At 38.9% G+C, this 72089-nt stretch overlaps 2 protein-coding genes, 1 non-coding gene and 2 pseudogenes across 7 annotated transcripts; 4 read left to right on the top strand and 1 right to left on the bottom strand.

Annotated features, from left to right (window-relative positions):
- Nucleotides 1–199, top strand: part of LOC126625503 (glutamate--cysteine ligase, chloroplastic-like) — a 10711-nt pseudogene extending 10512 nt beyond the window's left edge.
- A 28968-nt stretch (nt 200–29167) lies between these two features.
- LOC126625251 (glutamate--cysteine ligase, chloroplastic-like) lies at nt 29168–33438 on the top strand (annotated as a pseudogene).
- A 3678-nt stretch (nt 33439–37116) lies between these two features.
- LOC126626671 (tubulin beta chain-like) lies at nt 37117–39773 on the top strand. The gene is made up of 3 exons (XM_050296044.1): nt 37117–37664; nt 38245–38514; nt 38860–39773. The coding sequence occupies exons 1-3, from the start codon at nt 37271–37273 to the stop codon at nt 39525–39527; spliced, it is 1332 nt and encodes a 443-aa protein (XP_050152001.1). The 5' UTR covers nt 37117–37270; the 3' UTR covers nt 39528–39773.
- Nucleotides 39774–60003: 20230 nt separating this feature from the next.
- TRNAC-GCA (transfer RNA cysteine (anticodon GCA)) lies at nt 60004–60075 on the top strand. The gene has a single exon. It is a non-coding gene; the product is annotated as a tRNA-Cys (tRNA).
- A 384-nt stretch (nt 60076–60459) lies between these two features.
- On the bottom strand, nt 60460–69534 carry LOC126626506 (serine/threonine-protein kinase BSK7-like). 5 transcript variants are annotated; one of them, XM_050295858.1, is made up of 11 exons: nt 69243–69534; nt 67439–67651; nt 67132–67349; nt 66035–66170; nt 65211–65344; nt 64997–65102; nt 64634–64719; nt 64069–64257; nt 63470–63625; nt 62752–62865; nt 60460–61202 (listed from the first exon to the last, which is right to left on the bottom strand). In XM_050295858.1, the coding sequence occupies exons 2-11, from the start codon at nt 67518–67520 to the stop codon at nt 60957–60959; spliced, it is 1467 nt and encodes a 488-aa protein (XP_050151815.1). In that variant the 5' UTR covers nt 67521–67651; nt 69243–69534; the 3' UTR covers nt 60460–60956. The 5 variants fall into 5 exon arrangements, 4 of the variants coding, with proteins under 4 accessions (XP_050151815.1, XP_050151813.1, XP_050151812.1 ...); XM_050295856.1 differs by lacking the exon at nt 69243–69534 and adding an exon at nt 68350–68644 and having other exon boundaries at nt 67439–67610; XM_050295855.1 differs by lacking the exon at nt 69243–69534 and adding an exon at nt 68350–68643.
- Nucleotides 69535–72089: the final 2555 nt, after the last annotated feature.

Below are 72089 nucleotides of genomic sequence, written 5' to 3'. Positions count from 1 at the left end.
ATAGGTGTACAAACCTTTAAATGCATTTCGTTGGTGTTATTTTTATTTTCTCCTCTTAATTTTTTTTTTTTTTGTACGCAGGTTCGAGCATGTTGAATATGCTCTCGATATCCCCATGTACTTTCTTTATCGGAACAAGAGGCATTTTGACTGTACTGGGATTGTTGGAGTTTTTAGATCGACGGGTCCGGGATCCTAATCTAACGACACTGATACTGTTCCCAACTTGATATAGTTACTACATGTCCAATCTATTAGGTGTAGAGTTTTATTACAAAATATCTCTGTATTAGTTAGAGTAAGGTAATCCTATTTAAAGTCGTTACTTTTTCTTTGAATCCACTGATATGAGATAGCTAACACGCCCCCTCACGTGTAACCTCACGTGGTTCACATGTGAAGATCCACACATCGGCAATTGAAAGTCAGAGGTCTGCTCTAATGGAGTCCAGACTTGTTTTCAATCCTTCCAGGAGGTGCTTCTTAAGAACTCATAGGTCGACTCTATGTTAAGAGTCCAGACTTGTTTCCAAGCCCACACTTCCTGGTGACAAGCCTTTGGTTGCACAGGCCCATAACCAGGGTTCTGATACTATGTTGGAACTTTTAGATTGATGGGCCAGGGGGTGTCACTCTAACGACACCGATAATGTCCTCAACTTGATAATTACCATATGCCCAATCCGTTAGGTATGAGGTTTTATCACAAAATGCCTCGATATTAGTTAGAATAGGTAATCCTATTTAAAGTCGTTACTTTTTCTTTGAATCCACTGATGTGGGATAGCTAGCATTATTTTTTAGAAGAAACAGGAAATTGGTTTATCATTTAAACAAAATAAACCCAATAACCTAAGTAGCACAGAACAATAAAAGCATTCCAATTTACAATTCAAATTCATCAAGTAACAAAACCTAACGACAAAATCTCGCTCACTCTTTAAAAGAAACTATCAAAAAAAAATTTAGTTCAGTTTCGGTTTCAATGGTTCGAACAAAAAAACGGAACCGAACAAAAAAAACTAAATTAAAAAAGCTGAACCCAACCGAACCGAAATATTTTAGTTCAGTTTCGGTTTTAATGGTTCGAAAACCGAATCAAATAATTATATTAAATTAATGGGTTTGGAAACCCCCTTAGCATCTCCTTTCGCTATCGAAGACATTAAGGCCTCGTTTAACATCTCAGATTGTACTGACTATTTCAATTAGATAGGATGAATAGTCACTGGATAGTGTTGACTAAATTAGTCAGGTGTTTGATGCAGTATCAGACTAAAAACCGACTAATTAATTCTGCGTTTGGTACTATACAGGAAAAATGGTCCTGTTATTATGTTTTATCAAAAGCAATTTCCATATTAGTTTCAAATAAAAATTTGTTAAAAAAATGAAAAAAAAGGATTTTTTTTTTATTTTATAGAATAATCCACATAGGAGGTTGTTTTGATCTTTGCATGTGTAGATTTCTCCTTCTTGCCTGCCTCAAAGAGCTTGTACAAGACCCTGACCTTGATCAGCTTCCCTCTTGCTGCCGAGTTCTTCAATTGTAGTACCAGAGTCTTCCTCCATATGCAAAAATTGAACAAAATAATCAGAAATCTCGATTCGAGCACCAAAATTGAAAAACAAGAAGCAAAAAATGGAGAAAATGAAGAAATCGGGATCTAAAATCGCAAATTAAAGTACCCGAAAGTAAGGAGGACGAGCGCCAATTTTAGTACTGGGTTTTGGTTGTGTAGGCTTGCTATCTTATGGAGTCTTGGGTTTCGTCTGCATAGCAAGCTATTTTTCCTTCTTGGGCTCTTTCATCCTGAGCCTCTGCTAGCGGTTGGGAGGGAATGAGGGAGAGAGAGTAGCAATACCTTAGTTGAGACGGAGTTTGCGATATGAAGGAGCAGAGAGGGTCAAACGCAAGCATGAACCCGACTAATTATACCAGCGTATAGGAGAGGACGACTAAGCGGGCCTAGGGTGTATTAAATTGGTGGGATCAGATTATTCTATCCAGTGGCTATTTAACACGTTGAACACGAAACAACTGTCTGTATTATTAGTACTAGGGGTGCAACTCGGGCGGGTTGGAAGGTCAATCCAATCCTAACCCAACTTTTACAATTCGGGATCGGATTCTAGTTGGGTTTCAATCAGGTTCATTTGGGCTCGGATTTACTTGGGTTGCCCAACTCTTTCATAATGTGCCCAAACTTTAGACGGGTTCATATACTCTTTTGCGTTTAGATGGTACCTGAGGTTTAATTGTAGCATTTTGAGGCTTTACAGGAGCAGCTGGTAGAGGCTCTCTTGGAGTAGTTTGATTATGTTATGCCATATATGACAATCAAATGGACTTGAACAATTAACATATGAAACAAAATATTAACATATGACAATAAAAATAGTTGATAGTAAGTAACATAAACATATAAGACATAAAGATGTCAAAATTTTAATTAAGTTTGTATAGGAACTAAGTAATTGAGATTTTATCAGATATGCATGCATGATTACCTAGAATACTTTATTTTTTTTTCTTTATTTTTTTATTTTTATAATTCTTTCTTCACTTTCACTTTCATGTTAGGCAGAATAAAAAAGGTAGACTGAGTTGCTGATCAATTGCTTCTAGACACAAAGAATTTAGGGTTTGGAGACTAACAACTTAATATATAGCTTTAGGGCTTAGAGACTGCAAGTATGGGCTAATTAATCAAAGCCTCTTATTCTTTTCTTCTTCTCTTTTTTTTTTTTTTTTTTAATGAAAAGAAAAGATTTTTTTTCAAGTTGGACCCAAAATCCTTTATGATCAATTAGGGAAGAAGATGATGCAACGGATTGGATTATGGATTTAAGGGGTAATTTATTAAAAAAATATTAGAAAGGATGTGGGTTTTTGGACTTGGCTTACTTGGGTGTAATATGAGTATTAATTGATTTGGGTCACAGTCGGGTTTGGTTAATCGGGCAAGGTTGGGTTGGGGATGGACGGGCAAATGATCAACCTAACTCAACGCAATCAATGAATAGGTTAAAATTGGGTTGGGTTCGGGCAGGTTATAACTAAAAAAAAATCGGCTTGTTCGGGTTTAAAGTCGAATTGGACATGGGATGGTTCGGATTGGTCCAACCCAAGTTGCACCCCTAATTATTACTATCTAGTTCCTTATATGAGCTGTCAAATGAGGCCTAAATGGCTGGTTGCTAGCTTCCACTCCATTCGTTGGAGGCATTTTTTAGGCAAACCAATTGGTTTCGAATCCCCACTTTTGGGACCATTGTCTTCCCCTTCAGCTTTACAAGCTTTTGACTTTGACAGACTGGTTGTTCTAGAGGTTTCTCCTTTTAATATATATTCAATTTCTTATATCAAAAAAATTAATATTTATTAATTTTATTTGATTCTTTAATTTGTTTTGGTATTATCTTCAAAACCTAATTTCTAAGCCAAGGGTTGGCAAACTTTTAAGCCCATATATTATTAGAAAAAGCCTTTAACAACTAAACCCTAACATATCTTTCTCTCACTTTGTTCTTTCTTTCACCCCAACCACACCACTCTTCTCCATGTTCTTTCTTTTTCCTTTCTCCCTCCTTCATCTTCATTATTCACTCCTTCTTTTTTTTTTCTTTTTTTTTTCTCCCTAGCCGGATCTTTACTCTCTCCCTCATCCACAACAATGCATGTCTTTCTCTCTCCTCCCTAAATCCTCTATTGCATCTTCTGATCTCTCTCTGATAAGAATCTTCCGGGCCAGCCAAGAATCAATACTCGCCGGCAGCCACAACAACTCTTCTGAATCCAATTTTCAGAGGGGTAAGAGATATATTGTTTGAAATTTGAACCCAAGATCAATGTGATAATGTGAATGAATTTTGTAAATTTATCTAAGATTTGTATCTTTGTAAAATTTTGAATGAATTTCTCAGACAATAACAGGTTGTTGATGGTGTTCTTCCAAAAGAATTAAACTGATTATGTAAGAAGAATAGCCCACAGATCAATTTCAGAATAAAAATAATCAGCAAAAAACCAAAATCGAACCGAAAAAAACTAAAACTGAACTTAAACCGAACTGAAAAATGGGAACAAAACTAAAACAAACAGTAACTTCGGTTAGGTTTCTAGTTTTGGTAGAAAACCAAACTGGTCGAAATTGAACCCACCCTTATTTCTGAATGTCCAAAAACTTCTCCACATTTTTTTTGCTCTTCCACCAAGAAAGCTAGAATGATCTTTTAAAATGTCTCCTCGAAAGATTCTGGCAAGTCCCATCAGTGACCTATACCATTCCCAGAGTCTGAGCTCCCACCGTTCTTGAGTGCTGCTCCATTGTTCAACTCCCCTTTATGATTAGTATTATTCCCAGAGTTTGATTTCTTAAGTGCTGCTCCACCAGTTTGTTAGTAATTTCTCAGTTACTTAGTTTAGTTGTCAATGGAGAGTGTCCTCATCCACCATTCCCCACTAGTCATAGATGAGACCTGTCGGGATCGTTTGAGGTGACATATTAAAGGATCGTTTTAGCTTCTTGGTGGAAGAGCAAAAGAATGTGGAGAAGTTTTGTTCCTTTCTCAGCCTGCTTTTCCTTAGCCTTTTGAATGTTCAAAAACCTCACCACATTCTTTTGCTCTTCCACCAAGAAGCTAGAATAATCCTTTAAAATGTCAACTCGAACAGTTCTAGCAGGTCCCATATGTGACCAGTACCATTCCTAGAGTCCGAGCTCCCACCGTTCTTAAGTGCTACACCACCGTTTTATTTATCGTTCAGCTTTCTTTTGTGATCAGTACCATTCCCAAAGTTTGACATCACACCGTTCTTGAGTGTTTCTCCACCAGTTTGTCCGCCGTTTTCGTCCCATTTGTGATCAGTACCATTCCCAAAGTTCGAGTCCTCGTCATTTACCTCATTCTTCAATGGTGCTAGAGGACAAAAAGGATGAGAGAAACAGTGGGGACTCAAACTTTGGGAAAGGTACTGATCACAAAGAGGACGGAAAACGACAGAAAAACCGGTGGAGCAGCACTTAAGAATAGTGTGAAATCAAACTCTAGGGATGGTACTGATCATAAAAGGAGCTGAATGACGGACAATACAATGTAGTAGCACTCAAGAACGGTGGGAGCTCGGACTCTGGGAATGGTACTGGTCACATATGGGACCTGTCGGAACCATTCGAGTAAACATTTTAAAGGATCATTCTAGCTTCTTGGTGGAAAAGCAAAAGGATGTGGAGAAGGCTAAGGAAAAGTAGGCTGAGAAAGGAACAAAACTTCTCCACATTCTTTTGCTCTTCCACCAATAAGCTAAAATGATCCTTTAAAATGTCACCTCGAATGGTTCTGGCAGGTCCCATTTGTGACCAGTAGGGAAAAGTGGACGAGGACATCTCAATTGACAATTGAACTAAGTGACTGGGAAGAGTGCCCTGAATTTGTTAGAATAAAGCAACACAACTACACAATAAATCTAACAGTATTTGAGAGAGATATTAGGAAAGATTTAGAAGATGAATTCGGAGGAAGAACACACACAGAGCATAACTATTGAACTTCTATCATTGTATTTCATTTAGACCATATGAGCTCGAAGAGACACTTAACTGATGGAGATGAGATAGAGAGAGACATAACCTCAATTCAATCTCAACCAACCATTACAACCTATCTTAAGATCAAGACATTTGTCAAATGATAAGCCCTATGACACTTAATCAACACATCACATTTTTACACAATAGCTTAGCCTATGAGCTGAGACATAACACACATAACAACCTTGTAATGTTTTCTAATCAGCTCAACAACTTACATAATAACACTCCCCTTTAAGTTATGAACTGATTTCACTCCAAGAAGATCTCTCAAGTAAGTGAACTGCTCCCTTGTCAATGCTTTTGTAAAAATATCTGCTATTTGCTCCTTAGTAGGACAGTGAATCAAATCAATTACTCTTTGCTGCAATGCTTCCTTTATGAAGTGATATCTTTTGTTTATATGCTTGGTCTTCTAATGAAAGATAGGATTCTTAGTGATGGCTATGGCTGATGTATTGTCATAATTCATTGGTGTTGCAACTGTTTGCATTTCACCAAAATCCTCTAGAACAAATCTCAACCAAGTAGCCTGTGCTGTTGCTTCAGAAACACTGATATACTCTGCTTCGGCTGTGGATAATGCAACACATTGTTGCTTGACTGAAGACCAAGAGAAAATCACATTGCCAAAAGTAAAAGCATACCCGGATGTGCTTTTCATATCATCCTCTGAGCCACTCCAATCACTGTCACAGTATCCCATTAAGAGTGTTCCTTCACCTTTCTTGTATTCCAAACCAAAATCAAGAGTTCCTTGAACATATCTCAATACTCTCTTTGCTGTTCCATAGTGCTTGTTAGTGGGACAATGCATAAACCGAGATAATAGACAAGCAGCATATATTATATCAGATCTAGTTGTTGTGAGATACAACAAACTATCTACAATCTGTTTATACTGAGCTTCATTTGCAGCTCCACTTCCATCTTCTTTTCTCAGTTTATCACTTGGAACCAAATGAGTACTCACAGATTTGCAATTCTGGAGTCCAAATTTCTTCAGTAGAGATAAATCATAGTTTCTCTGATGAATGAAAATACACTCATCAGTTTGTATCACTCATATACCAAGAAAATGGTGTAAAAGACCAAGATCCGTCATCTCATACTTATACATCATCTCAGTTTTGAAAACATCCATTAACTCTTGACAATTTCCAGTATATATAATATCATCAACATAGATGGATACTATGATCATTTCTGTGTCTCCCTTGCACTTGGTGTATAGAGTTGCCTCACTGATGCTTTTCTTAAACCCATAAAGCATAAGGTATGAGTCTATTTCACCATACCAGGCCCTAGGTGCCTGTTTTAGACCATACAAAGCTTTATGTAGTCTGTAAACCTTTTCTTCCTCTCCTTGCACCACAAACCCATATGGCTGTTCAACATATACATCCTCTTCTAATACACCATTCAGAAAAGCTGATTTCACATCTAGTTGAAATAACTTCCATTTATTCTTTGTTGCCAGTGCAATTAGAGTTCTAACTGTGTCTAATCTTGCAACAGGTGCAAAGATCTCATTAAAATCAATTTCGGGCTTTTGTGCATAGCCTTTTGCAACAAGTCTAGCCTTGTTCTTTTAAACTGTCCCATCCAAATTCAACTTTGTTTTATACACCCATTTTACCTCAATCACAGGCTTATTTGAAGGTCTTCTCACCAACTCCCATGTCTGATTTTTCTCAATCATATTCATTTCATCCTTTATTGCCTTTTTCCATGCTTTATCCTGTGCAGCTTCAGGACTCAGGTTCAACAATACATAGGTGGCATCTCTCATAGATCTCACTCAGGTTCCTATACCTCAGTGGAGTATTATCATACTGAGGTGAGACTAGTGAGCTACTTGATTCACCAATGGCAGTGACTGGAGAACTTCCAGCTTGAATTTGAGACCAATCAGATCATCCTTGTTCATGAGATCAAGACATCTCATCAATTTTATCAAAATCTGAAGATTGAACTGCAGATAAAGGAATACAAACTTCATTGAGTTTGTGTTTCTCCCAGTCCCATCTACCATTCTTATCAAAAATTACATCTCTGGATAACAAGACCTTATGAGTTAAAGGATTCAGTACCCTATACCCCTTTTCACAAGTACCATATCCAATGAAAACACCCATGACACTTGTTTCTTCTAATTTGTGCCTTAGATTCCCTAGAATAAGAGTATAACATACTGAACCAAACACTTTCAAGTGTTTAACCCCAGGTTTTCTTTCACTAAATTTCTCAAAAGGTGTAGTGTTCTTCACTGCCTTTGTAGGACTTATGTTTAGCAGATACACAGATGTGTTTACTGCTTCACACTAGAGATTGTATGGAAGTTCTTTCTCATGAATCATGCATTTTGCCATCTCCACAATTGTCCTGTTTTTCCTTTCTGCTACTCTATTTTGTTGTGGAGAGTATGCAATTGTGAGCTGCCTTTCTATCCCCAAATCTTCACAAAACTTTCCAAAATCATTTGAGTTGAACTCTCATCCTCTATCTGTTCTCAGTTTCTTTACATGGTATCCACTTTGAAGCTTAACCATGGCTTTAAATTTCTTAAACACATAAAAGGTCTCTGATTTGTTTCTCAAGAAATATACCCAGCACTTTCTTGAATAATCATATATGAAGGTAATAAAGTATCGATTTCCACTTACAATTGATGTTTGCATGGGACCACACACATCTGAGTGTATTAATTCAAGTGGTTCCTTTGTTCTCCACATTGATTCTTTGGGAAATGGTTCCCTATGATTCTTCCCCAGTGCACAACTTTGACACACAGTTTCACTGTCTTAGATTTCAGGCAGTCCCAAAACCATCCCTTGACTCTGTAATAATTTGAGATTGCTGAAATTAAGGTGACCAAACCTCTTGTGCCATATCCTAACACACTCCTGCACATTTGTCCTCAATGCAAGCTCCTTGTTTGTGTTGAGAATTAAAGGAAAACATCTATTTCCTTTATGCTTCACACTGACCACCAAGTTTTGTAAAGATCTATCATCGAACACATCCACTTTATAATCTCCAAATAAAAGAAAGTAACCATGCTCAGTCATCTGTCCCACACTTAGCAAATTTTTTACAAGACCAGGTACAAGCATAACTTCCTTTATATATCTTCGACCCTTTATTGTTTCAATGATCAGTGTTCCCTTCCCTTCAACTTCAACCAAGACTCCAGTGCCAACTCGGACCTTGGCTTTCACTCATCTGTCAATATCAACAAGTAAGTCTTCTCTGGATGTCATATGGTTACTACATCCACTATCTATGTACCATTCATCACTTATCGTCTTCACTTCTCCAAAATGATTTGCATAAAATAGATTTCCAGTTTCATCAACCTGATTAGCAAAGTTCACCTGTTGCACAGTCTTGTTCGCATTACAGTACCTTGCAATATGCCCAATTTTGTTGCACTTGTGACACTTGACCTTGTTTTTAACCCAACACTCTCCATAATGAAGTTTATCATAGAATTTACACTTATCCCCAGTGTTGTTTGCCTCATTCTTCACAGTGAATCCAACCTTATTAATCCAATCACCCTTGTTACTCCATTGTTTCTCTTTTGGCTTAAAATTCTTGTGATATTTGTTACTGTTTGGCTGGCCATTGAACTTATTGGACTTCGGGGCAAATTTCAAACTAGCAAATGCTTTCTCCATACTACTCTATCCATGTCTATCCAACCTTTGTTCATAACCCTTCAAGATAGCTACAACATCTTGTGTATCTATGGTGTCTAAATCCTTAGTATTCTCTATCATAGCTGCAATACTATCATAGGACTTAGGTAAACTAATTAACAATTTCTGAACAATTCTTTGATTACTCAGATCTTCACCATAGCTCTTCATTTGATTAATCAGATCAAACAATTTAGCAATATACATAGAAAGAGATTCACTATCATTCATGCGAGTATATTCAAAATCTCGCCTAAGACCTTGAAGTTTCACAGATCTTACTTGCTTATCACCAACAAACTCTTGTTTTAGGATGTCTCACGCAGCCTTCGCACTTTCTTGAGTTGCAATCCTCAAGAAAATTTGATCTGAAAAGGCACCTTGAATAATACCCAGTGCTCTAGCATCCTTGACCACATTCTCTCGCAGCAGCTTCCTCTCTGCCTTTGTGAGTTCCCCCTCCTTCATCCGAGCTCTGTACCCACTTTCAACCATATTCCACAGTTCATACGAGCGAAAGATGGTCTTCATTTTGATTTTCCAGAAATCAAAATTCTCGCCATTGAAGATTGGCGCTCGGAGTTCTCCTCCTCCAAATCCAGCCATGTTAGACACTCGAATCACTGCAATAAGCTTTTGTTGTGAATCCGAGCTCACCCACTCGTAGAAACGACGCCTAGAAGTTTAGATCCAACCTGGCTCTGAGGCCATGTTAGAATAAAGCGACACAACTACACAATAAATCTAACAGTATTTGAGAGAGATATTCGGAAAGATTTAGAAGATGAATTCTGAGGAAGAACACACACAAAGCATAACTATTAAACTTCTATCATTGTATTTCATGTAGAGCATATGAGCTTGAAGAGACACTTAACTGATGGAGATGAGAGAGAGAGAGACATAACCTCAATTCAATCTCAACCAACCATTACAACCTATCTTAAGATCAAGACATTTGTCAAATGATAAGCCTTATGAGACTTAATCAACACATCACATTTTTACACAATAGCTCAGCCTATGAGCTGAGACATAACACAAATAACAACCTTGTAATGTTTTCTAATCAGCTCAACAACTTACATACTAACAGAATTGGGAACTGTTGGGGATCTCTTGGCTTCTTCAGATCTTAATATCAATGGTTCAATTTTGGTCGTTCAACAACAAAGGAATTCCAAGAAAAAACCTTTTCAGCAAGAAAGGAATTCCAAGAAAAAACCTTATAGATGATTAGCTATATTAATTTATGTTCTTTAACTATATCATAATATTGTGATTTAGTACTTCTTCAAATATTATATACTAAAATATAGAATTTGAATTTTGGTTGCGCGTTCCCATTTTTTATGTCTTACCATTTTTCACTTAACCTTTCGTATGGATGATAGAAATAAACTTTTGGACAAAATTTGGAACTTGTAAATTGATATGACCAATTCCCTTGTTGAAGGACAAATTGTGTGAAATTAGAGGATTTGTTAAATAACGCATGCTTAAAATCAAATTAAATGGAAAAGCTAGATATGCATATATTCAAAAACCAAATCCTTTACAAAATGTTCAAGGCCTAAGGGTTGATGAACCATATATATTTTGTTCCAAACAAAAGTTGAAGGGATGATGAGATGATAATAACCTTGAAGCTCTCTTTGGTTCCAAGAACTAAAGTTTCACCTCTGAGGAAAGACCTTCAAATTTCCATGGATGTATCTTCATTTGTTCTCCTTGCATTCTTCTAGGTGTGAGTAAGATCTCCAAAATTCACCACGATAGATGACCTCTAAGTATCTTCACCAACCTTGACTTGAAAAGAATATGAGATAACATATATACGAATAGAGAGTAGTGCTAGCACTCTCTCCTCATAGTAGCTAAGTTTTGTGGAGGGAAGGAGAAGAATGGTGGCTTTCCTCCTCCTCTTTGCTCTCCAAAACCACTAAGTTAGATGTATCTATAAAGTCCCCAAAACCGGTCATATAGTGTAGGTTGGCCTTTTGGAATTTCTCACTTAGTTGTCATGCACAACTTGAGTTACATACCCAATAGGTACCCAAAAATTACTTTTAAGGCCCAAGACAATGCTTCTTTTTTTTTTTTTTTTTTTTTTTTGTGGCATACGATTTATTAATTAATTAATCTTAACCTACCCACACTAATTAATTGATCTCACCATCTTCTTAAGTTTCCAAAATCTTAGCTTATCGGAGTTCGACCCATTAGGGTTCTAATTAGCGAGGTAGTGGGAGGATAGAACTATTACTAATCAATTATGAATTAAAGCAATCTTTTATTTCTCCCTCTAACAAGGATTAATTATTGATAATCAAATGGCTAAACAAACCATGAGTGACAACTAGTAGCGTGTCATGGCAATAAAGACAAAACAAAGACAATGACATGACTAGGCTTGGATCCCTGACTAATTGGAATGACATTCAAACATGTTCTTGGAGAAGTTCCTTTCAACTCAGAAGACTAATGAACTGAGATATAAGACGTTTTATGAGGCTTGAGAACGATTCAACAATTTGTTAACTCGATCATTTGTCTTTCACAATGCAAGGAAATAATTCCATCCAGAGATGTTCTTTAGTGACTCCTAGAAACCATGTTAGAATATCTGTAACATGAGCCAATGGATTTTCAGATTTAAACTGTAAAAAGATGACATCATACTAATGTGAATATTATTTAACTCATAGTTTCTGGTAGCATCGAGAAGGACAATTCTTAATGGTGACGTAGTAATTATTTTGGTTAATATTTAAATATTGGGTTTGAATGAAAGAAAGCCCAAGGATGTCAAAATTAAATGAAGACTTGCCCGAAGCCCAGCATCGAGCCCAGAAGGAAACTGAAGCCTTCTCAGCCAAAACATAACCCACGTGTCTATGATGGAAGTGACAAGTGATGCAGACTAACTTACTATCAGCAAAAAGCATTTTCTAATGGCACTACAAGTAAAAAGATGATGACTTACTACCCTCCAAGAGCGTTCGGGCAAGAGCAATGCCCTGATCATCGAGCCAAATCGCCTATAAAAGGAAGAAGAGACAACATAGACAATGACACTCAACCAATCAAACAAACAAGCATATAAACTCTACTCTCAAGCCAATTTGTACTCTTCAAGCCTGAAATCAACTCTGATTCAGTCTTTTTAACAATAGTTTCCTTACAAATGCTATATTATGTCTAGTATAAAAGCTCTGCTACCTCCCTTAGTGTTGTAGTATCGATTCCCTCGTGTAAACCTATTTACCATCCATCCCTTTTAGCATACAACCCCTGTAAACTCAAAAAGAAGTGGATGCAAAAGGTTCAACCTTGATAGAGAAGGTGAAATTTTGCCCGAGTCTTTTTGTTTATTCTCTAAATTAGTAGATCTATTGATTTATGCACTCTTCAGCATGTATTCAAGTCATTTCCACCTGTTTTTTTTTTTTATTTTATAAGTCTTATTTGCATCTGGATCTGGTTAACTTAATAGATCTGTTTTCATTAAGAACAACTTGGAATCAAACAAATAACTTAAAGGGTTTTGGACTCCCTCCATTTGAACATACAAGATCATGAACTAAAAGTCCTTGTTTACAAGTCAAGAAAAAGAACTTAATACAGACTTAACCCATATGTGAAAATCCTTTGATTACAAGAAGTTTGAGTAACTTGGGGCACAAGTAATCAGCTTTAAACACACTTGTTATACATCTGTTATATTGAGATAGCAGTGGCATGCCTAGCACTTTGTTAATTTTGACTGTGAACCTCAAGGTCTATACCTAAGGCCCCACAAAGGCACTTTTCAAAATTAACTTCATACTCTTCTTGTAGTACACCAACAAGCAAGAGCCTGACTACCAAACGTCAAAGTGCCAATCCCTTGGGGAGCTGTCCTGAGTTCTAGAGACTTTCTCCAGAGAAATATTTGCCCGAACACAGTTTTAGCACGCCCAACGAGACTCCATTAGTCTTGTATGCCAAGAAGAAAGAGGAAGGAAATAACCTTCAGGTGGAACACAGAATATGGGCCACCCCATTGTCTACCAAGATCAGAAATGACAAATCATCCAGAAATTTTCCCATCCCTACGAGAACCAGCCGTTCTAGGAAGCTCGACTTCATTTGAAAGTTAGGAGGAAAGGTGACCAATGAAGACTTACAAGCCACCATGGTGCAAGTGTTGAAAAGTATGGAAAATATCTCTTTAGAGACTAAGGGAGATGTTAGTAGACTCTGTTCCTTAACAGGAAGTTTAAAGATAAGACTAGATTTGGAGTACTCTACTCCAAAAGACAGTTATGCTAGAGAGATGATGAGAGAGGCAAGCCCTAAGAAGGAACCAGTTATTCCCCTATTTCCCTTACTTGAGGAAGGGAAGGAAAGATGAAATGAGAAAGTAGGGTTTGGGACCAATCAGTTAATATTAGGAGAAATCCTAGAGACTGAGTTGCCTACCAACTACTATCCTTACTAGATAGTAGGGGGCAGGCCGGGCAAGACAAGTAAAAGTACGGAATGAACCAACAAGTTGGAGAATTTAGTGGAAAAGTTGTGTCCACAACTGCGGGCAAGCTTCTTCCTTTTAGGCCACCATCATTAGCTAATAAGGGAGGAGGGGCCAGATAGAGACAACCCGAACCAAAGAAGGAAACTTTCTCGGGCAATGAGGGTAGCCTGAAGTAGGAACCTCCTTACAGTCCACATAATAATATAGCCAACCAGCAGCTTAGAGATGAGTTAACTGAGTTAAGAAGAATGGTGGTCTAAAATGCTTAACCCCAGGCCTACCCACTGTTTAAGATCATCTACCAGAAGCCCTACCCCGAGTATATTAATTTGCAGAATCCTTTTCCCTTAAACTTCAAGATGTCAGCGTTTCCAACCTTTAGTGGAGAAGATGACAGTGTGTCATCTAGAGATCATATCTTCAAGTTTTCCAATTACTATGTGGCATTTGAAGACAATCCTAACTATAAGTTAAGATTGTTTAGGAACTCGTTGGTTGGCCTAACGTCTCAATGGTATTTTCTATTACCCTCTCTCCAATTCTATTGCTAACTGGGGACAAATGGAGATAGCTTTTCATGAACAGTTCTACATGGTGGAGCCCGAGATGATTATCAACAATCTAGTTGAGGTGAAGCAATATAAGCATAAGTCCACAGAGGACTTCATGATGATATTTAATAGGACAATGATAAGGTGCCAATTTCCTATCAACCATGCCCAACTTATATCTATTGCTTAGAAGGCATTGAGGCTGCCTTTGAGAAAGAAGTTTTATGATGTATAGTTCAATGAGTTATAAGAGCTAGTAATTGCTACCACAGTATGAAAAGCTATTGATTGAAGAATAACAAGTAAAGCACTCATCCAATGTGCCTCTTTTCTTCAAGAATAAAGCTGTAAGTCACTAAGTAGAGTTTAAAATAGTAGAGCAAGAAGAAAGTGATGGTCATGGAGGAGAGGGAATTGAAATGTGTGCAGCAGAGATGACTACTCCTTTTAAGCCTTTAATGGTAAAGAGGTTAGTTTAGCCAGTTAAGGATTAGAAAATGGTGATGAATGATGGTGGATTTGTCCCTATGAAGCCCCCTAAATATCAAAGTTATTCTTTTGATTTAACCAAAGCCTCGAAAATCTATGAAGAGTTGGTGCGGGCAAGAGTAGTTGTGCCCAACAGCACCAAAAAGATGCCTAAGCCAGAAGAATTATGAGGAAAAAAGTATTGCAAGCTGCACTATACCTTTAACCATTCCCTAACCAATTATGTCTAGTTCAGGGACTGGATACAAACCTCATAGTCAAGGGAAAGTTGCTCTTGGAGAAACCCAAGCCCAATATGATGATTGACACAGATCACTTCCTAGAGGCCCCAATAAACATGATCAACCTGACTTAGGCTGAGAAAGGGAAAGGAAAAGCCACTTGGGAAGTGAAAGCAGAAAGAAGGCAAGTTGATAGACCTACAGAATGAGCTATCAAGTTGCCCTAGAGACCCAAAGCAACCATAGTTCAAGGGTTGGTGTTGTGTAGCAAGTGCCAACGTGAATGTGAGCTAGAAGTGCTAGCATCATGAGCTATTATTGATCAAAAGTGGATCAGAAGAAGAGAGAAAGAATAGCAAGAAGCATGCAGGAGCATCATGCAGGCAGTTGAGAAAGAGACCTCCAAAAATGTTTTCTAAAGGTTATAAGGAGATTCTGAGGTGTTCAGAAACTATGAAGCCTCAGAAGAAGTGGAGGATAGAGAGGTCAAAATGCCAAAATCGATGGAGGTAAGGCCTCCCCAGCCAAGTTATGATGGTAGTGATATCAGAGTAAAGGGAAGAACAAAGAACCCAGTATCCCCAGTCACTAAGAAAGATTCTGCTCGACTCGGGCGAAAATGGTATGTAGTAGGGAAAGATGGAAAACCAGTCAAGGAAATGGGAGCTTCTATGATCAAGAGAGTCCAGAGGCAACACAAAGCCTATATGAAATCATTAAAAGTCCCTATTACATCAGAAACCTCTGAAAATGTGAAGTTTGAAAAAGTGCTTCATAAGGGAAGGAATCAACGTCAATGGAGAAGCAAAACTGAGGTGGAAATGGCCAATAGCAAGACTGAGAGAGAAGGAAATCATGTGCCACAAAACCCTCATCTTAGAACGTACAGAATCTTGAGGAGAGCTCAAGAAGATATGATGATGATGTCAGCCCTACGATGGAGTCTAGAACCAATTTGTTTTGGGACTATTTCACCTGAGAGAGGAATACCCTCACCTTTGTTGTTTAAGACCTTTTGTGAGATTCTGGGGCAATTGCCAAACTTTGGTATAACTAGGGAGGAAGAATTGCCTAAACTAATGTTGCCAAAAGAAGCATAGGTTTAGTTATATGAGTTTAGGGACCATACTAGAGGAAAGAATGAGGATTTACATGGACCTACTAACTTCTACGTAAACATGACAGAATGGTATTCAGTCGCCTGAGTATGTCCTTAGCTAACCATCTCAAGCCCATATATGTAACTGTTAATCTGGAAGGAGTACCCTTCAAGAGGATTTTGATTGATGGATGAGATTTGGTGAACGTGATATCGTTGAAACAGATGAAGAAGTTGGGAAAAGGTGAGGAAGATCTTATTCCTATAAACCTAACAGTTCCTAGCTTCTCTAGGGCCATTACCAGAACGTATGGGATATTTCCCTTTGAAGTTAACTTGGGATCTAAGCAAATCATGCTAGCCTTTTTCATGGTGGACAGTAGTTCCACTTATGAAGCCTTGCTTGGTAGATATTGGATTCGCCAAAGTTTTTTTGTGCCCTCTACCTTGCATCAACAAGTTGTTGTTTACCACGAGGCAGGGGCCATGAGACCAAGATTTTGGGAGATGGTAAAGGCTGAACCACGACCATTTCTCCCTATAACCAATGTTGCAGAAGCCAGCTTTTATAATCCCAGTGTTTAGGATTCTGCAGTGCTTAAGAGCTGATGAGAACGACCACCCGACTAAGGTGACAGCCCAAAAGCTATTGGAACAAGGATTGTTTCTCACTACGGAAGAATAGGATGGACCCTATATCGTCCCGGCTCCCCAATACCAGTAATTTAGAACAGAGAAGAAATGACTAAGTAGTTGCAATCAGGTCATAAATCAAGAGACTGTTGGTGTATAGGAGAGAGAGAAAACAAGAAAGAGAAAGCTCAACCAAGAAAGAAGCTTCAAGTAGCCAGAACATAGGAGAATAAGAGTTTTTTAAGAAAGAAATAGAAGCAGCTATACATATGGCTGTGTGTATATATGACTTGGATTGGCCCGATGACATGCTTGAGGGCCTAGAATCAGTTGAATTTTTGTGTACAGAACTTGATAAGCCAACACCAGAGGTACAAGACCTCTTAGACACCATTGATTTGGGAACCAAGAAGGATCCAAGGCCTATACAGATCAGTGGCCTATTGGAAGCAGAAGATCAGGCAAAAATAGTTAGCCTTCTACACGAGTTTAAAGATTGTTTTGCTTGGCATTACACTGAAATGTCAGGTTTAAATTCAACCTTAGTAGAACACATGATGGTTATTAAAGAGGGATATAAACCTGTAAAGCAAGCACCACAAAGAATGTCAAAAGAGATAGAGGAAAAGGTCAAAGAATAGATTGAAAGGCTGGATTTATTAGGCCTGCCATGTATATCGAATGGTTGGCCAACATTGTACCTGTATTAAAAGCTATAACTAATGCAGTTCGATGTTGTGTTGACTATAGAAACATTAATGGAGCCATGCCTAAAGATAAGTACCCCATGCCCATGGCTGACCTATCCATATATGCAGTTGCAAAACACAGAGTTCTATCTTTCATAAATGGGAATGCTGATTATAATCAAATAAAAATGGCTAAAGAAGATATACATAAAACATTTTTAGATGCCCAGGACATGTCAGAGCATATGAATACTTGGTAATGCCATTTGGACTAAAAAATGATGGTGCAACTTATCATAGAGCAATGAATGACATTTTTCATGACTTGATTGGCCATTGCATGGAAGTATACATTGATGACATCGTGGTGAAGTCTAAAACAGAAGAACAGCACCTAGTAGACCTCAGACAAGCCTTAACAAAAATAAAGATCCATAAGTTGAAAATGAATCCTAAGAAATGTGCTTTTGGGGTAAGATCGGGCAACTTTTTGGGGTTCATTGTTCATCAAATAGGGGTGAAGGTCGACAAAAATAAGGCTTGGGAAATAATGGAATCACCTTTTCCCACCAATAAAGTACAACTGCAAAGGCTGATAGGAAAAATCAACTTCCTGATGAGCTTTATTGCTAACTTAGCAGGCAAGATTCAGCCGTTGACTCCATTATTAAGATTGAAAGATAAAGAAGAGTTCGAGTAGGGCCCACCAAACCATGAGGCCTTTGACAGAATAAAGACTTACTTGGCCTCTCCAACAGTGCCCATGCCACCTTAGAGAGGGAAGCCTTTAAAACTTTATATTTCTTCCTCTAAAAAGTCAATAGGAAGTTTGTTGGCCCCAAACAATGAAGGTGGGAATGAGCAAGCAATATGTTACCTTAGTATAATCCTTACTAAGGTAGAAACAAGATATACCCTAGTGGAGAAGTTGTGTTTGGCTCTGTACTTCACTGCTTGCAAGTTAAGGCATTACATGTTGCCTTGCCACATCCACATTATTGCCAAGACAAATATAATCAAATACATGTTGTCAAAACCAATGCTAGTTGGAAGGATTGAAAAATGGATTCTAGCACTATCAGAGTTCAATTTTCAATATATGCCTCAAAGAGCAATAAAGGGGCAAGCAATTGCAGATTTCTTGACCAAGCACCAAGAACCACATGATGAACTAGTCAACGTCCCAGGAACTCTAGAGGTGGCTAGTTTCTGGATCCCACTAAGCAGAGCTCTCTCAGGCAAAGGGGAATGGATTCAGCAGTAGATAAAAATGATAGCTAGTCTTTGGATCATTCCTTGGAAGTTGTATTTTGATGGATCTTGCATTCAAAACGCTGCTGGAGCTGGGATCGTCATTATTGATCCCAAGGGTGTTCACCATTGCTATTTATTCCTTCTAGATTATCAAGATACTACCAACAATCGGGCAGAGTATGAAGCATTGATAATTGGCTTGGAAATCCTGATAGAGTTGGGGGTAACTAAAGTTGAGGTTTTTGGTGACTCAAAATTAGTGATCAATCAGTTGAATGGAGAAAACAAGTGCAGGCGTATCACTATGGCTAGTTATTATTTAGTAGCTATTCAATTATTGAACTGTTGGGGCATTGAAATATCAATAAACCACATCCCCAGAGAATCAAATTCAATTGCCAATGAGATGGGTGCAGTTAGCTTCTGAAGCATAAATCTAAGAGAGAATAGTCGAGGTAGATGTGGAAGTACAAAGGAGAAATCTACCTTCTATATTTGAAAGAGGATTCAGCCTAGATGCGATGACTAAAGAACCAGAGATAGAAGACTGGAGAACACCTATTACTCAGTACTTGAAATATCCTTATTTCCCTACAAGTAAGAAGAATAGACAACAAGCAACTAAGTATGTCATGTGGGATGAATCTATGTTAAGGAAGACCCCAGATGGACTGTTGTTGAAATGTTTAGGCCAAGAAGAATTAATGAGAGTAATGGCTGAAGTACATGAGGGAATTTATGGGGCACATCAAACTGGAAGTAAGATGAGATGGTTGCTCAGAAGATATGGTATTTCTGGCCTGAGATGGAAAAGGATTACAAGGCTTATGCCCAAGGGTGTGAAGAATGTCAAGGGCAAGAACCTCTCCAACATGTATCATCAGTACCTTTGAATCATATGGTAAAGCCTTGGCCCTTTAAAAGATGGGCTATGGACTTCATCGGGAAAATTTACCCTACTTCTAGCAAAAGACATACATTCATAATTGTGGTGATAGATTACTTTACCAAGTGGGTAGAAGCTTCAGCTGTGAAGACTATTACTTCAACTGCTATCAAGAAGTTCATTAAAACCAAGATCTTCCACAGATATAGGGTGCCCGAGATAATTGTTACAGACCGCGGGCCATCTTTTATAGAAGAGAGGAATTTGCAAGTAATTTCAAGATAAAGATGATCCAATGTAGTCTCTACTACCCTTAATCAAATGGTCAAGTAGAGGCTAGCAACAAGATCTTGGTAAATATTATAAAGAGAATGGTAGCAGATAATCCAGAAAAATGGCACGAGAAGTTAGGAGACACTTTGTGGGCTTACAGAACCTCCAAGAGGGCATGAACTGGAACTACTCCTTATGCCCTAACCTTCGAGCAAGATGTTGTACTCCCTATGGAAATTACTCTGTTAGAATTTAAAACCAATTTGGGTTACACAATGAAGAATACATTCAAGCTATGTGCTAAGGGGTTGAAGATTTGGATGTGGCCCGAATTGAAACTTTAAACAAAATTCAAGTAGGGAAGAAAGTTGTTGCCCGAGCTTATAACAAGAAGGTAAAGTGAAAAACCTTCAAGGAATGAGAGTTAGCATGGAAGGCAATTCTGCCTTTGGGAGCTCAAGTCAAAGGTCTTGGGAAGTTGAGCCTTACTTGGGAGGGTCTTTTCATTATCAACCAAGTACTGGATAAGGAGGATATTACTTGGTAGATTTGGAAGGGAACTTGAAGAGGCATCCAGTTAATGCTAAGTTTTTAAAGAAATATCATCCAACGCTATGGGATGTCAGGGATTGTTATATTGAGGAGGGTTAGTTATTTCAAGAAGAATTAAGGTTAGATGGTGCAGTTATGACTTCAAAGAGTAAGATGCAAGATTATATGAAGAAAAGTCTTTTATTTTAGCAAAAGAGGGAAGTTACAAAAGCTTTAATTCAACAGTTTCACATCCTTGGATAATGCAGTTATCTTAGAATGATAGGTCTGCATGATTACAAAAATTCGACCAAGTTCTTCTAGGTGAATATTGTTGTTCACCAACTGAGCTTCAGAGGCTTCAATTTCCTGGTTCACTTTCTCTACCTTTTCTATCTTCTTGCAAAGTTGGCTGGCCAGGTTCAAGTTCTCGGCCTTCAAAGAAGAAAGATGCTCCTCCAGCTTTTGGATATCCGAGTCTACCAATGCGATCCTATCTTCCATAGTTGATCATTCTTCTACCAACTGTTGAAGTGTGGCCGAAGTTTGAGTGTACTTTTCTTGGTAACATCTCACTATGTTGGATGCCCGCTCTACCCACTAGTGTTGATCCCTCAGTGCCCGAAGATTCTTAAAGAAACTAATAAATGACTCGTATTGAGCCTTTGAAAGTAACTGAGCGATGTAAAACTCGGTCAAGGCATTCTCAACATTATGAAGGACCTTGAGGCTGAAGGAAGTAGTGAAGTTCCTCCTTCCTTGAAGATTTGGCAAGCATTTTGGATAAGCATCAGTGAGCTAGTTTGTGTAAAACATAAAACAGAAGTTTAAGTACTGGTATACTTGAGATAGGACTTGGGAGGATTGGTGAGGCACTTCTGTTACCAAACCAGCTTGGGAAGCCTGCGGGCTAGTCACTTCTGAGACCATAGGGATCTCAGGGATTATTAACTCCCCAAACGAAGTTGGTGGTGGTGGATTGATCTCCTGTGATGGGGAACACTGAAAAGAACAAAGTATAAGTATAAGTATAAATAGAAAGAACTTTAAGCATAAAAAAAGTTTAAGTTAAGGTTGCTCACCGAGTTGTTATCCTCCTTCACAAAGTGCAACATCTCCCTATTCGAAGGATCGAACTGGGAAGTTAGAGTCACTGCCAATGCTGGTGGAGAAGTCAAGGGAGTAAGATTAGGGTTTTTCCCGATTGAGGAAGTTGATGCCCCAACCTTCGCCTAAAAAGAAAAAAAAAAAGTCAACATTAGTTTATCAGTTGTTCGATGATCACAAGCTTAGTTAAAGGAAGATAAAAGTAAGCATACCTTTTTGGGCTTACCCCGAGAGAGGAAGCATGCACTGATCGAGCAAGAGGAGAAGAAGGCTCGAGCTAAGTGATTTCATCGCCTCTAGTATCCTATTTCAAAACATAAGTTAGGAGTCGGTACAAATATTAAGGGAAGAAATGGTGAGGAAGAACTAAGGACTTAAGGGGTGTAGGCCATACCTCCAACTCCTCGATGATAGTGTTAAATAGGGGCTTGTGCTTTTAATTCATCTCTGCACCCAATGGTTCCTCCCTTGAGACAAAAGTAGGCTTTTTATTGCTTGGGGCCCTAGAGACAAAATAAGAAAAGATATTAACTCGTACTCCGAGGGAAATTGAAATTGCAACAAAAAAGGGGGGGGGGATAACTTATTGGAAACCTTATGCTTTTTCCTACCCATCTCAGTTGCAGTAGTAGTGGAAGGCTTGGAAGATCTGGAGGCCTTGGAAGTTTGGGCCCTGGATCTTTTCTTCGTACGGGTTGCCTGCGGACCAAGTACAAACAGTGGAGGCTGAGGCTACTCCTTGGGCTCGGACTCTGAAGATTCCACCACTGTTGCCCTTGTCCAATGTGTCGCCCGAGTTTCTGCTACAGCCTCGGCCTTGCCCTCAGAATCTCCAAACAGCTCTGAGAGGTCCTCAGCATGGCTAGACCCAGCTCATTATCTTAAAGCCTCGGCCCCAGCCTCTTGAACGACCAAGACATCTGCCGCTTCTTCATCTAACTCGACATCTACTTCTTCAGTAATGCCTTGAGCTACAAAGATCAAGTTAATCAAATGAGTGTTAAGAGAAGATAAATTATGGAATATCATAAAATAAAGGATAAAGCAATGAAAGGTACCTATAAGAAGAAGCTGGTTATTTTGGTGAACAATCTCCTTCTAGTTTTCAAGTTCATTGGGCTTGGAATAGGACTTGATGGTTAACTGCTTGAAGAGGCGGTAGTGAGATTCCCTGATATCTCATTCGTACTTCTTGGTCCACTTGGCTTCCCACTAAGTGGAGAATGAGAGAGTACACTCGAAGTTTAGTGCCACAGGTTTGTGGGCGATTTTGCTCATAAATTCTAAGCTACGTCGAGCTGCCCGAAACGTAACTTCTGAAGGAGAGCAGAGATGGTAGGAGGTGCCGTAGTGCACAGAACAAAAAAAAAAAAAAAGACTGGAATGGCTTATTTAAAGCCTAGTTGCTTATTACAGAAGTTTAGATGGTAAACCTTCAGCCCGCATTTATAACGGTCATTCCTCACCCCCCCAGGCCAGGTTTCTCGGCTGAATGCAACTTATGAACCTCTCTATAAGGCACTGGCATCATCCCTGAAAGCATCTTAAAAGATTTGATCTAAAAACCAAGGGTATCTTCTCATTACTGAAGCTACCCACTCTAAGTCTGCCCGAGTGCAATAGGTTCTGAAGAAGAATAGACAGAATAAGGTAGAATGGTTGGTAGGAGAAGCCTCGACCAATATTCGAGCAAGAGCAACACCCTCAAGAAATTTCAGATTTGGTGCCCGAAGCTCAGAGAAATACCATTGCAACCACAACTAGACCATCCAGGTTGACCCATTAAGGTTGGTCTCAAAGGGTTCACCGCTAGTCATCTCAAAGAGGAGGTGATAAAGATGAGCGAGAAGGAAGGGGCATGTGGCCATATCATCAAAGTGATGGAGAGCTTCCACCAAGGGGATCCATTCGACCTTTACTCATTTAGACTTGTTGGGGAAACATGTTTGTTGAGCCAGTACAAAAGAAAGTACATATGCCTTTGATCTCTGTTGGCATTAGAAGAAGAGGGGCCAAAGTTCTTCTTAACAAAATTGATGAAGCTCGTGAAAGAAGTCTCATAGCTCTTAAAAGTGGAAGAGTTGTACCCCAGCCGAGTCATGAGATTAGAAGTGCTCGAGCTCTCAGCAGTCGAGTGAGAAAAGGGAGACCAGTTATGGGTAACATTCACAACTCTGCCTGAGGGCCTTAGCCCAAAGACTTGAGCCATATCGAGGATGGTTGAGGACATATGACCCATCTTGAAATCAAAGGTGTTTGTCCCCAAATTCCAGAAGAGAAGAGATATGGTCAGCAGCTTGGATTTGGCAATCATGGTGGTCTTAGAAAGAATTATCAGCTCGTATATGTTGTTGTTCATCCACTTCTTCTTAAATATAGGCTTGAGCTTGTTTATCCACTGCGTCCAGCCCTTGTCTTTCATCAAAAGGAGGCCAAAATGCCAGCCTTAGCCGAGTATGGGTTGGGAGTGAACCATTTATCATTGGCCATATTGTTCTCTACAACAATTAGGACCTGAGAAGTCCATGCAGGCCCCAGAGAGTGCACTCTTCCCTCTTCGAAGAAAAATGGAGTTTGTAGGCTAGCCCGATGGCGATGAAGGCCGTTGAGCAAGCGGGTTATAGTAGTGATCCCTTTACCGGATTCATATGCAAGTTGTACAGCTTTGAGTGCCATTGAATTTTGAAAAGAAAATGATAAGAAAATTGGGACTAGGGAACAAGAACTGTGATAACAAAAGAGTTATGGGAAAATCTGGAAAATCTGAAGACTCTGGAAATTTGAAGGATTAGGATTGCTAAGGTAATTTGGCTGAGAGTTTTAAGTGGAGGTTATATAGTAAACAGTTAGTTAACGTTGAAAATCGTGGGTTAATGCAAAGGTTTAGTTAACAACAGTTGTTTTAAATGGTGCAAGTCTCAAGTAAAAGCATGCAGTTTGTTTTAATCATCATTGACGCCTTAGATTGCAAACTCAACAATGATTAAAGGGGGCATTGTTTGGGTTAATATTTAAATATTGGGCTTGAATGAAGAAAAACCCAAGGATGTCAAAATTAAATGAAGACTTGCCCAAAGCCCATCATTAAGCCCAAAAGCAAACTGAAGCCTTCTCAGCCAAAACATAAGCCACGTGTCTATAATGGAAGTGACAAGTGATGGAGACCAACCTACTATCAGCCAAAAGCACTTTCTAGTGGCACTACAAGTAAAAAGTTGATGACTTACTACCTTCCAAGAGCTTTCAGGCAAGAGCAATGCCCTGACCATTGGACCAAATCGCCTATAAAAGGAAGAAGAGACAACAGAGACAATGACACTCAACCAATCAAACAAACAAGCATACAAACTCTACTCTCAAGCCAGTTCGTACTCTTTAAGCCTAAAATCTACTTAGATTTAGTATTTTTAGCAATAGTTTCCTTACAAAAGTTATATGTTGTCTAGTATAAAAGCTTTTCTACCTCCCTTAGTGTTGTAGTATTGATTCCCTCGTGTAAACCTGTTTCCCATTCATCCCTTTTAGCATACAACCTCTGTAAACACAAGGAGAAGTGGATGCAAGAGGTTCAACCTTGACAGACAAGGTGAAATCTTGCCCGAGTCTCTTTGTTTGTTCTTTAAATTAGTAGATCTATTGATTAATGCACTCTTTAGCATGTATTCAAGTCATTTCCACCTGTTTTTCTATTTTAAGAGTCCCATTTGCATATGAATTTGATTAACTTAATAGATCTATTTTCATTAAGAACAACTTGGAATCAAACAAATGACTGAAAGGGCTCTAGACTCCCTCCATTTGAACATACAAGATCATGAACTAAAAGTCCTTGTTTACAAGGCAAGAAAAAGAACTTAATACAGACCTAACCCATCTGTGACAATCCTTTGATTACAAGAAGTTTGAGTAACTTGGGGCACAAGTAATCAGCTTTAAACACACTTGTTCTACATCTATTATATTGAGATAGTAGTGGCACGCCTAGCACTTTGTTAATTTTGACTGTGAACCTCAAGGCCTATACCTAAGGCCCCACAAAGGCACCTTTCAAAATTAACTTCATACTCTTCTTGTAGTACACCAACAAGTAAGAGCCCGACTACCAAACATCAAAGTGCCAATCCCTTGGGGAGCTATGCTGAGGTCCAGAGACCTTCTCTAGAGAAATCTTTGCCCGAACAATAATAGTCGGGACATCAAGGTCTCTCATTGTTTCATTCTATACCAGTGCCATCATTTCTTCCTCTAGCCGATCCTTATTCGCATTGTTTGATTCTCTTACTGCTCTATGTGTGCGCGCGCACGAATGGCCGGCTTGTAGCATCCATATATTCTTGTGCAATATGGCTTGGAAAGAAAAGACTTGAATGAATTTGGATTTTTGGATGAGGTGGTGGAGGTTGCTAGAACTGGTATGCAATTAGGAGTTAAGCTAAGCCGATTTTATATTATTAAGCGTGATGTGCATTATATTTTCAATAGGTGCATAGTTTTCTTTTTGGCAGAAATGGCGTATTTGCGTTGAAAGTAAATTATATGGCAGATGGTGTAGCACCAGGCGAGAAGCTGTTGGAGTTGTATTATGAAAAATAAGGGAAAGATATAGACCCCGTCTTTGAGGAGCTACGCTACTGAGCTGAGGCACTTCAGTGGGATGTTTTGTGAGTAAACCTTTCAAATTTACTTGGTGCATGTGTAATCCTAATCCTTTGTTTTGTTTATGCTCTATGGTAACATTTTGCTTCGATAATTGTGCCTTTTAATCTAAACTACTCAGTCATGGGGTTAAATGTTAGGATCAGGATCCTCTCTTGGGAAAATGGAGAGGATCCTCCTGACCGGGTCTATCGGACCGTTCAAATTTTATCCAACGGTTATAATTATTATAACTTTTAGTGAAACCCTCTATTTGTAGCCGTTGGATAAATTTTGAACGGCCCGATGGGCCCGGTCAGGAGGATCATCTCCATTTGCTCAGGAGAGGATCCTGATCCTAAATGTTATACCAAACTAATTTGTTATTGTTTATGTTTCTATTTTATATGAAGAAAGTGTCAATAATTTTAAGGAAACAGGATCAATTGAAAAGTGTTAGATCTTTCAACTCGGCTAACTCCGCCAAGAATTTGGTTATGGAAGGTTTTCTTTTTCGCGCACTGGACTAAGGACTAAGCTGGATTAACTTAGTGAAGCGTTTGGTGCAATGTCGGACTAAAAAACAGGATAATCAATAAACTATAATATTATATTATTTAATCATCTATTAATATTTTAATCTTAATATATTTATTGATTTTTTTTTTCTATAATCTTCTTCTTTTCTCTTAACCTCTCATTTTTTCCGTCCATCGTCTTCCTCCCTATCCCTCTTTTGCTCCCTTTTTTCTTCCTCCCACTGTCACACTCCCCACTCCCTCTTCTTCAAAGTATGAAACTTTGAATTTGTTTTGATATTTAAATTTTAGTTCTTTGAGATTACTATTTCAGTTCTTGGCGTTGGATCAAATCCAAGGCGGGTCCAGCCATGTATTCCTCTGTGAAGCAAAGAAGGGGAAATCTGGGTTGTGCGTTCATTGGGTTTCATAGGAGGGAGCAAAATCAATTTGAAGCAAAGAGGAGGTTGGGTTCATGGGACAAAGGACATCGGCGAGATGGCAAGATTTGGTGACGGGTTTGCGGGATGAAGGAGATCGGCGAGACAGCATGATTTGGTGACTGGATTTGGCGACGCATGCTTGTAGATCGCAAACAATGCAGGTATTAGAGAGCCGGGATTAGCAATTCCATCCTTTTCGAGGGTCTCACTAAGACGATGTAGTGAAGCCTTTAGTCGGAACGAGTCTAACTTAATCCCATCAAAGACAGTCCCGGACCAAACCAAACACGGACTAGTAAGCCAGTCTGGTGCAGTGAAACATAAATTAACGAGCCCAAACAAACACGCCCTTCGAGTTTGAGGAGGGTCACATTAAGTGAGGTCAAGACTAAGAGAAAGAGAAAGAAAAAAAGTGGAGGTGGAGGAGGTGGAGGATGAGGAGGAGGAGAGAATGAAAGAAAGAATATGGGATAAAAAAACCATTGGAATCACTCCAGTGATGAGAGAGGGTATCACAATAGACATTACTTATCAGCGGTGAGGTAGATTTAGGGTGGAGTTCTTTCTCTTCTCTTTTTTTCTTTTTTTTTCTCGTAGTGCCACGTCGGTACAAAAATGGTTTTTTAAATGCCACGTAAGATGAAATGATTAAATTACCCTTTCACATCAATAGGTTTGACAGCCTTATGACAAAATTGACGGAATCTTACTAAAGTGAAGCGAATATTGAATTCCAAGGTGCAAAGTAGTGATATTTAGTTTTTAAAAAAGTAAGATTAAATTCGAGTTATAAGAGCATTGCAAAAAATAGTCTTCTCTCAATGATCATATTACTATTGTGTTCTCAACAATCGACTTAAATTTCTTCAATATTTTATACGAATGCGGATCCTCGCTGGATCCTCTTTGTGAGGATCTTGGGGATCCGTGAATCGTGTCCGTTCATCGTACATCGTGTGGTCAGAAATCATTTAAAATATTTTTACTTTAAATTAAACAACAATACCTCATAAAAACTAACCGCACAATGTACGATGAACAGATATGATTTACAGATCCTCAAAATCCTCACCAAAAGGATCTGGAGAGGATCCTATTGGATTTTATACAAGCTTTTAGTATCAGAAACTCATTTCTGGAAATTTTATTTGGCATATTCGGGTGTCATCCCCGGCATGTTTAACGTGGGCATTTTCCAAGGTTGAATTACAAATTGATCCCCATTATTAATTGTAGGTGAAATGTAGGAGCTGCAGCTGCAATTATTGGATCCCTAGCTAGGATTAGTTTATGTGTGTGTATCTGTTAAGAAGGGAACAGTTGATTTTTCTAGTAGAGTTCATTAAGGAGTTTTTTTTATCAAATTCTCTTTTGACATCACGTGAAAAGAAAGACAGATGCAAGAAGCCATACACTTTTTGCAGCCAAGTGATCGACCTTGAAAATATTTGGCTCCTCACATATAAAGAGGCAGTTTTTTTGGAATTATAGACCAATTAGTTTATGACATGGACATAAAAATTTTCATTTTGTAGCTTGAATAAGATATTTTGGTACTGTGTCACTAACAGTTCCAAATATGTAAAGAGCCGAACGATGTTCTATTGCTCGGGCCGGGACTATAGTAGCTTTTTGTTTATGCTTAACTATTGCTGATACTTTAAGATATCTTTATAAACTCTACAGAGAGCGAGAAACTCGTTGTGAAAAGTAAGATAAAGATTGCATTATATTAATCCTCACGTGTTGCATTCTATTAATCCTCACGTGTTAATCATGCAAGGGCATAATGTAACTCTACTTTATTCATTCATTCCACATTTTTAATCTGCAGAAGAGTGGCAACGGCTATAAAGAAATGCAGGAGTTGTTAAATTTATGACAAGTTGGTGAATAGTCTACATTATTACGAGAAGTTGGTGAAATAGTGTACATTATCACGACGCACGCGCGCATACATATATATATATATTCACTCCTCAAGGGTCACCGTATTCTTGTCAACAAAGATCAAAGATCGTTACAATCATTTGTCACGCATGGCACTCGTTTCACAGACCGGTTCATCATCCTGCATTCACTTCTCTTCCGTACCGCCCCACTACTAGGAAGACGAAGATTTCATATGCATACAATGCAGGAGTGGGGAAGATGAAACCGCGACCCAGTGTGATAGTTGCTGCAAGTCCTCCCGCAGAAGCTGCTGTAATAGCTACCGAGCCACTGACAAAAGAGGATCTTATAGGGCATCTTGCCTCTGGATGTAAGCCTAAGTTAAAATGGAGGTAATTAAATGGTTGATTTGATTTATATATAAATTTACTTTAGCTTATATGCAAGGTAATAGAAAGGAGTAGTTATTTTTCAGTTTGTTATAAGGAATTGCCACTTGTCTAAAGCTCATAGGCTAGATTAGATGGATGGCTAGGATTACAAGTTGTGAGTGAGAGACTCTCTCACATCCTATCTGTTCATTGTACATCATACGGTCATCAATTATTATGAATATTTTTATTTAAAATTAAATACAAATAGTATCTAACGAAATTATATTGCATTACGTGTTTCGTACTTGATCCTTGTGAATCTAAGCTTCTGCATCAACACATTACAATTTCAAATACTCTAACAATAACTATATTGTATTATGTGTTTATGTTGATCAAAATTATTTACATGTGGCTTGAGATTCAAGATAATTCCGCTCGTTATACTTTGTATCTTAGCTTTCTCTCTAGCTACGCTTTGTCTTTTGGATATGTTGCCCTAATTCTTATATTTAATCATGCTCCATCCTCAGAATTGGCACTGAACAGGAGAGGTTTGGCTTTGATCTGAAAACTTTAAGTCCTATGACATACGAACACATTGCTAAGTTACTTAATGGGATTGCTGAGAGGTTTGATTGGGAAAAAATTATGGAAGGGGACAACATTATTGCACTTAAACAGGTAAAATTGCTATAATTTTTTGTTTCTTTTTCTTGCCTATCAAGACACCCTTTCCATATTTGTGTGATTTTTAAAGAATGCATGACATTGTTGGCCAGGGTAAGCAAGGCATAACGCTGGAGCCAGGAGGTCAATTTGAGCATAGTGGTGCACCTCTTGAAACTCTGCATCAAATTTATGCTGAAGTCAATTCACATCTTTATCAGGTCAGCGAAAATATAGTTTTTGCTTTAGCATTCACATGCAACTATGCAAGCAGATTCACACTGTAAGTATAATGTTCTTTCAGATAAAGTTTAGTTCACAAATGGAGTTTCTGATTTGTTGTTTTTGGAGTTAACTTCTCCATATTTTCCTTTTTACTAGGTTAAAGAAGTTCTATACGAAATGGGAATCGGATTGATGGATATTGGTTGTCAGCCGAAGTGGGAAGTTAAAGACATACCTATGATGCCTAAGGTATTGTTGAACTTTGGTTACATATCAAAGACTCCTTTTCAAATTCATGCTGCCATTTTGTATTTTAATTAGTTACATACTGATCGAGTATATTTTGGCTCAGGAAAGATATGAGATCATTAGGAATTACATGCCCAAAGTTGGCTCTCTTGGACTTGATTTGATGTTCAGGACTTGCACTGCACAGGTTAGATGATTTTTACAAGCTAAGCTGATCAGGAGGCAGTATCTTTTAAACTAAGAACTACTTCTTTGTTCATTTTTTTAGGTTAATCTGGACTTTAGTTCTGAAGCGGGCATGATAAAGAAACTTCGCGCTAGTCTTGCTTTGCAGCCTGTGAGAACACTGAACTTGTTTTCGGTGTACATTTTTCTGCTTATATGGTATCTAACTTTTCAACAAATGGAACAGATTGTAACAGCTCTATTTGCAAATTCACCTTTCACTGAAGGAAAGCCAAATGGTTTTCTTAGCATGAGACGGTTTCTTTGATTCTGAATTTTCTGGTCTTATGAAATTGGAGATGTCATTTCGGCACAATTTTCTCTTCTTCATGGCATCTCTATGTTTATTGGTTGGTACACGGATCTATATTGAATCTTTAACTTTTTCTAACAGTCAAATGTGGACCGATACTGACAACTGTTGGAAGGTTAACCCAAATTTCAGTTACAAGAAAGAGTCATAAATCAGGGATAAGAAAGGATAGAAGTTCTAGAGTTGTGATGTTTGGAATTTCTAGAGTTAATCATGATTTCTCTAGATGTTTCAATGTTCAAAGAACCTTATAATTACCTAAATAAATGATGATGTATTGTAGTGGCTATAAAAGCCATGTAGTGTAATGAGTTTTGAGTGAGAAAAAGAAATCAGAAATTAGAAGTCTTTTCAAGTTTTAAAAACCTCTCCGCTCTCCTACTTTTCTCTATCCCTCTTCCTCCTACAACAACGATCGCACTGGCATGATTCCTTTTGTTTTTGAGGACTCCTTTGGGTAAGATATTTTTTGTTTTTCATAGGTGTACAAGCCTTTAAATGCATTTCGCTGGTGTTATCTTTCTTTTCATTTCTTAAATTGTTTTTTTTTTTTGTATGCAGGTTCGAACAGTACGTTGAATATGCTCTCGATATCCCCATGTACTTTGTTTATCGGAACAAGAGGCATTTTGACTGTAATGGGATGACCTTCCGGGTTTCCATCTATCCTTTTTATAGTCTTGTAATTGAGGCTTAATTTCTTCTGTAGCTGCAGACTGCAGTCTTTGTTTGTCTCAAGCTACTGAGTGGTTAAAAATATAGTGTGGTTGTATTCATGCAGGATTTCATGGCAGGAAAGCTTTGTTGCATTCCCGGTGCATTGCCGAACCTCAATGATTGGGAGATGCATTTGGGAACTATATATCTCGAGGTTCATAATAATGTCAATAATGAGATAGCTTTTGTTTTTGTAATGTTATTGCCTAATCATGCCATGTTGCTCTTTCCATTCAGGTTAGGCTGAAGAGATACTTGGAGATGAGGGGTGCTGATGGAGGACTGTGGAGTAGATTACGAGCTTTGCCTGCCTTTTGGGTAAGCGGCATTTGGTTCCTTACACATAACTTGTCATCATTTGGTCACTTTTCAACATTATCTTCTCACAAAGAGATGGTGCAAATATTTATCATTTTGTATCTACTAGCATTAATTTACATATCTAAATGCCAGCTGATTGTTTTTTTTTTCGAATGTCAGGTTGGTTTGTTGTATGATGAGGTTTCCTTACATAATGTACTAGACCAGATAGCCGACTGGACAGCTGAAGAAAGACAGATGCTGAGAAATCAGGTGAAGTAGTGAAATACTACAAGAAGAAAAGCCTATTCTTCTGCAGGCCTCCTACATTCTACTACAATGATTAAGTTTCCAAATCTTATTGTATAATGGCATTTAATTAGTAGGTCCCTAAAACTGGTCTAATGACACCATTTCGTGGCCGATTGCTAAAGCATGTTGCTGAAGATGTGGTACAATTCGCAAAGGTAAGGGGTGGTTTAGGAGTGAGGTGCTTAAAAAAAAAGCACCCATGAAAAAAAGCTGTCAGGGTTTTAGGTGTTTGGTAAACTAAAAAAAAGGGGCTTATTTTGGAAGCTGCTGTGAGAATAAGCTGAAATCAAAGGAAAAAGCTGAAGCTGCTATTTGCAGCTTTGCAAAACTTGCTTTTTTTCAAAGCACACGGAGTTACAGTGCTCCTTTAATGAAAAGACCCACTATCAGACTGTTTTTTTTTCGAAAAGCACTTTTACAAAAAAATTTACCAAACACTCTGCTGATTTATTTCACAGCCGCTTATTCTCACCGCAGCTTTTTTTCAAAGCGCAGCAATACCAAACCAGCCCTAAGTCGCGCTTGACTAGCTTGTTGCTGCTCTTGTGGTGCTTTGTGCGACTGAGTCATAGAGTTATTCATTCTTCTGCAGGCTGGCCTGGAAAGAAGAGGCTTTAATGAATCAGGGTTTTTGAATGACGTGGTGGAGGTGGCTAGAACTGGTTTGTAATTAGGAGTTTAGATACATTTTTAATAGTTTTTTCGTTTTAAATCACCAGATAAATCGATATTTATAAAGAACATTAATTGTATATTGCAGGTGTAACACCAGCAGAGAAGCTGTTGCAGTTGTATTACAAGAAATGGGGACAAAATATAGACCCTATCTTTGAGGAGCTACTAAGCTGATCAGGTGAAAGTCACTGCAGCAGTGGAGCCTTTGCAAATTTCCTGGTGTGTAATATAGTTTAGGCATGAGGCTTTTCATTTAATTTCAATGAATGTAATCAGATCATGGCTTCAGGTTATGTAAAATGGAAGATTAAAAATAAATAATACAAACACTTCTTGAGTTGAATTCATGTACAACCTATTGGTACGTTTTTTATTTTTTTAAACAAATAAACTCTACTTATTAAAAAAACTTTAACAATACATTTAAGACAAGTACTAATCGACACAAATCTCAACAGGACAGTAATAGCAACAATCGGGAAAGACAAACCCTAACATGTGTTATGTGACAGAAAGTACCGGACAGAAGTTCATTTTGTTGCAGCCCACTTTTTTTCACTCAACCCATTACTTTGCATTTTTCTAATAAAACCCCTTGCTGGCATTTGTTTCAAATTTTCAGCCCAAACCCAGATTGAAAAAGAATCATCCATGCCTCTCATTTACTTATTTTTCATCTGTTCTTTGGAAGATTAACAAACTAGCAGCTTCAGTGAATGCTAATGACGTTTGATTAGTTAAACAGATTCAAATGTATGTTGCTCGTGTTTATATATTTTGTGCTTGGGGATGGATTAGACATATATTTTGACTAAAAAAGGTAAAATGGTTATGCGCATGTTCATGTACTTGAAAAATCGTGAATGAGAATAATGAATGATACCCTTTTCGGGTTTGGAATACACAACTCCCTGTTCAAGTTGGCATACCAATTTCAATATACAAGCTAGGGTAGTCGTTCTGTTGGGGTGTTTAACCGTTTTTAATCGTTCTAAGTCAATTCCAAAGTCTTGGTTTTTTCTAACTGTCTTATGCAGATTTAAAGAGTAATGTTATTTTTGTGGTCCGACGACCAAACATTATGTGTAGTTCACTCGCCTAATCTATTATCATCCCTTCATTAAATTAAAAAAAATTCAATATTAGCTTTTATGAAGGGGACACAAATCATATTATCTTCTCTAATTGCAATATGGAAGGGAAGTTTGAGTTAGATTGATCTATGTACTTATAAGGGACTTACATGTACTTATAAGTAATTGGACTGCACTTTCTATATTGTCAATTAAGTTTATGATGAAATTAACTTCAACTTTATGAAATAATTCGTCCAAAAAAAAGAAAATTTTCTTGATATGAATCATTTGTTTGTCCTACCTAGCTAATGGTTTGTTGTGGCAATCCAAGCCCAGGTCATGTGGCTACCTATATATGCCATGTGCTTCTGTTTCCTGTCCAAGTACTTGCATATTACCATCATGTTTTTTTTTCTTGTGCTTCTACCGATTTATCAATGTCTTTATACTCTAGTCTACTGATTTTTCTTGTGTTTATGTTCGCATGTGTATTAAAATTATTTTGATTCATGACAATCATACAATAATTATCATATATGAAATCAAAAAGTATGTGAGTTCCACATTACACTCCGTAATCAACACCTAAAAAGTAAGAAACTAGATTGATTATGGTAGGATAATTGATCTGATGATCCTTATTCCTTCTCTCCCCTAATTTTTACTTTTATAAACCATCTCATTCAAAGTAAGTAAACATGTAGTCTTCATCGTATTTGTAAATCTAAGAGCTTAATTGTAATCTGTTAATTAATTTGGATATATAGGTAATTAGCGCAAGTGTTGAGGTTGAAATGGATATATACGAGAAGAGAAGAATAGATGGGAGGGGTGTGTGAGATATGCCAAATGCATCTGTCCACCTGGAATGATGGGTGTGTGGTTGCTGTCGAGGGAACATCCCAGCATAATTTTGTGATAGCTTAAGATGTGGATGGTTCACCAAACGTATGCATGCATATAAGATGCTCCAACAGCCCATGATATCTTCTCCCCCCCCTCCTCTTATTCTACCTTTTCATTTTGAAGTTTTAGTATAATTGAGTTAGTAATATGTTATTGGATTACTTTTATTTTAGGGTCATTTGATAATTAATTTATTTTTTATTTTTATTTTTGTGTTAATAATAGAGAAAAATATAAGGAATTCGAGAGATGTAAAAGAGTGGATGAAAGATGATAGAAGAGATGAAAAAGTACATAATGAAAACTAAAAACTATTTTGATGTTGTTTTCGCTTTCGAAATTTTCTTCACTTATTTTTATTATTTCCTTTCCTCCCTCCCACATTCTCAATACTTTTGTTTATATTACGACAAAATAAAATGGTTATCAAACAATTGATTAGGCCATGAAGTTTCCCACAAATTGCATGTTTATATATCTGTGGTTCCAATTTTGGGAAAAAAAAATAAAAAATCAACACCCTTACATATCAAAATCATGACAATTACAGAATTACTGCACCTTACAGATTGACAAAAAGAAAAAGAGAAATGGGAATTTTAAATTCAAGACCTCCAACAACCAAAATTTTGATATCATATTTTACAACCCACTAGTTCCCAAATTTTTAAGGTGATAAGATGCTTTTATTTTCCCCTTAAGAAAACAAATCGCAATGATGTGAAGATTATTAGTGGGAAAAATCAACACTAACCTAATTAAGAATTATATTTTGTTTAATTAGAGTAAGCTCAACAGTCAACATTGGATTCCAAGCAGCCAAGGCAACTAGTCCTAGTGGGGTTGGAATTGGAAACAGATGCATGGGATTGCATCCAATAATTGCCTCTCTCTCTCTCTCTCTCTCTCTCTCTCTCTCTCTCTCTCTCGTACATATATATACACATTATAGTATATGTATACATTGCCACAAGGCACCTCAACTTATCTGGAAATCACGCTCTTCTGGTGAAAGTCATAACTTAATAGATCATTGACTAAGAAAAGGTCGATTATTGCGAAAGTTGTATTGCTACTGTTCATAATTAGACAGTATTATGAAAGATAATATGTCTTGTTCCAATTGGTATAGGATCAAAGTAACGTAAATCTAAGTTACTTTGTTGTTAGACATGTTTTCAATCTCTGGTGGTAGCAGATCAAATCAACCATAACACAATATCTATAAAAAAAACTTTAATAAATTTAGATGGAACCCCGTCAACTTGTGCAAGTGATCTTCTACCATAGTGGTGGAAATGAGTGTTGCCCTTACACCAAGGTTGGGTTCGAACCCTGTTGACTCCCTAATCTAACATCTAATCTAACAAATCTTTCATTTGAGAAAAAAAAAAAATTGGATGGAAATCACACTAATATTGTCTCAACTTAACCACCTACACACACGACATGTGTTGGGCTTTATAAAAAAAGCCTCAATGTTTTTAGTAGTGAAATCATTCATTTGTCATTTTTCCAATGTAAAATTACACTCTTCAAGAAATTATTCACATGCACATAAACAACTGTCCTCAACTCATTTGTCAAAAATATGTAACAACCGCATAATCAAGTATATATAACCTTTACGTACATGTGCACGTATGATGTATGTGTTGTTCTTGTCATAACATATAATACTTTCATATACTTCACCTTTGAATTAATATAGCATTTCTCGTTGGGATAACATATCCTTGATTATACTAAAACAGAGGATAAGTATAGCATGTTAATGACAATAATCCTCATAATGTGTTAAATAATTAACTCAAATTAGGTGAGAGAAAGGATCAAAACCCCCAGATTAAGAAATGGGCATTTTAGGAATATCCCAAGTAATGACAGAAGTGAAATGAAATGAGCAAGCATGAATCTTGTTGTCGCTTTCCCTTATCCAGCTCACAACTCCTTGTTGGAGTTTTGACATGCCACTCTGAACAAACCCACATGAAATTATTGAATGATATTATTATTAGCTATATATTTTCATTTAATTCAACAAGAAGGAAAAAAAAATCAAGAGAGACTTGAGCAACTACAAAAAGGCCATCACCAATTATAATTTTCCATTGTTCTTCTCTTCCACTCTCAACCTTTCTTTTCTCTTTCTCCCCATAAACCCTAATTTATTTTTGTAGTACAGTTTAGAAAATGAGAGAAATCTTGCACATTCAAGCTGGACAATGTGGGAACCAAATTGGAGGGAAGTTTTGGGAGGTGATGTGTGACGAGCATGGGATCGATCCTACAGGAAAATATAACGGGAACTCCCACCTTCAGCTTGAGAGGGTAAATGTTTACTACAATGAAGCAAATGGAGGGAGATATGTGCCTAGGGCAGTGCTGATGGACCTCGAGCCGGGGACAATGGACAGCTTAAGAACTGGTCCTTATGGGCAGATTTTCAGGCCGGACAACTTTGTGTTCGGCCAGAATGGAGCTGGAAACAATTGGGCTAAAGGGCATTACACAGAAGGAGCTGAATTGATTGATGCTGTTCTTGATGTGGTTAGAAAAGAGGCTGAGAATTGTGATTGTTTACAAGGTATTTAATTTGGGATTGTTCTTCTTTCTAATTCTTCTTTTTTCCGATTCCTAATTGATGTGATCATATATTTCTAGAAAAGTTGGGTCCAATAGAAAACAATTACTACAAAATGTGATTTTCCTAGATTCTAAACATGGCTCAAAATTAGTTTGGAAGAATTATTGTTGAGTACTACAATACGGCCACATGGTATAATTAGTTCACGTGTTACAATATGAACGAATATCTATTGGTATACACCCTTCAAAATATATGAATCTCAACTTATATTATAATATGTGAAATAGTTATACCGCGTTAACATGTTACAATACTAGACAATAAATTTTTACCTTTTTGTATGCTTTACCTACGAAAAAAACACTCAGATAACACCGGAAAATGCTAAAGACAACAAGGTTGGCTAATTTGGGCTATTTTGATTTTCTTGATTATTTTTTCATTTTTTGAGTTTGGTCATAATTGATTTTATTGAATCTAACCCCTCTAAACACAATTAAGCAAGGCAAAAATCACCTGGCCAGGTTTGTCCATCTTTTTACCAATTTAATCGGTTAAATGTATAAATTTGTTATAGGGTTCCAGATTTGTCATTCACTAGGAGGTGGGACAGGGTCAGGAATGGGGACCCTACTGATTTCAAAGATCAGGGAAGAGTACCCAGATAGAATGATGATGACTTTCTCAGTCTTCCCCTCACCAAAAGTCTCAGACACAGTGGTCGAACCCTACAATGCAACCCTCTCTGTTCACCAATTGGTTGAAAATGCTGATGAGGTCATGGTCCTTGACAATGAAGCCCTCTATGATATTTGTTTCAGAACTCTCAAGCTCACAAATCCAAGCTGTAAGTATTGGGTAATAGCTTTTTAGTCATATAAATGCAAGTTTTTTTACAATTTAATGTGATATGTTGTTAGACTATAGTCATTTTAGATCATTGATTATGTGAATTTGTTTAAACATTTGAACCGAATTAAGAGTGCAACAACTTAACATGCATATTCTCTTATCAGATAGTATGACATGTTATGTCGTTAAATTGTCAATCTGAATTTCTACCAAATTGGAGATCCAAATTGAGAATTTTGATACCATAACTTGTGAGCCAAGAAAGAAAAAACATTATAATTTTGCTATTGTGCACAAGTTTTAAATACTAAATCCTACATTTTCATTCTACTTGTTACAGTTGGTGATTTGAACCATTTGATTTCCACAACCATGAGTGGAGTCACATGTTGCCTCCGCTTCCCGGGACAGCTCAACTCCGATCTTCGAAAACTAGCCGTGAATCTCATCCCCTTCCCCCGCCTCCATTTCTTCATGGTTGGTTTCGCACCCTTGACCTCCCGCGGCTCCCAACTATATAGAGCCCTCACAATCCCTGAGCTCACACAACAAATGTGGGACGCCAAGAACATGATGTGCGCCGCAGATCCACGCCATGGTCGATACCTGACAGCATCGGCTGTGTTCCGCGGCAAAATGAGCACAAAAGAAGTGGACGAGCAGATGATCAACATACAAAACAAGAACTCCTCATTCTTTGTGGAGTGGATTCCAAACAATGTGAAATCAAGTGTTTGTGACATTCCACCAACCGGGCTTGCCATGTCCTCTACATTCATGGGGAATTCGACATCGATTCAAGAGATGTTTAGGCGGGTTTCAGAGCAGTTCACGGTCATGTTTAGGAGGAAGGCCTTCTTGCATTGGTACACAGGCGAGGGTATGGATGAGATGGAGTTTACTGAGGCTGAGAGCAACATGAATGACTTGGTCTCTGAGTATCAGCAGTACCAAGATGCTGTGGCACAGGATGAGGGAGAGTATTATGAGGAAGAGCTGGAGAACTGAGGATTGGAGGTTTTCCAATTTTAGGTTGCTTGGGATTGAAGAAATTAAATTGAATTATGTATTGGGGTCAGTAATTTGTGCTTGTTCTAGCTTGGTTTTTATCTCTTTTTTTTGGTTATCAATAATGGGGTTATTTATTGTAAAGCCTTCCCATTCTTAGGGATTTGGGTTCTGTTGTGAATATGTGATTACTGTAATGTTTTTTTAAGAGAGAAAATAAATAGTTATGCGTCTTGGTATTACAAATTATATTTTTCATGGCACATAAAAATTGAGTGAATATTGATGTTACTTATAATGTTGAGACCACTTTCGACGCATTAAAAAAATTTGGATTCAAATTTAATTTTGTGTTCAAACATACATTCACCTCTTCATAGCATCGAAATTTTAAACTCATATATAAGTTTTTTTAGAGGAGCAATTGTAAACACAAAAATTTTGTAACGAATGAAATGAGAACGTACAAAGTAGATTTGTATTGATGAATTTGTAGGGTTACAATCTCTATTTACAATTATCCTCTGATTCAGTCTTCAAATTTGATGTAGATGCGTAAGTTGTTGATCCAAGGGTCACGATGACTTGATCTCGGACGAACGATTGAACAATTGCTTCAAGTTTTGAGCTTGAAACAATGCGTGGATAGTCTTCACCTCTAGGTTTGTGTATGACCTGTGGCAAAGGTGATGTTGATGTGGGATTTTGTTGATTCGAGGGTCTTGGCAACTTGATCTTGAATCGAACTTCATTACAAGTTTTAAGCTTTCAACAAAGTTTTGAAAGAATCGGCACAAGTGCTTGTTGATTCTTCAAGGGAATGCTTCCGCTTTGGTCGAAAGAAAGCTTCGGCTTTGGTTGTACGTTCTTCGAAAAGAGCTTTGGCAGCGTATTAGTCTTCAAAGATTTGGTAGAGGTTCTCCTTTTGTGAGAATTTCGGCCCCTCAATGTAGAAATTGTCAACCTTTATACTTGTCTGAGGACCTTGTATTTATAGACGTCTCAAAGCTTGCCTTTGGATGGATTTGGCTTGGATTTGGCATGTTTTGTGTCTTAATTTCAGCCACTTTCCCTTGATTGGCCAAAATGTATAGGGCTTTCTTGCCTATTTTGCGAGCAATCTTCAATTCTTGCTTGTTTTGTGAAGATGCTTTAGCTTTCATTCCAATTTTTGGAGCAATTTGGGCCCCTTGCCGATTTTAAGGAGATTTATTCCCCTTTGCCGAATTTTAGGAATGTTTTTTAGCTTCCTTTGCTTTATTTGTGCCACATGTCATTGATGACTTGTTCATTTGTGACGAGTCATATGCCACGTGGAGCTTTGTGATGCATCATTTGTATGTAACAAAATTTACATGTCTACAAATGCCCCTACTTCAAGGCGCATTGTAGGTGTTCGTCTTGAGGAATATCCAGTGAGGACGTTTCCTGGCCAACGAGCACACAGCTCCCCAAGAGGTTGGCACTGGTTGATGTTGTCTGTCGGGCTTCTGCTTATTGGCGGGCTGTAAGAGAAGGGACAAAGTTAATCATGAAATGTGCCTTTGTGGGGCCTTAGGTGTAGGCCTTGAGGCTCACAATCAAAATTAACCTTTAGGTGTTCAGGCGTGCCACTGCCATCTTTAGCATGACAGATGTAAAACAGATGTTTAGTTTGAGTAAATATGCCCGAGTTTGGTAATGAAATGTGCCTTTGTGGGGCCTTCGGTTTAGGCCTTGAGGCTTCCAATAAAAAAACTAACCAAATACTCAAACATATATTAGTTGTTTTATTATTGCAGAAGTATCACAACCGTTATACTTTAATCGCCCGAGTCCACAAAGCAGAACGAACTCAGATAGGTGCCTTTGTCGGGCCTTAGATATAAGCCTTAAGGCTTCCTATCAGAATTAATTCTATACTCAAGCATTCTGTAGCAATCCTGATATAACAAAAGTAAAACTAGAAAATAGGCTAATTACTTGCGCCCCAAGTAACTTCGGACTTTTTGTTATCAAGGATTGTCGTGGATGGGTTAAGTCCACATAAGGCTCTTTTTTATGCCTTAAGACCAAGGACTTTTAATTGATCAATCTCGTCTGCCCGAATGGTTAGAACTTAGAAGTTTTTTAATCATAAACTGGCTAGAAATAACTTGGATGCAGATGGAAATATACATCATATTACTAGATTCATGAATGAAAGACAAAAACAAATGAGGTCGGGCAAGGTTTCACCTTGTCGGGCAAGGCTGGTTGTCTTGCAACTTCCTCTCTTTATGATTTACAAAGGGTTTGAATGCTAGAAGGGGAGATTGGAAGATGAGTTTACATGAAGGAATCGATACTACAACAAGATATAGACAGGGTAGCAGAGCTTTTACAAAGGCTTTCTGGTGAAGGTTGATCCCGAAAGGGATGAAGGCTTGGGGGCTTACTACAGCTTCGTGAAGGCAAATCTGGTTTGAGCAGAGTTTGTGCTTGTATTTGTTTGTTTGATTGAGCGTCCTTATCTCTGATTTTTCTTCCTCCTTTTATAGACGATTTGGCCTGGCTGCCTGCAGTATTGATTTTGCCCGAATGCATCTGAAGGGTAGTGACTCATCAACTTTTTACTTGTACTGCCATTGTAAAGTGCTTTTGGGTTGATTAGCTGGCTGGTCTACACCACTTGACCTCTAGGTAGGTGAGCAGGTGGTTTGAATAATCTGCATTTGGTCGGGAAACAAGCTCCTTCTTTCTTTTAGGCTTCAACTGGGCCTTGGGCTTCTCGCTTTCCATTCCTTCGTATGGGCTAACTCCCTTTTGAGCCCAAAGTTCAAGTTTTATTCCAAACAGTGCCCCCTTCAATTAATATTCAGGCTGGAGTTTCAGGCGCCAATATTGATTGAATAGGTGCCCTTCATACCCATGTCTTTTCTTGGGACTTGCACCCTTTTCAAAAAACAACCGTCACTTACTTGCAATCTTTTTACTAACCCAAAAATCATCAGCCATCCTTAATATGAAATCCCCCCTTTCAGAATTTCCTACCTTCCCAGATACTCTATTTCTTACAAATTTCAGACTCCCTTTTGTTCTTTGTTCCATATCTTCTACCCTCGTCACCTTCTCACCACGCCTCTTCCAAACTTATCAAATGGCTTCAGGATCCGGCCAAGTCCAGCTATCATACGAATCTGGTGAAGGCATTGCTACCTTACACCGCTTACTCAACGGATTGCATCGCCCTCGGGCAGGTTTGTGCCCTGAACTTTTCTTTGAAGTCCATGGGGTACAATCGTTGGGTCCTGCATGGATTTCTCGCGTCCCTACTGTGATAGAAAATAATATGCCCAGAGGTAACTGGTTTGCCCCTAATCCTTTCTTGGCTAAGTCGGGCATCTCTTCAGCTAAATGGTCATCATACCGTCGTGTCTTTCTCCTAATGAATGACCCAGCTTGGACTCACTGGATTGACGAACTAGAGCCAATTTTCAAGAAAAAATGGATGAACAATGGTATTTACGAACTAATAATGCTTTCAAAAACTACCATTGTTCCCAAACCCGAACTGCTTGCTACTTCTCTTCTTTTCTGGAATTCGGGCACGATTACTTTTGATTTTCGCATGGGTCCCATGTCTCCGACTATTCTAGATATGGCCCAAGTCTTCGGGCTAAGACCATCGGGCAGGATTGTAGATGTTACCCAAGACTGGGTTTCCTCTTCTTCTTCAATCGCTGAAAGCTCTAGTTCCTCCGCCTCTTTTCTTCAATTGGAATATAACTCTACAACCTTTAAGAGTTACAGGACTTCTTTCAAGGGATTCATCCCTTTTGTCAAGGAAAATTTTGGTGCAGATTCCTCTCATGCTAACAAAGATCAGGAACATATGTATTTCCTATTATACTGGCTTAACAAGCATGTCTTCCTAAATAAATCCAAATGGGTGAAGGTTGAATGGATCCCCTTAGTGGAAGCCCTTCATAACTTTGATGATGTAGCCACAGGTCCATTTCTTCTTTCTCATCTTTATCATCTCATTTTTTAAATGACTCAAGGTGAGCCATTTGAAACCAATGTGAACGGACCCATATGGCTGATCCAAATATGGCTCCAATGGTATTTCTCAGAGTTTCGGGCCAGTAATTTAGAATTCCCAAAAGGTGTAGCCCCTGCCCGAATCCTAGCTGAAGCTACTCCCATAGATCACTCTACTTTTGCCTGTTTTTATTTCTTCAAGATTTGTAGAACTCGATCATACCTAAAGTGGGGCGCTTCAGTTTTGAGGAGATATCCCTGGTTCTCTGATCAAGCATTCCAAGACGCTCCCGGAGAAAATGCCACCTCATTTTGCAGGGAGAAATTCATCAGCTGTATTCAACAGAGAGATATAGCCTAGGGAGTTCGTGGCAACCGTTATGATCGCAGATTGGAAGTGTATCACCCTAATTTTTGTAGTAGACAATTAGGCTTTAGACAAGCCATCCTTATCCTCTTTTTTTATTCTGTCCATTGTGGCACTTCCTTTCAGTTATCATCCCCTTCAGAAGTGACCTTTCGAGCTGCCCGATGAAGTCTTGACGTTATGAATCAGGCTGCCCGTAAGTCTATAGTTCTAAACTTCGAATGTACTTCACTCTTCTCCACCTGGTGGGAAGCCAAATGGACCAAGAAATATGGAGGAGATTTGCGAGAAACTCACGACCGTCTCTTTTGTCAACTTTCTCTCAAGTTATACCTAAGTTCGGGCGAACTTGAAAACTGGTAGGAAATGATTCAACAGAAGAACCGGTTACTTCTGATAGGTATTTCTTTCCCTATCTTGACCCTGCCTTCCTTTGAGGTTAAAGTTATTTAGTCTTATTTTCCTTGATCCTGCAGCTCTAGTAAATGTCGAAAAGGCATCCATCGAATCAGAAGATGATTCAGTTGATGCAGCAGTTCTTCATGGAGCCACAGTAGAAGCTCAAAGGTGAGAAGCTGGAGTAGGCGGAGATGTTTCAGAATTTTTTGAGATTCTGATGCTGAAGAAGTACCCGAAGCAAACGTCAAGGCGCCTAAGCGGAGAAAAGTAGTTGTGGTCGAGACCTCAGCAGAATCTGAACCTGCATCACCACCCAAACCTAAACGGCCAACTCCCACCAGAAGGAGTAAGAGAGCGAGGACTATCCAAGCTTCTAAGTCTTCAGCCTCCTCAGCTCCAGTTTCTAAGGCAGACATAACGAAGCAAAAGTCTTCAAGTAAGTTTTTTTCTTTTCTTCAATCAGATGTCACCCTTCTTCCTTATCTGATTGTCTCTGCTCTCTTCGAAATCAGGGCCTCATACTTCTAAGAAACCAACTATCGCACCCAGGGAAGGTCCACTGGAAACTGAAATGCATCAAAGAGCTGAAGATCTGCGGAAGTCCATCCTTAGGGAGCGTGAGGTATTTGCTTGTATTTTCATCTGCATGATCTCCCTTGCTTTTCTTTTAAACTTTGAACATGATTGCTTGATTAGGCCGTAAGTGAAGAAAAGATTCTTCTGCCCGAGGTCTCTGAAACAGATAACCAAACTTATTTCTTCTTTTCTTTTTATCCAGGTTGGGGTGTCTGCCCCCTTGCCTAGCCAAGGTTCCCCTCCAAAGTCTTCTATTTCTCCTTCCACTTTGGATGTAACTCTATCTTCTCAATTTAATCCAGCCACATGAGTTATGTTGCATTTTGTAAATGAAGACAGCAGTTTGGTGAGCAGTTGTTTTGATATTGAACTTCCATACACTGTGCCCGTACTAACTTTCCATTTACATTTCCTCCAACCATCTCCAATACATGAATCACGACGACCACCAGTGGTAACACTTGAAGAACCCGTAACCCCTGAAATTCCTGTGACCCCAAGGAGAGCTATTTTGCAAGTGTTTCCTTGCCCAATAGCTACTACCGATGAACCTCCTTCTTCTCCCCTCACTCAGGTATGGATATATTTTCTTTATGTTCTCTTCTCATACCTGTTTACTAACAATTGTCGTAATCCTTGGATGCTCTTAGGGCATTGGTGAAGGTTCGGACACAGCTTTTTCTTCCCCTGTTGGTGGTAGTGATTCTCCTCCTCAAACAGGAACTAATACTCTTTCTTTTAAAACCCCAGGGCCTATTCAGGCATATTTCTTCTTCCCAAAGTTCCTTTCTACTTTAAACTGTTTAACTGTTTTCTTGCTTTAATCTAGTCTTCTTTGGTTCTCACAGCAGGCCATAGGAGAGGCTTCGGGCAAGTCTCCCCCACGTGTGGTGTATAAAACGGAGTTCCCCCGGCCTTCTTCAACTTCTGGAGATACAGGGATTCCTCTCCCTGGAATTGAGAGAGCTGGGACTAAAGTCGCCTCATCAGTGGTTACTACTCCCTCAGAAAAAACTAAAGTACGAACTTTTCCCCCTTCTTTTTCATTTTCAACAACTGCTGATTTGCCCGAACTTTTTGAAGAATTCGAGCAACTTGAAACAAGGTTGAAATCTTCAAAGCGTTCTTCTGAACCTTCTGGCTTTCAAGAGCAACGTCGAGTTTTCCAAGATTGGGTGAAGAAAGACTTCTCAGCTTCGTTCAGCCTTAAGGCTCTTCATGATATAGAGAAGGTTACGATAGAGCTCTTCAAGGCCGGCCAGTTATCCAAAACCCAACATGATTCCTTTTTCTCTTTCTTTGAGAACTTGAGGGCTCTCAGGGATCAACATCAGAGAGCTGAAAGACAAACCAATCGTGTAAAATGCTTCAAGGAGAAGGAATCGAGTACTTCTGCTCAGGTCGAACGGTTAATGGATGAGGGCTTGCTAACAAAAGAAAGGATTTGAGTGGTAACTTCTGAAATCCAGAAGTTGGAAGAACAACTTATTGTTCTCAAGGCTGAGCAAACAACCCTTCTTGGTACCCTTAAACATCAAATTGAAAAAGTGAAGAAGTCAAACTTAGAGCTCGAACATACTAGATCTTGACTTGCTAATAGCAACACTGTTCTGACCGAACCTGGTAGAATTTTAACAATCATGCAGACTTATCATTCCCGAATAATTACTCTGAGTAAAGATGTAAACTTATTAGACTAGAATCACTTGTAACCCTTCTTTTATCAAAATGAACATGTATTTTGCCTGTGATTGTCTTGCTTATGGCCCCATTTGCATTGTAAATCCCATGTTATATCTTCGGGCAACTCCCTGCCCCCCTTTTATTTTCTTTTCTGCTTCCCTTACCAATACCAATTTCAGGACCTAATCTTGATCAATTGGTCATCCTTCTGATATTATTAACATGGAAGTGTTAGGGGAACATGGGATCTATTTCCCTCTTCTTTCTTAACAAATGATGATCTCAGCTTTTCTACCCAAACCAGGTTGATCGTATTGATAGGGCCCTCCGGGAACGGGTTTGTATCAATCAGCATACTGGTTTGGGGCTTGTCAAGCAACAGCTTGCCCTTCACTATAAGATCTTGTATCCAATCTCTGAACTGGACACAATTGGTTATAGAATGGTTGAAGGTATAATGCAACTTGCAATACTTCTTCCCTCTTAGTTCTTCTGGCTTAGGCATCTTCTTAGTACTATCGGGGCAAAATTATTCTTGCCCGCACCAGCTCTTCGTTGATCTCAGGAGCTTTGGCCAAGTCAAAGGAATAACTTTGGTACTTGGGAGGTTTCATAGGGACAAACCCTCCATCATTCATTACGATTTTCTGATCTTTGATGGGTTGAACCAACCCTTTCACCATTAATGGTTTGAAAGGCGTGGTCATCTCAGCAGCACAAACATCAATTTCCTCTCTATCATGGCCATTTTCATGCTCTGGCCCTGTTTTTTCCACCTCCACATGATGAATTGCAGCTTTGTTTTTGTAAAAGGGAGGAGTTTTGGAAGTATGCTTCACTTGTTGTTCTTCTAGCAGCAACCTTTCATACTTTGTGGCGGCGATTACCAACTCCTGTAACTCGTTCAATTGTGTATCATAGAACCTTTTCCTCAGAGGTAATCTTAAAGCCCTCTGAGCAATTGATATAAGCTAAACTTGGTTAATAGGGAATTGGCATCTCATTCTTGTCTTTCTGAACCTCATCATGAAATCTTCTATGGTCTCATGGTCGTATTGCTTGACTTCAACCAGGTCATTGATAGTCATTTCTGGTTCTATTTTGTAAAACTGTTCATGGAAGGCTATCTTCATCTGCCCCCAGTTGGCAATAGAGTTAGGGGGCAATAGAGAGTACCACTGAGATGCTAGCCTAACCAATGAATTTCCAAACAACCTCAACTTGTAGTTCAGGTTGTCTTCATATGCCACACAATGATTGGAGAATTTGAAAATATGATCTTAAGAGGACACACTTCCATCTTCTCCCGTGAATATTGGGAATGCAGGCATTTTGAAGTTGATAGGAAATGGGTTATGCTCATCAATATATTCAGGATAAGGTTTTTGATAGGTAACCCTGAATATTGGACGAGCTTGTGGTTGAGCATTATGAGCTACCGTCCTCCTTAACTTAGCCAGCTCATCCCTCAGTTGTTGAGTAGCTATATTATTATTATGGAAGATAAGAGCAGCTTCATTCTTTGGGCTTCGGTCATTTCCCATTCCTGCTCCCTTTTTTTACTCAGGCTTTCTCCAGTTAGCTCCTTCTCCCTTATTAGCCAACAGAGGTGGCCTATAAGGAGGAGGCTTATCTGAGGTGATAAAGCCTTCTTTTCCGCTAGGTTCTCCGGTTATTATGGGCATCCCATACCTCATCCTTTCTTGTTCACTCTGCTTCCTATTATTAAATGATAATAATGGGAATCTGGGGAATTCGTTTTCTAGAATCGGTTCAATTATGGGTTGGCTTCCTTCAGGGACTTCTTTTTCCTTTCCCTTATCCTTTTTTTTCCAATAACGGAAATAGGGGAATAACTAGTTCGCCTCTGATGGTAACCTGGCTCATCCCACTTCCTTGAGCACCTTTTGGAGTAGAGAACTCCAGATCTAGTCTTCTCTGTAGATTCCCTGTTAAGGTACAAAGTCTACTTACTTCTCCTTTAGTTTCCAAAGAGATTTTTTCCATGCTCTTCAACACTTGTATCATAGTAGCTTGCAATTCTCCATTAGTTCCTTTTCCTTGAGACCATCCAGATGAAGTTGGGCTTTCCAGGACCGCTTGTCCTGATGAAGAAGAAGAATTTCCTAATTGCTCTGTCATTTGTAGCAAAGGTTGAGATGATTCGTCCTTTGTACTCTTTCTGCAAGGTTTATGGCTTTTCTTCTTTGACATGCGAGATTAAAACAAATGTGTCCCACCGGGCGTGCCAAAACTATGTTCGTCTTGAGGAATATCCAGTGAGGATGTTTCCTGGACAACGAGCACACAGCTCCCCGAGAGGTTGGCGCCAGTTGATGTTGTCTGTCGGGCTTCTGCTTATTGGCGGGCTGTAAGAGAAAGGACAGAGTTAATCATGAAAGGTGCCTTTGTGGGGCCTTAGATGTAGGCCTTGAGGTTCACAATCAAAATTAACCTTTAGGTGTTCAGGCGTGCCACTGCCATCTTTAGCATGACAGATGTAAAACAGATGTTTAGTTTGAGTAAATATGCCCCAAGTTTAGTAATGAAAGGTGTCTTTGTGGGGCCTTTGGTTTAGGCCTTGAGGCTTCCAATAAAAAAACTAACCAAATACTCAAACATATATTGGTTGTTTTATTATTGCAGAAGTATCACAACCGTTATACTTTAATCGCCCGAGTCCACAGAGCAGAACGAACTCAGATAGGTGCCTTTGTCGGGCCTTAGATATAGGCCTTGAGGCTTCCTATCAGAATTAATTCTATACTCAAGCGTTATGTAACAATCCTGATATAACAGAAGTAAAACTAGAAAATAGGCTAATTACTTGCGCCCCAAATAACTTCGGACTTCTTGTTATCAAGGACTGTCGTGGATAGGTTAAGTCCATATAAGGCTCTTTTTTATGCCTTGAGACCAAGGACTTTTAATTGATCAATCTCGTCTGCCCAAATGGTTAGAACTAAAAGTCTTTTAATCATAAACTGGCTAGAAATAACTTGGATGCAGATGGAAATATAAATCATATTACTAGATTCATGAATGAAAGACAAAAACAAAGGAGGTCGGGCAAGGCTGGTCATCTTGCAACTTCCTCTCTTTGTGATTTACAAAGGGTTTGAATGCTAGAAGGGGAGATTGGAAGATGAGTTTACATGAGGGAATCGATACTACAGTAAGGTATAAACAGGGTAGCAGAGCTTTTACAAAGGCTTTCTGGTAAGGGTTGATCTCGAAAGGGATGAAGGCTTGGAGGCTGACTACAGCTTCGTGAAGGCAAATCTGGTTTGAGCAGAGTTTGTGCTTGTATTTGTTTGTTTGATTAAGTGTCCTTGTCTCTAATTTTTCTTCCTCCTTTTATAGACGATTTGGCCTGGCTGCCTGCAGTAATTATTTTGCCCGAATGCATCTGAAGGGTAGTGACTCATCAACTTTTTACTTGTACTGCCATTGTAAAGTACTTTTAGGCTGATTAGCTGACTGGTCTACACCACTTGACCTCTAGGTAGGTGAGCAGGTGGTTTGAATGATCAGCACTTGGTCGGGAAACAAGCTCCTTCTTTCTTCTGGGCTTCGGCTAGGCCTTGGGTTTCTCGCTTTCCATTCCTTCATCTGGGCTAACTCCTTTTTGAGCCTAAAGTTCAAGTTTTATTCCAAACAGTAGGCATGTGCTTGTTAAATGTAGGAATCGTGTTTTGAAGTCCTACAATGTGAATGTTCTAACTCAAGGGTTGTCGAGACTTGATCTTGAATTAGTTTGTTTCTTCCAGGGCCGTAAAGGCGTATTTCTTGAACGAAGACATTTCTTCAAGGGCCGTTGAGGCGTATTTCTTGGACGAAACATTTCCTCAAGGAATGTAGAGGCTTGATCTTGAATGAAATGAAAGTTTTCTTCAAGGGCCGTAGAGGCTTGATCTTGAAAGAAATTTTGGAAATGGATAAATCGGCACATACTTATTGTGTGTATTGATTTTCCATAATTTTGACAAAATAAATTTGGCATATTTTGAATTTTTTTTCCTTGTGCTTGTAGGAAAAAAAAAGTTTTTTCCTTCCTTAGGTATGAACCTCCTTCAATTTTGGTAATGAGGGTGATTTCCTTCAAAGCATTGGAAAGATTTAGTGATTTCCTTCAAAGCGTTGGAAAGATTTAATGCTTGTCCTTGAGTAAGTAGGATTTGCATTTTTTTTCCTTTCCTTTTTTCTTTTTTTTTCAGCCAAGAGGGTGTTTTCCCTCTTGGTTTGGGAAACTTGAAAACTTGTCCTTGCTTTGGAGGGATTCCCTCTTTAAATTTCGGCAAGGGGGCAATTTCCTTTGATGTTTGGGAAATTTTGAAGCCCTTTCCTTATTTTTTTTGTTTCCTCTTCTTTTCTTTGCTAATTTTTGTTGCAAAAATAGCATGTATTTCCCTTGTTGCCGTGTATAGCATTGCCCTTTTTGCTTTGGAATTTGCTTCCTTCTTTTGATTGGAATGTACTTCCTTCTTTTGATTTTCCTTTTTCTATTTGGTATGTATTTTCCCTATAGCATTAGGAAGCAATTGATCTTTATTTATAGGACAATTGGGTGTGTGTTTTTGCCACAACACACCTTGTCGTGCACTTCCATTGTGCTTGCTATTGTGTCATGCCCTATTGCTGCTTGCTGTCGTGCCTTATTGCTTAGAGCTTGTTGCAGTGTGTCACTTTTACCACGTGGTGCTGTGCAAAAGACTTTAGCGGGGTTTCACTGTGTAGTGCCTTTTGGTCACAATTTCCCTCAGTGATGACGTTGTCGTGCAATGCAAGAAACAGGTTTACATAATCACGGCGGGGTTGCATAGTGCGATTGCATAGCATTTTGGTTTTCTTTGCTACTATAGTGTGCTTTGAAGGCCCGTCTTGCAGCTGCTCTCTGTGCTATGCTGCTCAAGCTTTGTGGTTGATTTCTTTTTGTCGTTGTGACTTTGTCATCATCAGCCTTCAACGCTCACGAGGTTTGTCTCGCATGTCTTTTACTTTAGTGAAGTAATTTTTTTTTTTTGCTTCTTTTTTTTGCCGTCCCACCTTATGCTTATATTGTTTTTTTTTTTCTTTTTTGTTGTAGCCATGGTATTTTTCAATTGCTTTAAGAGCAATACCATCACTTTCTTGCGAAGGAAAGTGATTCGCAAGATAAGGGAACGACGTTGAAACTTTGTGCACCGTTGACGGCCCTAAGGCGCTTGTTCTTCCTGCAAAAGACAACTCAATGCATATCAAGTCGTGGCCTTCTGAAGTATCTTGGGAGGTGACAGATTTTGGTGGACCAAATGCAAAGAAGAAGGCATGTACGTCGAGGATTCTTATCTTGAATCTTTCACACCATGTTCAGGACAATTCGTCGACTTCGTTTGAGCTTCTTGGTGATCGTATCCGTAGAGGAGCAATAACTTGGAATGGCATCTTGTCTACTACTGGAGAGGCTGTCTTTGCTGAGTTTTATTGGGAGTGGCTTGAAGATGTCTTGAACCAATCTAAAGATATACTTACCAACGTGGGTCTTTATCACGATGTGTACACATCTTTGTTTAGTTATGATTGCCATTCTTCCATCCTTTGTGCGTTCTTTGAGCATTGGTGTTCAGCGACCAACACACTTCACACATCACAAGGGGAGATGTCGATTTCACTTTGGGATCTTCACAAGATATGAGGCTTGCCGATCTAGGGTAAGTTTTACAACGAGGTTGTTAAGGAATTATCTCATCGCAATAGCCGAGGATTGCTTGCTAGTTGCCGCAATTTATTGTGGGCGTATCACAAGCTTTCCCAAGGTAAGTCATGAGTGAAGATTTCTTCATGGATCCAATTTTGGTATTGGGATGTCATGAAGTACAAGAAGCCTTCAAAGAAAAGTGATCGCATAATGACCACTAAGCCAAAGAAAGACTCAGACATGTTAGGTGCCATTAATTCAACTAGGCGTTATGCCCCTGCCGAGTTGAAAGCATTTGAGGATCTTGGTGTATTGTCAGAGCACATGGAAGAATCTTACCTAGCCCTTTTCTTAGCTTGTTGGCTTTGTGAGTTTGTTTTCCCCAAAGACGACGTCAACTTTTTCTACCCTAGTGTCTTCAAAGTGGCTAGTAAAATGGCTTCCGGTGAATCTTTTAGCCTTGCTATTCCTATCTTAGCCAATATTTATAATAGCTTGAGTGTTGTTTCAAACTCGGCGAGCACCAAAGATCGTGATATAGTACTTCCCTACCACTATGTGTATGGTTGGTTAGGTGAGTATTTTGGCACTCATTTTTCTTCATCGACTTTAGACAAGTCGGGGTCTTCTTCAAAACCTTTAGTCAAGCCGGAGCCTTTGATGACAAAGTACTCTAGCGTGCTTTTTGCGAAGAGCCTTAATGATTTGCAGGCATGAGCGTTGTTTAGAAGCTGTGATGGTTTGAGGATGGACCATCTGGCGAGAGTTGGCTTGAGGCGGCAAGGTCTCATAGATTATTCACACATTTGTTTCTTAAACTTATCTTATCTCACAAGTCTTCGCTCATGGTATGTTTCTTTGTGGCAAGGAGACCGATGTATTGTTCAGCCGTATAGTCCTCTCCATTTTAGCAAGAAGTTTGGTTTTGTCCAACATGTGCCAGGCAAGCTAAAGGAAAACGCATAGTCGGAATCTTTGCAAGCTGTGTATATGCATTAGGTGTCTTGCACCCGCGCATGTACAAATGCTTCTATCACCTTGTTGGCCAAGAACGAGTTCAAGAGTAATTCAGTGACCCGTGCCTACGTAGGTTGGTGGTCAAAGGTTCATCGTGAAGACATGGGGATAGTAAGTGACACCAATTCTTCTTATTCAGGCAATGATGCGCCGAGAGATGGTTGTTATGCCGTTCCTACGTAGCTGGCACCTTTGGATTGTGCGAGTGTAGCTCTTTTGCAAGATGGACCTGCAGCTTTAATTCCTCAACGCCCGTGCTTGTCTTCTCAACATTTGGATGCTTCTGAATAGGCGGGTGACGAAGTTGATTAGCACGAGGATAAACTTGTTTTGCGACAACATCCATAAGTTTTGAACAAGCAATCACATGAAGGTGCTCTGGATGACAGCGACGTTAATTTCAGTCATAAGAAGAAGAAAGTGTTTAGACCTCCTCAGTTTGATGGTCGTGTGTCACTTGAGAAAGACTTATGTATTTCCTTCTTCCTTGTGATTTATTCTTCTTTCATTGGTTTAGCTTTTGTTTTTAACACCTTTCTTTGTCTTCGTTAGGTTGGGCCTTCTTATTCTTTTGATTTGGCGAACGCGGGCATTTATTCCTTTACGGAGATGTTCTTTGGAGGCAATCTACCTACAAACGAGGAGATTGGGGATCCGCTCGGTGCAAAGCTTGTTCCAAATCCGTCAAGTTGCCCAGGTTTGCCATGTGTAGGTGTAGGTATACAAGAGCCCGTGATGCGTCCAACACCTTTGCCAGCTAGCTCCGAGATCTCTCTTAGAAGGCCGAACCTTAGTGGCACTGAGTAGCTTATTCAACGCATCAACCTTCGCGTAACTATGGATATCAAGAGCCATATTGAGAAGAGGATTTCAAAGTGCCCATTGGAGGACCTTGCATTGCCCAATGATGACTTGTCGAAGCTTGTTTCTGCGATTGACAACCTTAACGTTGATTCCTCGCTCTTGAGACCTAAGATTGCCGAACTTATGGCTTCCTCAACTTAGTATTCTTTTTTGTATGTTATTTCCTCGAAGAAGTTGAATCTAGAGGTTAAAACTCAGCAACTTGCAGCAATAGACTTATCAATTGCCCAAGTTTGGTCTTCTCAACAAGCTGTTTCGGAAGCTTATCAAGCCACATGGACTTCTTTAGCTTTCATCCAGATGCATCTAGAAGTAAGAGAAAGGCGAGGCCATGGAAAGCAGTTGGAAATTGAAGTATCACGAGTTCAAGGTGTTCTCTCGGAGTGGGAAATTACACTTTCTCAACATCAAGAGGAGATTTTATGCCTAGAGCAAGAGAAAGGCATGGCCATGGAAGTGCCCACCTTGTCTCCCACCGATGTGGAGATTTTGAAGACTTTGGAAAGCTTGCTTGAAAGCCATCGCCTTAGTTTTAGGGACATAGCTTTCAAGTAGTGTCTTCCATTTTTGTCCTTTAAGTCTTCTTTGTTTTTGCTTACTTTGTAATAAGGCCTTGTAGCCAAATTCATTCTTTAAAGAAACAAAGTATTCACATTTTAAATTTGCTCTTCATTCTTCAAAGTGTATGCGTTTTGTTGGTGATGTGACTGTACTTAAAGTTTTGAAGTTTCAAGTTGCCTACGTACCCTTGGTTGAGGAGAGATCAAGTCATGACATAGTTCAAAGGAAATGATGGATTATTTTTTTATGGTTTTGATGGTGATTTTGCCGTACACAATTTATGCTCTTGTGGGTCAGGAGTGTTGGGTGTCACCTTTTAAGCTCATGTGAACAAGGAGAATTGTTGCCTTATGCATTTTAGGCTCGTGCAAGCAAAGAGCATTGTGTCGTGTGCAGTTTAGGCTCATGCAGGCGATGAGCATTGCTTGTTTGGTTTAGGGTTAGTAATGCTTCAAAAATCTTCCATTGATAGGGCCAATCTTTAAGACGTCTTTTGCCATGAATAAGTAAGCCCTGTTGGTGTAGACGTCTTTTATTACGTAAGGTCCATCCCACTTTGATGTGAACTTGCTTTTTGTCTTGTGAGTTGTGATGATAAGCCTTTGTAATGCCAAGACAAGATCTCCAATTTGGAAAGACCTTGGGTGGACATTCTTGTTGAATTCCTTGGATAGCCATGCTTGATAGCATTCCAAGTGTTGTTGAGCTTTGAGCCTCATCCTTGAAAGAATCAAGCTTCGAACGTCGTCCTTTGCTACTAAACCGTCGGTTTTTTCTTCTTTTGGCGTCGTCTTCCTCTTTCTAGAAGGCTACTTGGTTTCTTAAAGTCTTTCCAAGGCCGATCGTCATGGAGGAGAGCTAGCCGTGTTGCTTTGTTTTTTAGGTTTTGACAACCTTTCGAAAACAGAGCTTTAGGGTGTTGGCGTGCTAAGCCACTTGAAGACGAAAGTTCGGTCTTGACCACCAATGAGATCAAGTGCAGAAATTATGGGTTTTGAACGATTTAACCTATCAAAGACTGACGTTTGAAAGGCAGGTTTAGGCTTTTCTTGATTTTGTTCAACACTCATGCTGATGTGTTGAGCGCTAACATTTTTTGCTTTGCTTAAAATCTTCACAAGTGTATTTGGTGTGAAGCCAAGTCCAGCTTTGTTGTTGTTAACTTTGTAATCATGCTCCTTTAACTTCTTTTGAGTCTCGGTGAGGTCACGTTCTTTGTCGTTGACAGTGTTTGAATTCTTCTTTCCAAGATTTGAAGATGAGGAGAAATCGTACCCAGCCTTTGACATGAGTTTGTAGGCGTTTGGGTTGAAACCTTCTTTGGTCCTCTTGGTTGGAAGAGAGCTTGGTTTTGCCCCCTTTGGCAGGGGTTTTATGAAACCTTGTAGTGGTTTTGAAACTTTAGCGTTGCCTAGCAATGTCAAAAGTAAAACTGCATTTGTCTTGAGCAGCTTTACATCGTCCTTATGCATCTATATGTCAGCTTTCCTTGTTCCAATTTCGAATGGGTATTGCCCATTCTTTCTTCTCAACATTGGGATGTATCGAAAGACGAGTGTGTTTGGTCATTTTGAGGGCGTCACACTCCCTTTGATTGTTGTGGGCTTAGCAGGCTCATTGTCTTTTTTGCTTGAAGATGGCACGGCTTCCCCTTCTTGTTTCTTGGGCATAGCTTGCCACTCTTGTTTCTTAGGTGTGGCTTTGCCTGTGGATTTGATTTTTTTTTTAAGAGATTCGGGCCACCATGTCTTCATCCATGTAGAACTTAGCAACCGTGAAGTTTGATTTCGCTTCGATGAATGGCTTGGTGTTGCCTTGTATCACCTTTACTCATTCTCGGTAGAACTTCAAGCATTAATGAAGGGTAGACGACACCACTCCATTCTTGTGAATCCAAGGCCTTCGTAAGAGCAAGTTGTAGGAAGTTCTTGCATCAATCACGTGAAATAGCGTGCTTGATTTGAGTTCACTAATGGTCATCTCCACGCAAATCATACCCATCGTTCTTTGTCCTTCTTGGTTAAAACATTGGATTAAGAGGCGGTTTCAGGTGAGTTCATCCACTTTGATGCTGATTATGGTCATTGTTGACTTTGGCATGATGTTTATGGTCGATCCACCATACACAAGCATGCGGTTGATTTTGTTCTCTTTCACATACCCAGAGACAAAGAGATGATTGTTGTGAGGCTGTGACCCTAGCAGCAACTCTTCGTCTGTGAAGTTGATTGCGTCATGGGTGGCACAGCATGTGGCGTATTCATGTGGCCGAAACTTCAAGCCTTTGTCCTTACTTTCTTGCACTTCGTGGTCGTCGGGACTCGCAAAGACCGCTGTTAGTGCTTTTCGCATCTCCTTGGGCAATAGTAGTGTTTCCTTGATGCTAAAGTATGTTGGCAAGCTTTCTTTGGGCATGAGGGTCTTCTATTCCTCGATGGTGATAGCTTTGCCTTTTAAGGGCTATTTTATCTCTACTTTAACCATGTGACAGGCAACGGTAGTGCACTGTTGGAAGAAGTCCTTCAGGAAGTACTCATGCAAGGAGATAGGAATGCGTGGCTCTTGCTCCAAAGGTTCGCCAACGTACATTGGCTTAACAGCTCTTATGTTTCTTTTGGGCTTCCTACTGTTGCGGCGGTGGTACTTTCTCCTTTGTTCCACCTTTTGCTTTGTGGCTTGTGGTATTGGCTTCCTTGTCCTTTTGTAGATCACAAATGTCCATCCTTCTTCATCATCGGTAGGTTCATTTTGGTCGTTTGCCCCAGTAATGGTTATAAGAAAGGTGTCGTGTAGCTTGAGCATGGTCGAGAGTGGTCATGCGTCACTTGGAGAGGCACGAGATCGAATGACCTAAACACAATCATGGTAATGTGTGTTGTGGCTATGTTTTCTAAGTCGAGTTCAATTTTTCCTTGTTGAGCTCCTTAAGGACCAAGCATTTGCCAACAGGATGACTCATGATACAATGATACTTGCAGTACCTAGGATTGTTAACGCGATTCATCTATTCGGGGCACTTGCATTCAGGTAACTCAATTACCTTATTTTCCAGCAAGTAGTCTAGCATTGCAGCCATGTCAGAGTCAGGAAAAAGGTACGTCTTCTACTCCAATTCCCTCAAGGTGTTTTTGTACCTATCTTGGGTGTAAGAAGGCTCACCTTTCATTTCCTTTGTTTTGCTTTTGGAGGAGATCTTAACGGGCGTAGAAGAGGTCTTGATGGGGGTAGTGTGGACGGCAAATGCTTCATTGGCGGTTTTTTTCCCAGTATTGTCTACATTTGGGGTGAACACCTTATCCTTTTTGAAGTCGGTGATCGGCTCATTCTTCCCATGATTGGCAATACTTAGCTCCATATCATGGGATCGAGTTGCGAATTCTTCAAATGTTCTCGGTTTTATGCCTTGGATGATGTAATGTAACCCCAGTGCATGCCTTGAACACACATCTCAATGATGGAGGTTTCAGAAAGCCGATCTTTGCAATCCAGACTTAATGAATTCCACATATTGATGTAGTTGACGACAGGTTCATCCTTCCACTGCTTCGTACTCGTTTGCTGCAACATGCTTACGTTGCAGCAAATGTTGTAAAAACGGTTAAGGAATTCCTTTTCAAGCTGGTCTCAACTATTGATAGACTCGGGCTCGAGGTCGGTGTAACAGTTAAAGGCATTACCTTTTAGTGAGCGCACGAACTGCTTGACGAGATAGTCTCCCTCCATCCCAGCATTGTTGCAGGTTTTAATGAAATGGACAATATGTTGTTCAGGATTGCCATTTCCATCAAACTGCATGAATTTGGATGGCTGATAACGCATTGGCATCCTCAAGGCGTCAATCCTTTTAGAGTATGGCTTTGAGTACAACACGGAATCATGCAAGCTTCCTTCATATTAGGCCTTAATCGTGCTTGTGATCATCTTTTACAGTTGTTAGATAGAGAGAGATCCCATGAGCGTTGTAGCTCAATCCACCTCTAACTTCTCCTCAGCTTTGTCCATCAAAGGCTCCTCCTTTTTGTTAGTTTCCTTCTTTGGTGGATCAACCTTCGGGTCAACTTTCTCGTCGTGCTGCGCCTCCAGACGGTTGACGAATGTAGCAATCTGCAAGTCATTTTCTTCCATGGTCATTGTCCGCATTGCGATTGCTTCGTTCATTTGTGCCAACTGCTCTTCGATTGAAGTCACACTAGTAGTCATGACTTGCATGGCTATGGGATACAAGCTGCTGCTTGAGTCAGTATCAGAAGTCAACGACTCGAGGTACCTTATCAGGCTTTCTTCCCTTGGCGCCCTTAGCGAAGCCAGGGTAATCACGGGCTCGTGCCTTGATTGCTCTTGCTCATTCGGCAGAGTTGATGTAGAGGTGGAAGGCACGGCAGAGAGAGCTCTTGCCTTGCTTTGGGTTGTGACGCCCAAAGTGCCACCATTTGCAACAAGGATGTTCTTGTTCTTCGCGTTGGTTGCGAGAACAGCTTGATCCTTTCTTGATGCTATGTATGTTTCTTGTGAATTTGAACAAAGAGATGAGAGGCAAAGAGGTCCCACCAGACGTGCCAAATTTGTAAACACGAAAATTCTATAACGAATGAAACTAGAACACATGTACAAAGTAGATTTGTATTGATGAATTTGTAGGGTTACAATCTCTGTTTACAGTTTTCCTCTGATTCAGTCTTCAAATTTGATGTAGATGCATAAGTTGTTGATCCAAAGGTCGCGATAACTTGATCTAGGACGAACGATTGAACGATTACTTCAAGTTTTGAGCTTGAAACAATGCGTGAATAGTCTTCACCTCTAGGTTTGTGTATGACTTGCAGCAAAGGTGATGTTGATGTGGGATTTTTGTTGATTCAAGGGTCTTGGTGACTTGATCTTGAATCAAACGTCATTACAAGTTTTAAGCTTTCAACAAAGTCTTGAAGGAATCAACACAAGTGCTTGTTGAAGATGCTTTAGGGCTTTCTTGCCTATTTTGTGAGCAATCTTCAATTCTTGCTTGTTTTATAAAGATGTTTTAGCTTTCATTCCAGTTTTTGGAGCAATTTGGGCCCCTTGCCGATTTTAAGGAGAATTCTTCCCCTTTTCCGTATTTTAGGAATGCTTGTCATTGATGACTTGTTCATTTGTGACGAGTCATATGTCACATGGAGCTTTGTGATGCATCATTTGTATGCAACGAAATTTACATATCTACAGCAATATAACTGATAAAATTGAATAGATGTAATTCATAATTAAAGAAAAACAATTTGATCTATCAAAGCTCTTAAACCTAAAAATAATATCCAGTATGTAACTAACAAAAAGAACTGTCATCAATAATTGGGTCCATAGCTCAGTGGTAGAGCATTTGACTGCAGATCAAGAGGTCACCGGTTCGAACCCGGTTGGGCCCTTTATTTTGTGTTTTTCTGTTTTATTTTTTGGTTTCTTCCTACATTCGTTCATTCATCAACATTTCTTTTGCTGGTCAATCATCCAGCAAGGTTTTTCAGTTCAGAAATGCAATGTCAACGTCCAGCGTCTTCGTTCCTTCTGTCTTCGGTTTGGATTTTTTCTAGATTAGTAGTGATTAGGGTTTCTTCAACGTTTATACATACTTCGCGTGATTATAGAAAATATTTCAAAACCTTCAATTTTAAACGTAAATGGTCAAAGATAAGAGTTATATTTGGCAAAATAAGGTAGCTTTGCTTATACGTAACGCGACTATTCCACCCAAAGTTTGATTTTAGTTCAAAATGATCAATATATAGAATCAGAAGAAGTAATTGCAGAGATTTGCGCACAATAAACAACAAATTTTATTTCAAAAAAAATATATAAATAAAAAAGTAAAAAAGCAGGGAAATTACAAGCATGCCATTGTCAGCAGTTCTCTTCACCTTTTTCAATGCAAGATCAAAACAACAGAAGATTAAATCCTTTACAAAATATATATAACGTTTCAAATGCATCATATGATGTGATTATTTCCCCAACATTCTTGTATTGGAAACAGGTAATTTGAACAACAATGAAGGGCAAATTCGTCATAAACAAAAGAGACCAAACCAACCCGTCCAGTAAATTTTGCCAATGAATGCTTCAACATCCACAACGCACGAACCAGTCATGCAATAGAAGATTAATGACTTGCTTCTGTTCCGTCTCTGCGGCCTACTCGATGACTGATTAACCTCCTGACTAAGAGTCCCTGTCCGGTGCTCATCTTTCCGGAAAAGAGCGGTTCAATACAAAGGAAAGAGATTCATGTTCGACCTTTAGCAGCTAACCGTCAAGCACTTGCATTCCTTTTACTTTCAAGTACACTACCCTCTTTGAGGGCTACCTGTGCCTCGTCATTCTTTCCAAGTGCAAAAAGTGCCGTAGCTTGCAAATACAAGGCAATGTGCCAAACAGGGAAAATCACTTGGGCTTGTGCCGCATCATTCAAGGCTTCCTGTGGCATATCATTCATGAGGTATGACAAGCTACGGCGTGCAAAAACTGTCGGGGAAACCATGGTTCCGACATCAATAAACTGCAAGTTAAACGAACAAACTGTCAGCTAGATGAAACCAATTTGAAACCGACTTATATAAAAAGGTCGTACCCAGTGCACAAGGCTCCCGCTTTACGCAGGGTCTGGGAGAGGTGAATGTCGGCTAGCCTTACCCCCATTTATGGAGAGGCTGCTCCCAAGTCTCGAACCCGAGACCTACCGCTCATGGGCGAAGGCACTTGCCATCGCACCAAGTGCGACCTCTTTGAAACCGACTTATATAAAAGAACTAATTTCAGGTTGTAGTACAGTCCATCAGAAAAGGCTAGCCCAGGACAAAGCTTTTACTGAATTGGCAGGGCCAATCTTGGCAGGATTTTAGCCCCCCCTTTTAGTCAAGGCTAACTCAATGCCCTACATCAATCATGAAAAAACCCAGAAAAAATGTGCACAAATAAAATGTGATACAGACCATACAATTCTAAAGTAATATTGCCTCAATTTATTTTCGTTTATCTAATGGAATGTCTTACAGTCCTCTGCTGAATCCTTCTTAATCAATTACACATGTTTGACATAAAGGAATGATGGAAAACGAGGAAGATAGAAAGGAATGGGTCTTCGCCTCGTGTTATTTAGTATATTTTTTACGGGAAAAGGAGGGTACCCCGTTCCCTCGTGTAGTCGTAGTATTGCATGTAGATGTGAAGAAAAGATTAAAATCTTCTTATCTAGTTACCATTCAACTTCTTTTCTTCCCAAAACAGATTTTAGGTAAGGGTAAACCTAAAATATAACTGAAAGCAATTAATTTCAATCTATACTTTGATCCAACCAAAGTTAGAATGTTGAAAAATGGTATGCCTGGTAGATGTCCTGCCGCTCCACTTTTCCTCGCTACCAAGCAAGCTTCCCTTCTCCCCCTTCACCCTTCTCATTTCTTTCCTTTTCCAAACATACTGTTAGAATTAGTTCTCCTGAAAAGTAATCCCCATCCCACCATCGGGACATTAGAAACTATCTAGCTTACACCTAGACACCATTAACTTTAGTTTTCAGAAATATCAGAGCTTACACTGTTGGCGGCTGTATTTGGGCTTTGTGGTTGTGCTGGATATAATGACTGAGGGGGTTTGTATATCTGGAAATTGACACACGTTGAAGGTGGTTGGGATGGGTTTGCTGGCAACAGATTATAGATCTGATAGTTTTAGTGGCTGTGCTTATAAAGGAAGAACAGTCAAGGTGGATCAGTCTGTCGCTACTGAATGAATTTATGGAAAGTCTGAGGCGGCCAAGTGAGGATTGGAAAACCCCATTTCTCATTTAGGCTGGCCCAAACTAAGCCCAAAACAAAAAGATACTTATGCAGGCTCACTCTGGATCGGGTTACCAGAATGCATATGCTTGGGCAGCGCTTGGACCAGCCCCTTCAACAAGTGATACTTCACTTCAGCCCAATGCATATGCTTTATCAGGTACATTAAAGTTACTTTATATGGTAATGCAAGTATTGATTGCCAAATGTGGTGGACATCTATCTACTCAGAAAGGTAAAAAAATTGAAAAGACGGCAAACTAAATTGACCTGGGCGTAGCACTCAATTGCAGCTCTGAAATCTTTATGACGGAAAGCAACATCACCCTTTTTCTTTGAGTTCAATGTCTCCTGCATCTGGTTGGTCCACATCTGGAATGAAAGCTGAAAGCTAGAAAAAGCAATAATTAGCATACCATATGTGAGTACGGGGGGTGCAGCTGCAGGACAAATATCAGGGAATGACAAAATTTAAGAGTGGCATCTATAAGTATATAGTTGACAATTGACAGAGAGGGTATGAATTATATCACATTTAACAATCATCTTGTTAGGAAGATTAACAAAAATAAAAATACACAGAACCATTATCTAAATGTGCATACTGAAAGTGAAAAACCAAACATCTAAAGAGGGACATGGTTATACGATGACCAAAGCAAAGAAGCTAAATAGATAGCTCGTTGGTTCATTCCAACCGATTTTTTTTTTTAAATGACAAGGATTGACTTGATTCTATGCCATCATGATTTATGACAAAGTATAGACTATAGTCATAAGTAGATCTCTCTGTGAGTCCTCATGTGATTTTGGGGTAGACATGCACCTTCATGTTACAGAGCACAAGTACCAGTGAAGGATCAAATTACACAAGTATTATGCTTGCTATGATTATAATTGACATATGAGAGAAGTCTACACAAGCTACTGGATTATGACAGAACAAGAGAATTTGGCATTCCTTAAATATGATATATTAGAAACGAACCTCAGTTGCTGCACCTTCATCATCCTTGTATCCAATACTTTCTATGATCTCATGTATGGCCGTTAAATCCGTCCTCACACAAGCTTCACCAAATGGTGATAGATTAGGTAAAGCTGCTGCACCATGTGGTATACCCATCAATACATGAGAAGGAACCTGCAGAACAACGTACTTAAAGCTTCTCTAGATTGCAAAAAACTATTCAACTTTTCAATACAAGCACAGATATTAATTAATCATGATTTGCTGTTGAGGATGCCCATAACGAGTAAAAATTGAACATACACTTTAGAATGAGGTATAGACCTTCTGCCTTAATAATATAGATCAATAGGCCACATGAAAATATTCTTCAAGTTTATTACTGGAGAACTCCAAGATCAAATGGTACGACTTATTCAGAATTGAAGCACAAAAATGTGAACTTCTTCATTAAACATGGCTGTATTTTCTTTGGTTTTAAGTTGTAAAGAATACAGGAGTCTTTGACAAGAAGAGGTATCAATAGTACCAAAATCACAAAATTTGATTGTAATAACACTTCGAAAGAAAAGAACAACCAATAAGAATAATAGTGTCATTATCAAAGGAACACCAACCTCTGTGTCCTTCTGAAGAGGAACCAAGGCAGCAACTAATGACTTTGGATTAGGACGCTCTCGCGGTTCATATTGCAAACATCTTGAAGCCAAACGGACTAATTCTGTTCCCTCGTCATTTGAGAATTGGCCTTCCAAACAAGAATCTGTTAGCATCTGAAGATTCCTGTCGCGAATAAGGTCGAGTGCCTAGAACATTGTGCAACCGAATATTAGAAATGCAATCATGTAGAATTGACAACTGAGAACAATAAATCACCAAAAGAACTCCTATGGCTAGAGTCAAATGTTTTTTAAGTGAGCGAGGAACCCTGAAACCCTCAACCTTCACAAGAGTTTAATGAGAAAGATAATGGAAAACAACATCCATGAACTACTCGCGAATTTTGAGGTTGAAAGATTATGCAATGTCACTAGTATACCTGCAGTCGCTGCTTCCATAATCATCGTTACTTCTATGAAAACTTCCTGTATGGTACAAGTACTAGTACCACACAAGTAGTTCCCATATTACTCTTAGATGACACAACTTGTGCATTAATTGGTCACATCGAAAGAGACTTACATGGCTCGGAGGAATATGTTTTCCACTGAGGAGGTCAAGCAAAAGGGTGCCAAAGCTATACATTACACTTTCTGCGGTAACTCTTCCTACAAAAAAGATGAGGGAGGTGATCAATATTCATAATATAAGGTAACCATATGAGGAGAACAAGGATATGAGAATGGAATTAAACATAAGATCACAAGTCAAAACAAGCAAACATCACAATGATCACATTTAAAATCTTATTATCAGTGTCCAGATGGTAACTAGGGTTCGGCTGTCATGATGTCATCTAATCAAGAGGCCAAAGATGTTACTAATGAATGAATGTCAGCACGGTCATCTGGAAGCTGAGGAATTTTACTTCTTGAAGATGCATACCTGTCCTTAGATACTCAGGAGGAGTAAATGCCAGGTTTGTACTGTAGCTTTTTCCATCTCTACTGTTTTTCATCAGACCAAAGCATGAAAGTCTAGGGTTACAATCCTGAGATTTAGGAAGAGCAATTCATATCAGACTCACACTATACAAGAGAGATGAAAAACACAGTACTGCATTAAGTTTGAAGATAATGGTGAATTGATAGATACTTACATCATCAAAGACAATTCTATATGCATTTAAATCATGATAAAGGGCACGTCCTTTACTGGTACAATATTCAAGGGCCTGTGCAAGATATAAAGCCACCCTTAACCGCATTGCCCACTTCATGGGTTGTGTTTCCCCTGAATCAATACAAATTAAAAGCAATAAATATTGTTTTCTTTGGAGAACCAAAAGTTAAAACAAAAGGAGGAAACATAACTACACAGAGGAGCATCAATACATAACAGATGTCAATGATTAAGTAAAAGAGATTCATAAATACTTCAACAGATATGGAAACCCCAAAAAAAGCCCAAACAAAGATATTATCATAATTGACGATGATGAGTGGTTTTTGCACCTGATCCCAACGTGCCAGGAATGATATTTAAAACAATAAATTATATGAATCTTTAAGAAATTGAAAAAAAGATAATATATCATATAACCAAAGGAAACTGCCAAACCAAGAAGCTATTGCACCTTATCAACATTTATAATCATTAAAAATAAAATAAAAAAACTTAGCACCTGAAACCCTACAAGTGATTATCATAATTATTATTTTATTTTTAAAAAAAAAAAAAAAAAAAGACCCTCAACCGGCTAGTTGAGAAATACAATTACAACAGTTAAACTGTTTAACAGTCAGATAATCAGATAATGGTGAGAAATAATTGCTCAATAGAGAAACTTCAACCTTCAGACTCATAATTAAAGTACTTCAGTCTCAACACAGAGCATATAGGGAAATGAATTCACACAAAAACTAAAGGCGTTAAAATTACGAACAAACTATATATAAAAATTAGTGAATCTAATGAACTTACAATGGAATAAATGCTTTGCCAATGTATCATTGGGCATATATTCAGCAACAAGTAGTCTCTCGTCACTTTCACAGCAACAACCAAGTAAATTTGCCAATCGGGTGTTCCGGAGCTGCCCAACAGCCCTTGCTTCTTCCTAAAATTGTAAAGGTCAGGTTAGAGCAAGAAATAAAAAAATCATAACTCAAGGAGAAGAAAAGAACTACGTTAACGACCATGTAGAAACGTAGACATTGCATAACGCAAGCATTGCTGAAGAGGTGAAGATGGTAAACAAATCTCTTACATATTCAAAAGATATATGACATGCATAAAATGTTTGAAATCAACTACTTGGTTTAGCCAATTATTATATGCTAAAAACAGACCACATATAATGTCATTTTCCACTCAAACTAGTGTAGCTCAATGTGATCAAAAGGGGAGAAAAAGTGTAGCCGAAAGAAACAATTTTTCTTTCAGGACTTCTTCCACAGGGGGGTTGTGAACATTCAATTTCATGTGTATCATAATTAACTGAAACAAGATCATGATCTTAGGAACATCAAAGCAAATGATAGCAGTTACCACAATATTAAAAACAATGATGACAATGATGACAATGATGATGAAAATATGTTGGGGATTAATTCTTTTGGTGCTATCAAGCTGGATTTGCAAGTCATGTCAAGAGATTCATACATCACGAAACCATTTAAAGTCAGTGAGGCATCCAATTTCAAAACACACTCCAAAAGTTGAACTGCCCATGTGTAAACCATAGTACAAACTCCTTTTCTGAGGAAAAAGATCAATTTAGTTTAACAGATTTTGGTACAGGAAAGAGGAATTCATATTACATAATGTTTAAAATAGTAACAAGGATGGAAGGAAGTTACTTAGCAATCAGCAAAATCAAGAACCCATCTATTGGTCAAAAACGTCTCTAGCCTTTCTAATACATCATGAGTAACGCAAATAAATTATGAGTGACGCACTGACAGGGAGAAAAAACAAAGACATGAACCTGGCAAAATCTTTGAATGTTGATCAGCTACAGAACTTTTTGGAAAGAGATATAATGACATCATAATGATTGGGAGCCAGTACATACTTACCAAAAATTGTCGGGTATCAGGCCAAGCTGATCTGTTGAATCTTTTGACAGCTATCCGTCTTTGATCCTCAAGCTTCCCTTTGTAAACCACATTTGGGGCCTTTTCCCCGTGTTCAGAAACTATATTCTCCACAGCGAATCCAGATGTCGCCATCCTAAGTTGCTCAATTGTGTATTCATGAAATGCAGGCAAATCAAGTTCATTGCTCTCCTCATTTTCTACAAAAGGACAGCAAACCGTGGTATTGCAATTGTTCCAAACAGAATAAAAATGAGACATGATAGCTACACTTCATTAGTTTGCTTACCCACACTTTGGGTCTCAAGAACTGGTCCGTCAACTTCTGGGCCCCAACAACACGCGGAGAGGTTGGAACACCCACAACCCATCCTAATCTCAGAATTTGACAGCACACACTAGCAAGTCTTGAGGCTTCAAGATTTTATATAAGTTTGTAGAAACTGAAAACCGCCATCTGCCTTCAATACCAGCCAAAACAGATCCTGTCAGCGTGCAAGACCTGCCAAATATTCACCACTCAGAAACTACAATCATATGGAAAACCTCAAAAACCCCCATGTCAAACTCCAGCTCATTTTCTTAAAATCTGAGACTAACTTCAACAATTCTACAATCATAAAGGCTTCTGCCGAAAAAAAACTCCCTCCGTTCTTTTTGTGGCAAAACAGCTTCTTTCAAATGTTCCTTTCCACATAAAGCAAAAATGAAATCAGGGGGTCAACACAAATCATTCAAATTTCAATGATTCAAGTCAAGGGACACTTTAGTACTAACACTGATGCCAAACACAATACACACAGAAACAATGCAAAGGATGCAATCACTAAACCAATTCCCAAAAAGCACAGACAAACAATACATCACTGAAAAAGCAGCAACTCAGCTCAACAAAGGATTCCAATCTGAGTCAACTCACTGTGATCCGAGCTTAGTCAATTGAGTCCAGACTACCAACTAGGCCAAAACAAAAAACCCAGTTGTCTGAAACCACCAAACACAAAAAAGCTCGCTCCTTTTGCAGCAAACGAGCCGACCCAGAAACCAAAACAGCATAAAACAGAGAGCCTTTTAGCTCAAATCAAAGATCACAGAAGCAAACCACAGCATGCCCAAAATATATAAACACGAAATCGAAAAAATAAAAACAATATTTATTTTCGAAAAAAAATGAAAATTCGAGAAGAACTTTGAGAGAACCTGAAATTGAACGAATGAGCCAAGCGAATTCCACATCCTCGATTCGGTCAAAGGCAAGGAAAGCAAAGAGGTATTTTAATTTTATTTTTTTACCTCGTTTATTTTTTGTATTTTCTTTATTTTTTGAGTGCTGAAATTATATATAATATATATATGTATATTGTGCTGAAAATGAGTTGTATGGACAGTGAGACTTGAGGGACTTTTGAATCATAAATCGTCGTCGTCGTCTTCTTCGTCGTTGTTTCCGCGTTTCTTTCTCTGCGGAACGAGAAAATGTAGAGAGAGAGAGAGCGGGCTTCGAGATTTAGATGAGAATTATATATAAAAACAGTGTGAAATATTTTAATTTTAATATTCACGGATTTAAGATTTTTTTTTTTTTTTAAACAAACATATTAAACGAAATTACTAACAGAGGGAGAGGGAGGGTAGAGGGTAGACTTGGTATTAAAATTAGATTAGTGTGATTTAAATTCATCTTTAACGAGAATTGAATTTTACACATCTCATATACAACTGAAGAAAGATATCATTAATTCAAAATATTAAACGGCCTAATTTAAGAATTATTGATTTAATTTAAATTTTTTGTATTGGTGTTTATATAGTGGGTGGGTGCCCGCGTGTTGGATTAGTCCTCCATTTCTCTATTTCCACCGACATGGCTCCTTTTTTTCTGATTTTCACACAGCCAGTCACTCCCTCCCCATAATCAAGGGGTGTGTGAAATTAAAAACAATAAAAATAAAAAAATAAAAAAAAAACAACATCGACAAACTTGAATTGAATCAGATGGAAAGCACACTAGCAGCAAATCAAGAACCCCCAAAATCATCAACTCTACAAAACCCTAATTTATTCTTCAATCCTAAATCCCTGTAATTGAATACCTTTTGTTTGAAGATTTTGGCTTCGAGATGGACCGTCAGGTGATGGTCGGAGTTGAGAGGAGCTGAAGGTGGTGCTCGGAGTCGACTTCAGAGGAGCTGAAGGAGGGAACTCAGCTATCGAGATTCGAGTGGGAGGAGAGTCAGTCAGTCAGTATGGGAGATAGAGTTCGAGAGGGAGGAGAATTAGTGAGTCTGAGAATCGACGACCAAGATTTGAGAGGGAGGACTGAGTTGTGGTCGCGACGGCGGTGATGGGGTGACGATGGTGGTGAGTCGGTGATAGTCTGAGGAGGGACTCAATTGCAAAACTATATCCCCCTAAAAGGACAAAACCCCAAAAATAGAAAGAAAAAAAAGAATTATAATATTTAGGCCAATAATTGTGTAAAATATAAGATATAATGGGAAAAGGGGCTTTTAAATTTCGATGCATCATTGCCTACTTTTATTGATTAAACATTTATTTATTTTTATTAAAATGCTTTTTTAATTAATTAACTCATTTGTATGTGCAAATTTACACATATGATATTGATTTTATTTTTTTTTTAATAAACATGATATTGAATTTAGTAAATTCTCCTAACTAATTAATTGCCTAAAAACTAGGAGATTTATTACAGAGAAATAATTCATATGAACAGAAAATTGGTTTTTTCTTGTCAAGACATGAGGTATCCGCGTTGAAAGGTAGGACTAGCTTGGAAAGGCTAAATGACACACGTTCTTCTAAAGCTCTCAAGTAGAGAATCACTCGTGTTTTTGCCAACTATGTGCCTTGAACCCAAGACCACGGTGCATGCCTAACTTGGAATTCTAACGCATTTCAACTAGACCACTTTTTGTGGTTATAAATAAAAAAATTGGTGAGGTGTGTTACTACATAGGCATATATATCTTTTTTTCATGTAATTCCATATCTCATTTAAAATTTTATTGTGTGCTGGTAGGCATTACTCTATTCTAAAGTTGAGATTGAAATTGAACTAATCATCTTGCTTATGGAAATGGGCTTTGATTTTGAAATTATAACAATTGTGCCATTGTGGGTGTGTAAGTGGGCCGGGCTTCAACCAAAACAGTCGGGTTGGGCTGTTGCATTTGGGCCCAGCCTGCAGTTCTCACTCATTTTGGGTTGGGTTTTATTGAAATAGTCAAATGACTATTTTGCCATCTTCAGTCCAAATCCAACAGTCACTTTTAGGGTGTTTTTTATGTCATTCTATAATTCAATGTGAGGAGGGGGATAGGTGGATTCGATCTCCTCGAGGAAATCGTGCGAGGGTTGCCAAACAGAAGGTTGACATTGGGTTAAGGTTTCTACAATATAGTAGGAGTCCCCCAAGTCGCCGAGCTAGGAGATTTGCCGAAAGAGGTAACAAACAAGGTAAGCAATCAAACTTCCAAGCAAGCAACCTGAATCGGAGGTTCGACTTTGGCTTCCGGTTGATTGTTCTCATTCTCCTTGTGTCATAAATAGCAATAAGGATAAGGAGAAGCAAATGGAGAAGAGATGATATGAGATACTTTTGCTTTTGAAGAAGTAACCTTCCACAGGCTTATTCTTGAACTGGGCTGGAGGGTTTTCTGGTTTCCTCCAAAGTATAAGGCCGACTCAAGAATTTGAGGGTCAAAACAAGTCCATCAAATTAAGAGTGCGTTCGACCTTGATGATATGGGATACTTTTGCTGTTGACGAAGTAATAGATGAATCAACATGTGTTCTATTACGCTTGTATCCACATGCTTCCTTGTATCCTTCTCACTTACCCTATCTTTTCCTCAAGCAGATGTGGTATCTTTTCTGGAAGCATAAGATGTTGAAGATGAGTACTCGAAAGCAATGCCAGGTAAGTAATCGGGCAAGGGGTTCCAGGCAGTCAGTTCCTGACTGGAAGCTTGATTCCAAGTGCTGACTGATTGCTCTCTTTCTCCTTGTCTTGCAGGTAAGAACAAGGGCAAAGGAAAAGACAGGGAAAAAGCATGATATGGGATACTCTTACTTTTGACCCTGATGATATGAGATACTCTTGCTCTAGTGTGGCTGGTTTGCATAGGTATTATTAGGAGGAAGAAAGCTGAGTATTTCGAGAGGCTTCGTTGGGAGTGCCCTCTCAGATATAAGGAAGGTTTGAGCATTTTTGCAGGTCTGCCTGTCCGTGGAGGATGAAGGTCGACATATATAGGAGTCTCCCTAACAACAAGTAGTAATGTTATTCCTTTACCTTTCTTGGTCGTAGCAATGTAGTGGGAACTATAAGCTTCACGTGTTTTAACTTTGTCAGAGCACTTTGAAAAAGTGGTATGTGGTATCTGGAAAGCTGATGTTGCGTGTGAAGATTGCGGACAAGCTTTATCCAAGGAAATCTGACTCTCGAAGTTCGGAGAGTGATGCCTCTTCGGTTTTCGAACAAGCAATCCTGTCGGGGATCTGGCTCTCGAGATTCGGAGAGCGGTGCCTCTTCAATTTTTGAGAAAGCAATCCTGTTCGGAGTCTGGCTCTTAAGATTCGGATAGCGATGCCTCTTCGATTTTTGAGAAAGTAATCCTGTTAGGAGTCTGGCTCTCGAGATTCGGAGGGCGGTGCCTCTTCGATTTTTGAGCAAGTAATAATGCTATTCTTTTACCCTTATTGGTCATAGCAATGTAGTGGGAGTTGCAAGCTTCACATGTTTTAACTTTGTCAGAGCGCTTTGAAAAAATGGTCTATGGTATCTGGAAAGCTGATGTTGCGTGTGAAGATTGCAGACAAGTTTTATCCAAGGAAATCTGGCTCTCGAAGTTCGGAGAGCGGTGCCTCTTCGATTTTCGAACAAGCAATCATGTCGGGGATCTGGCTCTCGAGAT

Source organism: Malus sylvestris, chromosome 6 (assembly GCF_916048215.2).
Source record: "Malus sylvestris chromosome 6, drMalSylv7.2, whole genome shotgun sequence".
NCBI lineage: Eukaryota > Viridiplantae > Streptophyta > Magnoliopsida > Rosales > Rosaceae > Malus > Malus sylvestris.
This window is presented reverse-complemented; position numbering and strand designations above follow the sequence as displayed.

What these genes read in the sequence shown, in the direction of transcription:
- LOC126626671 (XM_050296044.1), top strand. Translation starts at nt 37,271, where the DNA reads ATGAGAGAAATCTTGCACATTCAAGCTGGACAATGTGGGAACCAAATT. An exon ending in GAATTGTGATTGTTTACAAG is followed by an intron (nt 37,665 to 38,244) that starts GTATTTAATTTG and finishes AATTTGTTATAG; the next exon opens with GGTTCCAGATTTGTCATTCA. An exon ending in CAAGCTCACAAATCCAAGCT is followed by an intron (nt 38,515 to 38,859) that starts GTAAGTATTGGG and finishes TACTTGTTACAG; the next exon opens with TTGGTGATTTGAACCATTTG.
- LOC126626506 (XM_050295858.1), bottom strand. Translation starts at nt 67,520, where the DNA reads ATGGGTTGTGGGTGTTCCAACCTCTCCGCGTGTTGTTGGGGCCCAGAA. An exon ending in TCTTGAGACCCAAAGTGTGG is followed by an intron (nt 67,350 to 67,438) that starts GTAAGCAAACTA and finishes GTCCTTTTGTAG; the next exon opens with AAAATGAGGAGAGCAATGAA. An exon ending in CTCTTCAGAAGGACACAGAG is followed by an intron (nt 63,626 to 64,068) that starts GTTGGTGTTCCT and finishes GTTGTTCTGCAG; the next exon opens with GTTCCTTCTCATGTATTGAT.